Raw genomic sequence first — 72,089 nt, 5'->3', positions numbered from 1 at the left:
TCAAGGCTTTGCAGTGTTCACAGACAGGAAAGGACCTAGGTGACTAATCACTGTGGAAAGGAATGCATTCCCAGCATGAACAGAGCAGATCTCCCAGGCAATTACACACACAGATCCATGAGACAGCTGGCAGGGGTAAGTCTACAGGCAAAAAAGGTGAAAACTAGACAGGGTCGTGACAAAAGTTGGCAAATAAAAATGCATGTGGTGAAAATTGTAGTTTTAATTGGAAGGTGTGATTAATAAAATATAATACTTTATACCAGAATTTTTTGATTTTTGGACAGTGTAAAAAGACATGTGTGAAAGAAGTTTGCTCTACAAAGCATTTGGGACAGCGCCCATCATCATCTGAGACCATATGTTTCCTACAGTTCGGAGCTATGTAGGCTCTGTGAAGAGTCTTATAGTGAATTTCTTGTAATTGGGCTGATGCTAAAATCTTTAAAGTTTTATTGGTGTTAGAAATTATTATTGAGGAATCAGAAATGTTTTCCATATCTTTTTCCCGCCTACTTTGGATCCTAGGCCATAGTTTATGAGGTTCATTAGAGAGTAGATCCGTGTATAAATGTCTAATACGGTATGTGATTGTATTGACCTGTTGGAGGAGAGAATCTAGATAATTTGGGATTAATGTCTTAGTTTGCGATTCCGGAGACAAGGATATTTTTTGAGTTAATGTAATGTTTTACTTTGAGGTACATGAAAAAATGTGTTTTTGGCAATGAATAAGTTGTACATAATTGTTGAAATGTCAGAATCACACCCCCTGGATCGAACACATCACAGATAGCTTTGACTCCTTTTAATTTCCAAATATGGAACCATGTGTTTTGGATGGAAGGTAAAAAAGCAGGATTACCCCAGATAGGGGTATATCTAGACTTAGTAAAGTCTAGCGAGAGTTTTTTGTTTATAGATTTCCACTCATGGTATGTATCTCTAAATAGGATATGATTATATAGATGTGAGGGAATAGCGGCTTTCTGGAGGTGTAATAACGCTGCTGGAGCAAAAGGGTGAAAAATTATCTCTTCTAAATTTTTACTGGTATAAATGCTACGAGATAAGAACCAATCCGAAATATAGCGGAAGAGAGTTGCTTGTGAGAAGGCCTAAATGTCTGGAAGCGCTAAGCCTCCCTTACTCTTGGGTTGAATTAATCTAATTCTAGGGATTTTGGGTTTCTTGCCTTGCCATATAAATTTCACAAAAGCAATAATGCAAATCTTAATGTCTTTCTGGGTTAATGCTATTGGTAATACTTGCATGAGATATGTCAGTTTCGGGAATAAAATACTTTTGATTAATGCAATTGTACCCAAAAGTGACAAAGGTAAGGGAAGCCAGTTGTCCATTTGGGACTTTATTGATTTAATCAGAGGTGTGAAATTTTCCGAATATAGCTTATGTAATATAGAAGGTATCTGTATACCCAAGTATTTCAAAGATGTGCATTTACTTTGTAATTGGTATAAAGACACTATTTGTTTAGTCGCATCTATCGATTTATTTTTGGAGAGAAGTAAAACCTCTGATTTTTGAACATTGACTTTATAACCTGAAAAAGAGCCAAAGTGTAGATATCTATAATTGCAGGAACAGATATAACTGGGTTTGAGATAAATAGCATCATATTGCCAGCGAATAATGTCATTTTTAATTCTAGAGTACCTACTTTAATCCCTGAATACATAGTGTTATTACGTAACTTAATTGCTAGTGGTTCCAGGGCAAATGCAAAAAGCAAGGGTGAAAGGGGACATCCCTGTCTAGTCCCTCTTTGTACTGCGAGTGGGGCCGATAAATAACCATTAGATAAAATTTGTGAAGTGGGGTTGGTATATAACATCCTGATTATGTCTATATATGTCGAAGGGAATCCAAATTTATGGAGGGTCTCATGAAGGTGATCCCAAATCACCAAATCAAAGGTCTTTTGGGCGTCCAGTGACAAAATTAGCCCGTGATCACCTCCATTCACCTCTTCTTCATGGCTCAAAATCGCCAGAATTTTCCGGATATTGGTTACAGAATTCCTGCACCATATAAATCCTGTCTGAACTGGGTGTATCAATGATGGTATTATTATTTTAAATCTTTCTGATAGTAGTTTGGTAAATAATTTGTAATTGGTGTTGAGCAGATATATAGGTCTGTAGGAGGCTGGTGAATCTAAGTCTCTACCTGGTTTAGGTATAACCTTTATAAGTGCCGTGTTAAAATGTAGAGGAATAGATTTTGTTATCAAAATTGAATTGAAAAATTCTAACAGAAAAAGGAGAATCTTAGGTTTCAGGATTTAAAAAAAATTCTCCTGTGAGGCCATCAGGCCCTGGTGCTTTTAGAAGTTTTAATGTTTTAATTGCAGCATCTAGTTCTTCTAGTGGAAAAGGTTTTAATAATGAGTCTATTTGTATATCTGATATTTGGGGAATACAGAGATCTCTCCAAAACTGTATTTGTTTAGATTTATCTGGTAACTCTTGGGAGTACAGTTTATCGTAGAACTTCCTCAAAATTTCAGTTCCAGAATATTGCATGGTACCACTGTCATATTTTTAATGATTTAATATCACAAGAGTTCCGAGTCCCTCTTAGTAAGTTAGAGAGGAGACATCCAGATTTATTGCCATGCTTGTGAAACATAAATTTACTATATCGAATTGATTTGTCACCCACTTGCTATAGAATATTATCATAATATATTTTTTTATTTTTGTAGTTTTGAATATTTGCGACTAAAGGAGACCCCTTCATTAAGTGATAGCCTTCTGATACTTCTTTTTGAGCATTTATCAATGATTTTGTAAGATCTTTTTTGTAAGGTGATGAATAAGGTGTGATTACTCCACGTAGTGTTGCCTTTGCCGCTTGCCACAGTACAATAGGTTCCGTCTGTTGTTGTGTAATATTAAAAATATAAGTGTCCCATTCAGCTTGTAGCATGTCTTTACATTTTTGTGAGTGTGCTAATGCTGTAGGGAACCTCCATTGTTTATGGGAGCCAACATTTGACGTCATAAGTAGTTTAACCCAAATGGGTGCATGATCTGATACGACAATAGAATCAATTCCCACATCTTGAACATCTAAAAGAAGATAGTCAGATAATAGCCAGTAATCTATCCTAGAAAATGTTGTGTGAGGGTGAGGGAAGAGTGTAAATTCTTTTGTGGTAGGTGTCACAATCCGATGCAAATGTTCCTCTGTGGAGGACGGTAAGCCGGGGGGTTCGGGTGACCTGGGAAGTGACTGGACTAGGTCTCCTAGTTGCGGCCGAACACAGGTTTAGCTAGACCTGCCCAGAGGCGTGGAGTCTAACTCACTTGGTGGTTTTCTCCAGTGACCCCTCCAATTGGGATTTGGTTTTCCGCTGCACCAAGTGAGCAGGTCGCGGCCCTCTGGACAGGTACCTGGGAATGTCAGAAGACCGGAAACTATATTTAACGAAGCAAATGCTAGAGCACAGGAGGTAAACTGGATGCTTAGATATTGAAACACTGTTTAGGGATCCTAATCACAGGCTAGCATAGGAATACTGGAAAGTGTACTGAGAATCACTAAGAAATCCAAGTGCTGATTGCACAGAAAAACAGAGGCATATATTGGGAATTGCTAGATATGTTTACACAGAGCAACAGTGGGAGTAACACAGGCACTTGGAATAACGAAGTTGAACAGCATCTTCCTGAAGTTCTGGGGGCGGATTTATACCCAGGGGTAGCAGATTATTGGAGCACAGCGTCAGCTGACTGAGATCATGCTACCATTGGTCAGGAGGACTGTCACATGAGAGGAACTGTCATGGCGGCGCCCATGATGGGAGCTCCGATCCCCAAAACACACAGCCGACCATGGAAGTCCGCAAAAGCACCTAAGGTAGAATACTCAGCATCTCACCCCTCACTGCACCAGGCGTCTGACCACAAGGAAGTCAGGGGAAGCCGGCACGGAGGTAAGAGATAGCCGATCCTAGGCTGAACCCTGACAGTACCCTCTCCTTTTAGGGTGGGCACCGAACACCCATAAAAGCTCAGCTGGAACTCCTCAGAAAGACACAAAAAATACTTGAAAACACAGGAAAGTCAAAAATCTTTGAAGACATAAGATGTTTTTGAAGATTAGAAGAACAAGATACACAACTACCAGATGGTCTCTCAAACTTCAATTGGGACTAAATAATTGGAAAAAATGGTCAACTTGTCATAGAAAGGTTGGTCACCAGGAAGTCATCGACTCTTCTTCTTTTTCCGAGACTTTTTCGAACCACTAGAAGTAGAAGACTTAAGTTGCAAAGTGTCTTTCACGGGAACTACCGAAATTATTTTTTCATCGTACTCAGGATCGTAGTCAGAATCTGTATTATAATTCATCATGCTTATGCCTCCTTGAGTCTTATCCTTCGGGACGGGTTGTTCTTGTACCAGATCTATTTGAGAAGGACTCAAAGAAATGTATCTGAGCTTAATAGTAGAGGGTGGTACCCCAGAACTTGAGGCTTTGTTGAGATGAATATTCCCGAGAGAACTGTCAGGATAAGTTGGACCAAATTCTTTAATGACGGCGGCAGAAAAGGCTACTAAATCTGACAGCATCGGATCCTTTGAATCATAAATAGGCTCAACCCAGTCCCAGGCTTTACCTTGGAAACATGAAATTATAAATTTTACTACATTAGTAGGCTTGATTTCAGACCATGGCGAGGATTTCATAATAGCGATGAAATGATCCACCAAGGCATAATACTGCGTTATATCTCCATCAAAAAGAATGGGCATAGAAACATCAGATGGATCCTGAGGGATACCTATAGATATAGTGGTAGCGTCATTTTGTGAACCTCTTAACTGATGGGGCACTAAAACATTTGACTTTGACACAACACCAGAAGACTCTTCCTTGAGTAAAGAACCGGAGATCCTTTCTTGGTGCAAGAAATTTGAGATCTTTCCCTGGGATACGGATTTTGAAACTCCTTCTTGGGATGTTAGACTTGGGACTCCCTCCTGAGGAGTAACACTGGTAGCCTCCTGCTGAGGTATGACACTAGAACCCCCATCTTGGGGAGTAACACTTGTAAACCCTTGTTCTTGGGGTACAAGACTTGAGACCCCCTCCTGGGGTAAGACACTTGCACTCTCCTTTGGAAATGTAATACTCGAAATCCCCCCATGGGGAATGGCACTAGGAATCCTATCTTGGAGTATAATACTTGAAACCCCCTTTTGGGGTAAAACACTTGGAAGTCCATTTTAGGGAATAACACTGGAAACCCCATCCTGAGGTGAGACACCTGAAGTCCCGTCTTGGGGAAAGACACTAGGAACCCTCTCTCGGGGTAAGAGGCTTGAAACCCTCTCCTGGGGTAAAGAACTTGAAACAAGGATTTTCTCTTGGGACATAACACTTGAAATCCCCTCCCGGGGTATAACACTGGGAACCCCATCCTGGGGTAAGACACTTGAAATCCCCTCCTGGGGTAGGATACTTGAAATCCCTTTCTGAGGAATAACACTTGAAATGAAGACCCTCTCTTGGGGCGTAAGACTTGAAACGAAGGCCTCCCCTTGAGGCGTGAAACTCGAAACGAAAGCCCCCTCCTGGGGTGTGAAACTCAAAGCGAAGGCCCCCTCCTGGGGCATGAAACTCGAAGCGGAGGCCCCCTCCTGGGGTGTGAAACTTGAAACAAAAGTCTTCTCCAAGGGTACAACACTTGTAACCTCTTCCTGGGGTAAAAGACTTGAAATTAACGCCCCCTCCTGGGGCACAAAACTTGTAACATCCTCCTGGGGTGAGAGACTTAAGGCCCCTTCCTTGAGTACAGAACTTGACACTCCCTGTTGGAGTATGGGACCTAAAACCCCCTTCTGGGGAAGCAGACTCGGCTTTTCCTTTCGGGGTATGGAACATGAAACCCCCTTTTGGGATGCGAGAACAGAGATTTCCTCCTGGGGTGAGTGACTCAAAACCTCCTCTTGAGGTTTGAAACTTGAGACCCTTTCTTGGGGCGTAACACTTGAAATGATGGCCCTCTCCTGGGGCACGAAACTTGTAATCCCCTCCTGGGGTGAGAGACTTGAAACCCCCTCTTGGGGTACGAGACTTGAGACCCCCTGCTGGAGTGCAAGACTTGAGACCCCCTGCTGGAGTGCAAGACTTGAGACCCCCTCCTGGGGTGCGAGACTTGAGACCCCCTCTTGGGGTGCGAGACTTGTAACACTCACTTGGGGTAAGGAAGTTGGGACCCCTCCTGGGGCTGCTGACTGGAGTCTCATATTGGGAAAAACAGAATCTGGGCTGGGACTGGAACAGGCAGAATCCGGGCTGGGACTGGAACAGGCAGAATCCGGGCTGGGACTGGAACAGGCAAAATCCGGGCTGGGACTGGAACAGGCAAAATCCAGGCTGGGACCGGAACAGGCAGAATCTGGGCTGGGACCAGTAGAAATGGAATGAGTAGTGTCCCTGACTTTAGAAGGTTGAAATATCCTCCCAATATTTCTTAGACAAGGGTTGAAGCATCTTGTAACTGGGCCCCAATCAAAAACTTGAACTTTCTTTTGCTTAGTGGACATCATCTCCTTATCTGTAACTGAAGAAATGGAAATCACTGATGAATGATGGGGAGAACTGAAAGCGCAGATGTTGGGAGTCACAGACTTGCCTCCACTTCTCAGTGGGCGCAGAGTACAGTCCTTAAGAAAGTGATCATCATAACCGCAATATAAACACAGATGCAGTTCCCGGCGTCGCTGACGTTCAACCTCAGTAAGTTTAGGGCGCAGGAAACTTTGATGCTTTACTGTAGTTTGCTTGGAAGGGCTGTTAGTCAAGTCAGGAGTCACTAGAAAGCTTGGGAATAACTCAAAAAATGTTGGGACAGAGATTTTGTAGTTGTTCTAGAAGCCAGTAGAAACTCTTGAAAGGTTCAGGGTCAGGAATATCAGAAAATTGGGGAACCAGAGGACACTTGAGAGGTTCACTAGTATACACGGAAACATTTTCATCAGTAGAGGTAATTGGAACTTCAGAACGAAGCTGTACAGAATTCATTGGCGGAACTTGTGGTGTGTCTGGGGACAAAGCAGCTAGAACCGAATGAAAAACCATCATTTGACTAGAGAGTTCTTGCAGCTGCTATCTGACGGATTGCAGAGCTGTCTCCTGTGCAGTCACATGAAAAAGTAAATCCTTAAAACCTGCTTCACCCTGGAACCCGGCGGCTTGCATATTTTTGGGCTGTTCAAACTGTCACGATCCGATGTAAATGTTCCTCTGTGGAGGACGGTAAGCCGGGGGGTTCGGGTGACCTGGGAAGTGACTGGACTAGGTCTCCTAGTTGCGGCCGAACACAGGTTTGGCTAGACCTGCCCAGAGGCGCGGAGTCTAACTTACTTGGTGGTTTTCTCCAGTGACCTCTCCAATTGGGATTTGGTTTTCCGCTGCACCAAGTGAGCAGGTCGCAGCCCTCTGGACAGGTACCTGGGAATGGCAGAAGACCGGAAACTATATTTAACGAAGCAAATGCTAGAGCACAGGAGGTAAACTGGATGCTTAGATATTGAAACGCTGTTTAGGGATCCTAATCACAGGCTAGCATAGGAATACTGGAAAGTGTACTGAGAATCACTAAGAAATCCAAGTGCTGATTGCACAGAAAAACAGAGGCATATATTGGGAATTGCTAGATATGTTTAGAGCTGATTTGCAGAGACAAGACACAGAGCAAAGAACACCAACATGCACTGGAAAGCTATAAATGTAGGTGTTGACTGCACAAACAAGACACAGAAGTGGACACAGGCACATGTAGTAATCCCAGTCGCAGGCTAGCTTGGAAACACAGGAAAATGTACAGGAACTGCAACAGATTCTGGAGCTGATAAACACAGTAAAACACAGAGGGAAGGCAGGCATAAACTGGGGAAGCTAGTAATGCTGGTACTGGACAAAGGCAATTACTAGGAGAGTGCTGGAGGTCCAGCTGTGAGCTAATTAGTACTAGCAGGTAATCTGACACCTCAGTGACACAGGGTAATAGCCACAGGAAAGCTGCAATAGAATTAGCAGCACATATACAAAGACACACAGGGAAGGGACATGAAACACTGAAGTACTGTGAGAAAGCTAAAGTCTCAGAGTTAAGGCCCCCATACATCAGAGATGGATTGCAGCAATTGTGCAATTTGCAATCGATTGTGTATAAAAATCTGCAATGTATGGGCTTCACAGATCGCAGATTGCAACCAAAAAGTGATTGGAATTGTTTAATCAGATTGTCCAACATGTTGGATTTCACAGATCGATTGGGGCTGTAGATTGCTAGTGTATGGACATGATCAGCAGATTTGCAGACCGTTTCTAGCAAAATGATGGGCCTTTCAAGATTGCCAGATCTGTGTTTGCTGCAATCGATCTGCAAATTACTGAAAAAGATCTGTAGTGTATGGGCGCAGATTGCTCGATTGGGAAATCCTAAAATCGGGCAATAAATCTTCAAATTGTTCAATTGTGGTTTTCAGATTGCTGATGTATGGGGGCCTTAAGGGTTAGCATGGAAGCTAATACAGGAAACTGGAAAACTGTGAGCAGGCTGAAGCAACACGCTGAAGGATTTAGCACAGAGCAACAGTGGGAGTAACACAGGCACTTGGAATAACGAAGTTGAACAGCATCTTCCTGAAGTTCTGGGGGCGGATTTATACCCAGGGGTAGCAGATTATTGGAGCACAGCGTCAGCTGACTGAGATCATGCTACCATTGGTTAGGAGGACTGTCACATGAGAGGAACTGTCATGGCGGCGCCCATGATGGGAACTCCGATCCCCAAAACACACAGCCGACCATGGAAGTCCACAAAAGCACCTAAGGTAGAATACTCAGCATCTCACCCCTCACTGCACCAGGCGTCTGACCACAAGGAAGTCAGGGGAAGCCGGCACGGAGGTAAGAGATAGCCGATCCTAGGCTGAACCCTGACAGTAGGATTATGAAGTCGCCATACATCTGTGAGTTTTAATTGTTGGCTAATATATATTATCCCAAATTTTGGGATTGGCAGATCCTGTTTGTTTGTTTGTAGATCGACGATCCAGAAAATTGGAAGCCAATATATTAAAGTCACCTCCCAGGAGGATTTGTGCTTCTACATGAGGGTATAGTTTATTGATTTACCTTAAAAAGAAAGAGTTAGTATAGCAATTGGGTGCATATACATTGGCTATTATAAAACGTTTCGTATCAATAGTTACATCAATAATAACGTACCTTCCATATAAATCTTTCGTGGTGTTATGGACGGAATGGGTATGAAATACCACCGGCCGCATGGCTGGCGGTTCGATTCCCGTCAGCGGCAGCCCGACAGGAGCAGAGTGCGACGCAGCAGAAGCCCAACAGCGCTGGAAATCCCGATCGTGGATAGGTAAGTATCCACTAACCTAACCTAACCCCCCTAACCCTAACCCTCCTTAGGGGTGCCTAACCCTAACTTCCCCCCCAAGTGCCTAACCCTAATCCCCCCTCTAAGTGCCTAACCCTAACCACCCCCTTCCCCGCTACCTAAACCTAAGTCCCCCGGGGGGGTGCCTAACCCTAAGTCCCCCCTGGGGGTGCCTAACCCTAACCCTCCCTCCCCCTAGCCTAACCCTAACCCTCCCGGGGGGTGCCTAACCCTAAGTCCCCCCCGGGAGCCCTAAACCTAACCCTCCCCCCCGCGGCTGTCCGCTCGCAGCGCCCAGCATCACTACGATCGTGATGCCGGGCGCCGGTCTCCCGGCGTCGGGGAAATGCGGGCGTCTACATCTAGACGCCCGGCATTTCACCCTTGCCGGGATAAGACAGTCGGGAAGCCGGCTGCCGCTATATAGGCAGTCGGCTTCCCGATTGCTTCCCTTATGAACATCCGTAACTAACGATTTCCGTGCGAGGATGGTAACACCTCTAGATTTGGATGTGTATGCGGAGTACGCCAACACTTTATGACGTAGCATATTTAATTTGATATGTTCCGCATCTTTTAGATGCGTTTCTTATAGCAGCGTTACATCTGCATGGGATTTGTTTAGATAAGTAAGAATCCTCTTACGTTTAATGGGGGTGTGTATTCCTTTGACATTCCATGAGTAGACTTTTAAGTCTTTCATATTAAGTACTTACGATGTGACAATCAATAAAGACATAAGTAAACGGCTCATCGAAACAAAGGATGGGGGTAGGATTAATAGAGGGACATTGGAGAATCCAGGAAAACAATAAAATAGTAACATAAAAGAAAGGCAAATTACATTCAATATCTTGATGTTTAAGACTTGTGAGAATAGAACTAATCTGCCTAAGAGAACAATAGAAAATTACACAGCAAATGTAATACAAAGAAGTAAATGTCCTAAAGATAGACATTACAAAACAAGAGGTAGTGGCCCCTCAGTGGTCATCATAATAACAACATGCATAAATGATATAAAAATACACCTATGCTGAATAAAGTGAAACTGATTAAACTAATTCTAATATTCCATAGCTAGCTTTGGATTCTGTAATAACAGGCATACAAAATAATCAATACTGATATGCTAGTGAGAGATAGGAAATTAATATGCTCTCATGCCTATTTAGAAGTCATGTTTATGGGATAAAGTTAAATCTAAGCCGTAAATCTTTATCTTAGGCTGACCAATCATTTAAACAGCCTTAGATGACTTGTGAGTAAGTCATACAACATGACATAGAAATAAAAGTGTTATGAGCCTGTCATTTAACTTGTATGCTCTGGCATGGAAATATCCTGATTTTACGGTCGTTCCATTTCCTCTTTGATTGGATATTCTTGTGCATCTGCCGGAGTCATAAGGTCTTTAAAGCCTTTACCTTCAAAGATGCGCATCCGGGCTGGATATATGAGGGCAAATTTTCTATTCGCTCTAGCAAGTTTAGTACAAACATTTCACGACGTGCTCTTGCTACCTCAGCGGAGTAGTCCTGAAACATTAGTAATGAGCGTTCTTTACATGGTATTTTACCCACTTGGCGTGCTGCGGACCACAAGATCACTTTTTGATGAAAATTGAGGCAATGGAAGATTACTGCTCTGGGTCTGGATTCTTGGTCATCTCTTTATGGGCCAAGTCGATGTGCTCGTTGGATTTTAAATGTCGAAAGTTCCTCTTCAACTTTTAGGAGTCTTGGGAGATCAGATTTTAAAAAAAGTAAGCAGGGATTGACCTTTGTAGGTTTCTGGAAGTCCGATCAGTTGCAAGTTATAATGACGTGATCTATTTTCGAGATCATCTCATTTAGTTTTCATCTGAGAATTAGATTTTTGTAGTTGGGAGACCAAATCTTTGAGCTCAGAAACATCTTGCATTGTTTCTGCAATGCGTTGTTCATTATTATTTACTTTTGTAGAGACCTGCTTAACATGATGTTTAAGATCCTGAATGGATGCCGTAAATTTTTCAGTCTGTGCTTGCATGAGAGGCTCCATGGTTTCACGGATAGCTCTGACTATGTCAGAATAGGTATTTGCTTGAGCATTCTCCATATTTATGGAGTGAGGAGAGTCAACTTGGTATGTTCAACCAGGAGATGATGACTTATTTTTTATCAGAATTAGATGTTGGGGAGGAAGCTTGTTTGTTTTTATATGAACAAAATTTTTGCAGTTGTCCCTTAGGCACAGAACTGGCTTGAGCAGATCTTTGCATTACACTGAAAGTGAGCACATAGGTTGGAGAAATATAGAATGTAGTTTATGATCATGACCACTAGATGGGGGCCCAGGATACGGAAAGTTAAATTTCGAGTTACTGTGGAATCTTTAGAGAGAATATAACTTGTTTGTTGCCTGGAGTGATAACCGTCTGGTACTCTGTGTATTCAGGGGGGGTTTGGGCGTCTCAACAAGGACCGGGTGGGGGTGGATATGCATATGCAGTATTTACCTTTGATACAGTGAGCTGAGCGTCATTATATATTTAATGAGGTTACGGAGACCCGACCAGCAGCCGCTCCGTGTGCCTGCAAGAATTCAGGTGTGCCCGGAGTCACCGGTACTTCTCACTGTAGGTTGGTATATGGGGGGCTGTCAATGTTCCGGTGGCTAAAAGATTTATTTCCCGGCTGGTGTGTATGTGTATGGCCACTTGAAAGAGGAGCCTCAGCAGGTGTATTTGGCGCAGAAAGGAGGCATGGGCTCAGCACAGTCTCCTCATACACTTCCGTCCCCACAGTCTTCACTGAAGGAGGCAAAAATTGCGGGCGGATCCCGATTCACCCCTCCTCACAGGTTTAATGTTCCCCTCTAGTCTCCCTGGCCAGTAGAGGGACCGGCAGGTATAGGCAGCGATTAGTGGTGTCTGAGGCTGTGCGGATGGAGGACACGAGGATCGCCAGGCAGGATGCGGCGTGGATGCAGCGGCCGGGGTGTACTAATTGAGGCCTCGGCTTCACAGAGTTGTAGGTCCCAACTGGCCGAATGGCCACAGAGAGTGCCGGAGGGCAGCAGATGAGGACCAGCCGACTGGGGACATACTAGACAACGTAATATAGATTTGGGGGTAGAGATGTCCCCCGAAAATCACTTTAATAATAGCCCGGCTGCAGGAGCTGATGTGAAGCACGTCCGCTCTCCACAACAGCCAAGCCCCACACCCCCCTATGGGAGACTTTGTAATACATTTATACCTACAGGCAGTGCTGTAATTCCCGGTGCTGCCATACCCGCCCCCTCCGCATGATGTCATGCACTCGGAGCCTGGCACGGGGCGCAGGAAAGCCCTGTTATGGTGCTGCACTCAATGAACAGATAAACCATATTAAACATTTTTGCAAGAAAAATGTAGAGACAATCATACATATGAAATATGCTCAGTAATCATGAGAGCTAGTTAGAGCATGACAAAAAAATCCTCCATTTATAGGTGAAATAACTGCGGTACATCAAAGAAAATCAAATGTATAAAAATAGCGGTATCCCATATTATATCTAACATAAAATAATAGAGAAACAAACAAGTGTGTGGTCAATAATCATATAGACCCTCCCCCCCTGTACCATAAGTAGCCTCTTTGGCAGAAGGAAGAACATAGCTAGAAGTCACAAAACATGCCTGTTACCGCATACAGGTAGAAAACCATGGGCTGCTTGACTTCATGTGTCTCCAGGGAAAAGTTGCTGGCCTTCCTTCAATTACAGTGTTATGATGTGTTATCAAATGTAGCTAATTGCAGTGTATTTGAGAAACAGGGAAGCAACATGATACTGTTGGTCTGGGAGCAGAGATGGGTGATGTACAGTGTCTGTACACTTCTCTATTAGTAATGGATTGCAGTAGAAATATGGGCAAATAAAAATAAAACAATAATTTGGGGGTCATGAAGGAGTTGGATTTGTAGGTAATCCCAGTAAGGTTATGACAAATTATTAAGAGGTATTTATTGCTTAGTGTTACTCATCATTGAATTTATGGTGTGCTGTTAAAATTTTACGGATAACAGAAGTTATCTGGAAATAAGTGTTATAAAACAGTCACCTCTTTCCTTGTTATCTACAGGAATTCTTTTTGATCTTTAACTTTTCTGTCTGCTAGAGGGAAACTGGCTGACTGGGAAATCTTGATAACAGAAAAAAACATTTATGATTATTCTGAGATTATGAGTATTTCCATGAATATTCAGAGCTGGACACATCTCGCACTAATGTGCCTAGTGTATTATTATTATTATCCTTTATTTATATGGCGCCACAAGGGTTCCGCAAATTGCACCATGCCTCATGATTTGGGGGCCACAACCAAGGACCATTTGAGAGGTCATCTTGCTGCGTCGTTTGGTATGGTATAGTTGGAGTGGATAAGCAGATTGCATGGGGAGATCAGGAGGGATGCCGGAGATCAAGGTGCAGGCACAATCCATAGGTATGGTGGAAGTGTGGTGGTAGATAAAAGCAGTCCTTAATAGCAGAAATTGGTGATCTGTTAAATTCTCCTTCTGTTCTCCTCCTGTTTAACTCCTGAATAACTCCAGCTTTAACTTAAATGTTCTATTAACACTTTAAACTATGCACTAGTTTATAAGTCATCATCGTGTACACTATTTGTATGTGGCTGGTGTTAAATATATGTCTCACTACAGGCATATAGAATATACGGGATGTAGTCGTCATGCCAGCTGTCAAAATCCCGGCACCAGAATCCCGTCAGCACACGGAAACCCGGCTCCAGAATCCTGATAGCTGACATACCCACTGTAAGTATTAGGGTTAGGATTAGGGGCTAGGGTTAGGCTGCAGGGGGGGAGGGTTAGGCTGTTGTGGGAGAGGGTTAGAGTTAGGCTGAGGGAGGGGAGGATTAGGTTTAGACTGCAGGAAATGTGGGTTAAAGTTAGGATACTTAAGAATTTCTGCCAGTATTCTGACTTTCGGGATGCTGCTGTCAGTATTCTGACCACTGGCATCCCAACCGGGATCTCATACCCCACCCCAGTATACACATAATTACTGGTCTGCACATGGGTGTATCTATAATGAGTGCAGGGTGTATAGTACACATGGAGAGGGCCATAACAAATGCGCCTTGTGCCCCCTTACATCCCGACGTCATGATGTCACATGGAGGGGGCAGGGCCGTCAGCACCTGTAAGTGCATCGCTGACCTATGGATGCTCCAGATCAGCTGCAGACACTGCATTATGCCTGTATGGAGCATCTAAAGGACAATCCGGCAGCAGCGACATTCTAGGAACCCTGCTAGTCAGAAGCAACGGCTGTGGGGTGGCGACGGTGCCAACCACAGAACCCTGCACTCTGTGCCATGGCACCAGTAGCACACTCCTAGTTGCAACCTTGCACACAGACCCCCGAGTCCAGGGTGGACCACATTGCATACCTTGCATCCATACATTATGCTTACCTCACTAGAGTCAGGCGCCGACGTTGCAGATATCACTGGGAAAATGGCGCAGCCATTACTGAACGTTGCCTACGTGAGAACACTCTTCCCATCCCATCATGTCTCTCCGGTCATAATGTTTGATTTGTGTCAAATGTATTTTACTCTGCAATCGCACATTTGCGTGCAGTAACAGTGTGGAATTGTACAGAGCTATCGCATAAGATATGCTTTGCAATTTGGCATAGTACTCACTCTCCATCAGCCAATCAGAGTAGGGCATGAATCCCACAGAGTTTCTGCTAATGTTTTATGTGTCAGTAGTATGCTCTGTAAATTGTAAATTAATTTCCAATATTTACTTTTGTAGCTTGGGAATCCTTGTATTTTAGTGGCTGTTTTAGGTAGTAATATTGTTCTAGTACCAAATATTATACAGCACTGTAAAACATGCTGACCTTTATAAACAAATGTAAACCAGCAGTGAGCAAGGGCACTTCTGAAGTCTGCATTCCTCTACTTGAAAAACACAATTTTATTGCAACATGCACAGGAGACACCTCCCAATTTCAGCCAGGCAGCAGCAAATTTCCCTATCGATTGTAAGCTTGCGAGCAGGGCCTTCCTCCCTCTATGGGCCGTATTCAATTAGCCGCGATATATTCGCCGCCGCTGGCGGAATCTAGTTTCCGCCTACATCACGTGTTTTGGACGCGGAAACTTATCGGGCGCGCCCCCACTATCTGCCCTATTCAATTCCAATGGACGCGAAAACGGCAAGCCGTGAGGTCGGAACAGGCAGAAAGTGCTGTCAAAAATGGAGAGATCAGCCTGACACCCCTCAAAAGATGCACTAACATTGGGGATCAATATAGATGTCCCCGAATAGCCCTACTGGAGCTATTTGGGGTACTTAAGTGCTGTCCATTTCCTCTAATTAGCATATTTGCACAAGTGGTGAAGAATAGAATTAAGCAGGTTTTTTTAGAAGAAAATAAGTAGTCCTGTCAAATTTGGGGTACATGAAAATGGGTGCAAGCATGGTTTAAAATTGTAAAAGTTATATTTTAAAAAACGCACTTTCGGCAAGCCCCTGTAATCAAAAACACACCTCACCCTTACTTGCAAACCCCCCAAAAGTCTAGTTCGCTAGTTTACAAGTTTGTACCCCCACTTTACACTTTTTCACCCCCATTTTCAAAGTATTTTTTTGGAGTGTTCCTCTTTATTCTTTAGGTTTTTTTTTTACGCAGTTATGCTTTGGGGGGCTGTCCCAAGGGTGCTGAGTGGTTTCCCAACATTTGCACCCCAAAACCGCAATTCTGCACTTCTTTTCACCACCTATTCAGAGGTGAATCTTTTCGCCTATTACATTGCACTACGGTTTCGCGTATGTGAAACCTATTTGGAATTGAATACGGTGAAAAGTTTCCGCCTGGCGAAATGACGTCATCCGCAATACTTTTTAGCCGAGAGCGGCTTTTCACGGCTACTTAAATACAGCCCTAAGTCTGTCTGTTATTAACAAGTTTTGATCTATTAATGTTTCCAATTGTGTAGCGCAGCGGAATATATTGCACTATATAAGAAACTGTTAATAAATTTGAAAACAGTGGTTCAAGGGAAAGCAGCGGTGCGCAGTGGTGAGATACAGTGTCGTATATTAAGTACTGTACTTCTTTCTTTTTTTTATAAATAAATAAATTAATTAAATGGTACTGCATGAAACAAATGCATTATATTACAATAATAAAGCATTTTTTTATGTTTTTGTTCTGTCAATGCCATTTGAGGATGGGTTACCAGAACAGGGAGAACTACCTTGATGCTCAATAAATAGGTTCCCCCAGGGTGGTAAGTGTAAGTGGTAACCCCGGGCCTGATTCATAGATGGACACTAATGTTGCCATAGCTGCTAAATTGTACGCAGGGCTGTGCGTAAATATGCAAATGTAGTAGCCTTTGGGATTTGTATTGAGACACCTACCTGCAACTTTGCAAATCCAAATGACTGCGTACTAAGACGCAGGATCGGTCACTGATCAGTCGATAATCGGCCTTCTGAGTAACCCTATGGTTGAGCAGAATGGCCGCAGGAACTGAGATGCCAGAGACTTGTTTACTGCGTATGGGATTGTAGTCGCTGGCTGAAACACGGCCCAAAAACAGTCGTGACACGCCTGCGTTTATGTCGTCACCCCCTCGTATCACACAAATAGTCCCTGCCTGTGAATCACTTTGCGAATAAATCCTCACTGCGGACAACAGACATTTAAACTTGATGCATGCGCAGTGTGACTCAGATGTATGCGCATTCTGACTCAGATGCACGAGCAGTGTGACTCAGATGCATGCGGAGTGTGACTCAGATGCATGCGGAGTGTGACTCAGATGCATGCGGAGTATGACTAAGATGCATGTGGAGTATGACTCAGATTCATGCGCAGTGTGACAGATGCATGCGCAGTGTGACTCAGATGCATGCGGAGTGTGACTCAGATGCATGCGGAGTGTGACTTAGATGCATGCGCAGTGTGACTCAGATGCATGCGCAGTGTGACTCAGATGCATGCGGAGTGTGACTCAGATGCATGCGGAGTATGACTCAGATTCATGCGCAGTGTGACTTAGATGCATGCGCAGTGTGACTTAGATGCATGCGCAGTGTGACTCAGATGCATGCGGAGTGTGACTCAGATTCATGCGCAGTGTGACTTAGATGCATGCGCAGTGTGACTTAGATGCATGCGCAGTGTGACTCAGATGCATGCAGAGTATGACTCAGATTCATGCGCAGTGTGACTCAGAGGCATGCGGAGTGTGACTCAGAGGCATGCACAGTGTGACTCAGAGGCATGCGCAGTGTGATTCAGGTGCATGCGCAGTGTGACTCAGATGCATGCACAGTGTGACTCAGATGCATTCGGAGTGTGACTCAGATTAATTATTATTATTATTACCAGTTATTTATATAGCGCACACATATTCCACAGCGCTTTACAGAGAATAGTTGGCCATTCACATCAGTCCCTGCCCCAGTGGAGCTTACAATCTATATTCCCTATCACATGCACACACACATACACACTAGGGTTAATTTTTGTTGGGAGCCAATTAACCTACCAGTATATTTTTGGAATGTGGGAGGAAACCGGAGTACCCGGAGGAAACCCACGCAAGCACAGGGAGAATATACAAACTCCACACAGTTAGGGATTAATGTGCAGTGTGACTCAGAGGGATGCGCAGTGTGACTGAGGTGCATGAGCAGTGTGACTCAGATACATGTGCAGTGTGACTCAGATGTATGTGCAGTGTGACTCAGATGTATGTGCAGTGTGACTCAGATGTATGTGCAGTGTGACTCCGAGGGATGCACAGTGTGACTGAGGTGCATGAGCAGTGTGACTCAGATACATGAGCAGTGTGACTCAGATACATGTGCAGTGTGACTCAGATGTATGCGCAGTGTGACTCAGAGGCATGCGCAGATTTATGCGCAGTGTGACTCAGATTCATAATTTGATAAATCAGTCTCTGTGGTCAAAATGCTCATGGGCCAGTGCTTTTTGTTTGGCCCCTGTATTATAATCCGATTCAATTAATGTAAACCTTGGCACAAGAGGAAATCATTATTCACATGTTAAAGAGTCAGAGGTAAATTTACTAAAGTGAGAGTTTTTAGAAGTGGAGATGTTGCCCATAGCAACCAATCAGATTCTAGCTATTATCTTCTAAAAGCTGCTAGATAAATGTTAAGTAGAATCTGATTGGTTGCTATGGGCAACATCTCCACTTCTAAAAACTCTCACTTTAGTAAATTTACCCCTCAGAATTGTCAGGTAGTGATATGGTTAATCTCCCTGTAAGGTAACACACCTGGTTTGTGTTTGCCAGTCATCTAGTGAAAGACGTGTCAGAGCACAGCTCCTACCTATAAGAACAGCTGCGTCTTCCCAGGCCACTGTGTATGTTTACTCCATTACAAAATCACCTTTCTGTTTATTTATCCTGTTATAACAGTTGTTTAGTACATAACACTGAACTCAATTTGGATGTCTTCACTTCCAGGTAGTATGTGGTGGCTGAAAACTTAATGAATGGAAAAGGATTCAGAAAGTATAGATATAGAATTTTATTTATTCATTTATTTATTAATATTGACCCTTATTTCCCAGAGTCAGTGGAGGAATTTGAATGGAACATAGGTACATAGCAGAATAGTGGACAGGTGACTCTTTTTTGTTTTGCTAAATTTTAAAAAAAAATTGATCTGTAAGGTAGCAGATTCCACACAAGTGTTTACAATGCAGATATGAATTATCCTTACTCAGTTACAAAAAAATTCCATAAAATACCCTTTTTTTTTTAATCTGCAACATTCTTCAAAACTTGGCCCATCAAATACACTTTCTTGTATGCAGTATCCTAGCTTGCATGTATGTATGTCTGTGTATATATATATAATAAATTTATTCTGAACCTCCATTTGTTAATGTGTTAAGCTGGCCATCCACTATATAATTTTCTGTCAGATACCTGTCCTATCTGGCTGGTTGGAATGAAAACCTGGTAATGTACACTGAAAAAAGGACAAAAAAAATAGTTCAAGTTGGTTACATTTAACCAATTTGTCTGAACAACCATTTTTGGCTATTTTTCAGTGTTTATGAGCAAATGGACGATACATTACCAGGTTTTCATTCCAACCAGCCAGATTGGACAGACATCTGACAGAAAATTGTATAGTGGATGCCCAGCTTTAGACCACTGGTACAGGAATTGTCCATCTGAAAAGTCACTAACAAAACATAGGAATGCATTTACAATATGTTTCTTTAGAGTCCATGTTTTATAGTAGTAAGTTTTTTTTTTTACATATATTTATGGAAGTAATGCATTGATTATATGAGATTCCAATATGATGTTGCTGTTTACAAATAAGTGCAGTTACAATAAGAAAACTTTATGGTATTTGAACATCTGAACCCCTCAAGGTGTTTTTGTAGCACATCTAAAGAAGGTAGGAGTTCGTACTCTGTTTGCTATTGGTCACCTTTCCTCAATCATTAACCTTAAAGGCAGACCTAGAATTTGGGGAAAAGCTGCCAATTCCATTAGTGACCTGTATTCCTTCACTGAGGAAATGTCTGCATAGCTTGCAAACCTAAACCTGAGCATCTTCTTTTTGAATCTGATTTAAGAATCAAGTCAGGTTTTTTTGTTTTTTTAATCTTTTCAGAGTATTATGCCAAGATACACAGTACATGTGCGTGGAGAGTGGCTGGCAGTGCCTTGTAAAGATCCTACTAAAACCGTTAGATGCCTGGGCAAGGAGGCACTGAGGCGGTACATAAAGAATAAACCTGACAATGGAGGGTTTGAGTCTCTGGAAGATGTTAAGTTTTACCTTCGAAGATGTAAAGGTCTGGGTTTAATGGACCTTGATGACAAATTGGAAGATGCATTGGAGAATAATGAGTTTGTCGAAGTTGGTGAGTACAGGAATATTTCTCATTAACATTGGAAAGTTTGCAATGATTTTTTATATTGCCTTTGAACTGTTAATATGTGACTGGTATGTGACCACCCTCAAAGATAGAATTAAATTGAATAATGTATGGTAATACAGTTATGGCAATCATTCTGAAATATGTTTTTAAATTAAATGTTATCATAGATCTAGTATGCAGTTTGGCGCATTATTGAATTATGCCTAATATATTTTAATATAAATATTTTTGAACAATAAACATAAAATATATTGGTTGACTAACTCAGCCATGTAACCCTAGCCACGTATATCCTTACATAATCTGTAGCTTGGATGTGAATTAATTGCACTACAGCCATGCAGCTTGTCTAACCCATACTTGTCCAGATTTCTGAATTTGCAAAAATTATATTGGAATTGTAACAAAAATATGAATAAATAGTTTTTATATATATATATATACATACACATAGTCCAGAAAGCTGCACTCACTGTTATAAAAACTCCAATAGTGGGGTGCTCCATTACAGACATAAAAAAGTCCAGAAGTATATAAAGTCCAAATAAATGGGATAGGCACTCACCAGTTAGTAGAAAAAAGGTTCTAATCACTCACATGATGTAAGGCAATAGTCGACGTTTCGGTCCAGATAGACCTTTATCAAGACGAGAAATTCACCACCATGACTCAGCCACAAGTAACCCCAAAAGGGGTTACTTGTGGCTGAGTCATGGTGGTGAATTTCTCGTCTTGAAAAAGGTCTATCTGGACCGAAACGTCGAGTATTGCCTTACATCATGTGAGTGATTAGAACCTTTTTTCTACTAACTGGTGAGTGCCTATCCCATTTATTTGGAAATATATATATATATATATATATATATATATATATATATATATATATATATATATATATATATATATATATATATATTTTAGTTTGGAAGGGTAAAATATACCTCTATTGGAAATGATGCATATATACAGTGTATATATAAATAATGCTGAAAGTGTAGTACTCTCCACCTACACTTTCACAGACATATATATATATATATATATATATATATATATATATATATTATGACTCTTATACAGCTGGGCTAATCATTGTTAATACTGTCATATCTCCAATACAATACACTGGCACTCCTGCACTCTCTGTGATGGGGCATATAGCCCTGACTTGCTCCGGTGCCCTCCAAGGAGGACAGCACCACCAATTTACAGTAGCCACAAGAAACAGGCCTCACTGGAGGGATTGACCCATTAAAATTCTGTTTATGAGACTCAGAGTGCCGCCTGTTTCTTGTGGCTAAAATATATTTCATTCTCAGATACATGAATATAGAAATATGGATTTTTGTTATTTGTTTAATTTTTTGCTTCTTTAGTTGTTGAAGGAGATGTGATGTCACCAGATTTTATACCATCTCAGCCAGAAGGTGTTCATTTGTATCCTTTGAGCAAACTATAAATGATATATAGATATTAAGCAATGTCCCTATGAAATAGATATTTCTTACAACCCATTTCCAACCCATCTGTATTACATTAAGGTAATGACAAAGGTTATACACAGTGGACGAATTTCAAATATTTGTATTACATGGATCAGTAAGATCGATCTTAGAGCATGATAAAACTTGTAGTTCCCTAGCAGTTGGAGCAAAACAAGTTGCCTACTGTGGATTATGGAGGAACCATTATTACGGAGTTTATATATACGAGGGTACAGGAAAATTTGTTTTTACATGTTAATGCAATACAACTGCTTAGAGAAATAAGAAGCATTTTAACTGTTAACAACAATAATAATAATAATTTTATTTATATAGCGCTTTTCTCCTAAAGGACTCAAAGTGCTTTACATTTACAGTACAAAATACAAAATAAGCTTAAACAAGGGACATTAGTGAAATGCTTGGGTGAATAGGTGAGTCTTGAGTCTATTTTTGAAGGATTCTAGAGTGGAGGCCTCTCGAACTGTGCGGGGAAGTGAGTTCCAAAAGGTTGGAGCCACAAAACTGAAAGCTCGACCCCCAGACGAATTCCGTGAGATTCTAGGTACTGTTAATAGTCCTTCGTCAATGGATCGCAGTAATCGAGTGGGACAGTAAGGAATCAGAAGCTGTTTCAGGTACCCTGGGCCATGGTCATGAAGGGCTTTGTAAGTTATTAATCCAATCTTGAAAGCAATTCGCCATCTGACAGGCAGCCAGTGAAGGGAGTAGAGAATGGGTGTTATGTGGCTGGAACGGGGCTGGTTGGTTAATAGCCTGGCAGCTGCATTTTGTATCATCTGCAAGCAGTATCATTTTTTTGCTGGGAGACCGAGGTAGAGGGCGTTGCAGTAGTCTAGGCGTGATTATATAAATGCATGCATGACTTTAGGCAGATCGTCTGAGGGAATTAAGTGCTTGATTCTGGCTATGTTCCTCAGATGAAAGAATGAGGATTTGATTGTGGCTGATACCTGATGTTTAAGTGTCAAGCCACTATCCACTATCCAATCATCAAAGAGAGACAACTGTATCAAATATGTAAATAAAAAAAGAAAAGAAATAAAATGGAAAGAATATAGAAAAAAAAGGAAAAGTACAAGCTATATTAAGCTATTGTTAATCATGTCACCCTAATATGTGGCAATGTGATGGGGTGCGAGAGCACAAAGTCATACACAGAAGTATGAAGAACTCAGAAGGCCCCAATTCAGACAATCACAATTTTTTTAAACACTGACTTAAGGCCCCCATACACCAGGCGACATATTGTCCTGCGATGGGATCGAAAATGCCGATTCGGCGGCTATCTATGTTCTCTGATCCGTCAGAGGATCGGTGAAATTATACATGTTAAATTTCACAGATTTTCAAATCACGATCATATTTTGATCAAAATCTGCAAATCTGTGAAAAACATGTTGGATTTCACTGATCCTCCAACCAAGCATCTGGGAATCGCAGCATTGCAGCAATCCATCGTTGGTCTATTACCTAATCATCTAATCAATTGTGGGAGAGAGAAAATAAATTACCTGCTGCAACAGGAACCATTCTGTAATTAAATAATATATCTTTTATGTGTGATGGTGGGATTGTTACAGTAAACATATCTATTATATTTATCATCTATAAATCACAATAATGAATAATTAACTGATATTAAACAAACCAACCCATCTGTATAATAAAGTATAATTTGGTTAAAATGTCTTATTATCTGAGAATACGTCTCTGTATTATTAACTCCATTAAAGCAAACAGTAGTATTTTAACTTCAAATGCAGAGATCATTATTACAATTGCATTATATATTGTATAAATAGGTTTAAACTGAAAAATGTGTTACTGTGTTGGCATTGTGTACGTTATTACCGTTTAATTTGCCATGACAGTACAATTTAATTTTAATTATATGGAATAAGTGTATTTTATTTTCATTATAGTTTTATTACTATATTTATTATTTTCAAGTATATTATACAATTCTTTTGCCAAAATCTTGGATTGTATCGAATTTGTACTTCCGTAACAAATACACAGATATAGTAAATATAAGGAACCAGAACAGGTGACTTTTTTTTTTTTTTTCCGTTAATAACATACAAAGAGCGGTATTCGATTAGTTTCAAAAAGTTTAGCCTGCTGGACTATTCGCCAACATCGTGAGTTTTGTACGTGGAAACGTATCGTGCGCGTCCCCGCTATTAGCCATATTCAATTACAAACCACGCGAAAACAGCAAGCAGCAAATTCAGAGCAGGCGGAAAGTGCTGTCAGAATTTGGGAAATCAGCCTGAAACCCCCCCAAAAAAAGATGCACTAACATTGGGGAACAATGTAGATGTGTTCGAATAGCCCTAATAAAACTGTTTGGAGTACTTAAGTTGCTTCACTAGCTTCTTATTAGTGTCTTTGCACAAGTGGTGAAGAATGGCACTAAGCGGTATTTTTGTGTGAAAATAAGTAGTCCTGTCAAATTTGGGGTACTGGAAAATGGGTGCTAGCAAATTTTTATGTCTCTAAAGTGAACTTTTAAAAAAACATGAAAGCCACCCTCATATATGTACCTGCAATCCCAAAAACACCTGACCCATCCTTACAGCACCCCAAGAAGTCTATTTCGCTATTTTTATGCTTGTCCCCCCACTTTGTACTTTTTCGCCCCCAAAACGAAAGTACTTTTTTGGGGTGTTATATTTTTTTCCAGGGACTTTTTGACACAGTTATCCTTTGGGGGGCTGTCCCATGGGTTCTGGGTTGTTTCCCCACATTTGCACCTCAAAATAAACATTTTGCACTTCTTTTCTCCTGCTATTAGGCAAATCTTTTTTGCCTATTACATTGCATTGACTTTCCGCGTAGGCGATAATCGTCTGGAATTGAATTTGGAGATGAGTTCTGACCACGCGAAAAGCCCCGATACTTTTCGGCAGAAAACGGCTTTTCGCTTCTAATTGAATACGGCCCTAGGCTGGAGATACTACATAGAATGTAAAGGAAAATTATAAACACCCTAAAGTTTATCACTTTAATGATCGTAGCTAGACTGATAGCTAATGATTGAGATGGAAGTCTGAATTCTGCATGCCTGTTTTGACCTTTAACAGTTAAACCTGTCACACAAATCTCTATGTCCATGTAGAAACATAATAACAAATAAATACATGGTCTTGTGTATTGATAAACTTTTTCACTATTGTCTCTGTGAAGTTATATGAATTTGCAGAGCCAGCGGAAACTCATTCGGCACCCTAAGCAGCACTCCTCCCACATATGGCACAGACATTGCAAATCTTTGAATCGGGATAGGGGGCTTGCGCACGACGATGAGGGTATAGTCGTGTCATGACATTGTGCTGAGAAGTGATTGGCTGACAATTATTTCCAACTATCCTTTCACTGCCGAGTATACCTAGGTGCGAATGGCTCTCTTACAACAATGAATGGGACATATCTCCCAAATCAAAGGAAGTGACCGTTTATCCATGTACATATTTGTCTAACCAGGGAAGCTTTGTTGTGTGAGTTTTAATCAGTAGTCCAAAGTAACTTATTGACTATATCTATTTGACTATCTATTTAATGTTGTGGCAATAACAAAATCTTTCTGTGCAGTATATTAACATGGATGGAGAGAGTTTGACAACAGTAGATTTGCTAAGCCTAGGAAAAGGACTCTATAAAATAAAGGTAAATACAATTTCACATTTCTACTTAATATCTATATAATGTACAAGGTCTGCCCCATCTCACCAATGCGTGGGCAATTTAAGCCTGGGCGTGTGCCCCAATGGCTCCCATTGCGAGGGAGACAAGACAGACCTGGAAGAAGAGGACTGGCCGCTGGCAGAGTGCGAGTGGGGGTCAGAACAGAATGAGGTGACCTAGCATTTGCCAGGTCCAATAAGCTAGCAATAAAATCATGTTTTCATAGTAGAAGATTATTTTAGCACTTTGAGTTAAATACAAGCCATGCCCTTGATTGTTAACAAGATAACTGTAATGTCTAGTCCTATACATGGTATGACAACCTCAATCTGCCATACTAATTTAATTAAAGAGTAAAAGATCACAAAATATTAATAATTATGTATTGTTTTATTACCAGCATTGTCATTAAGCACATGCATATATTTTATTTACAGCTCACTGCAGAGGCTGAACGCAGAGTGAAGCAGTCCAGGCTTCTCATAGAGAATATTGTGCAAGAGAAGAAAGGTACCCAAGCTTTTCATATGACCTAGGGGGCAGGGTTACTGAGGTGTGCATTCTCTCATGTGTGACGTCCAATCTATTGCAGTGGTGTACGGGATCACTACAGGATTTGGGAAGTTTGCTCGCACTGTTATCCCTGTCAGCCAGCTCAAGTAAGTACGGTAATAAACTTTTGTGTGTTTTATAGTCCTGTTCCTTTCAAACCACACAACTATCAGAGGCAGGGATTGCGTTTCCTTTCTTTCATTGGAAAAATTATTAATACAGCACTGGAAAACACAATGAAGCAGAGCCGTAACTTGGCTTAAATGCGCCCTGTGCCGGCCTGCCCGTTTAGTGCCCAACATCATACAGATGTGGCCAGTAGCACTGGTATTGCAGCACTGAATGGAGCATCCTCTCAGACTATTGCCCTCAGACTATACAACATCATTCAGCATACGGTGGTTAAATAGTATTTACTAACCAGACTGTCTTATGCAGAGCCGTAACTAGACTTTTTGGTGCCCTGTGCCAGAAAGAGCATTGACGCCCTTCCCCCCCCTATTTTTCAAATAGGGACATAAAACACGCACCTGAAAAAGGGCCATGGCTTCATGGGGAAGGGCCAGGGAAGCGATAGGAGAGGCCAGGAGATGCTGGGGATAAAAGAAGAGGAAGCTACAAGTGAGAATGATAATAAACAGAAAATTGACAGGTCCAAACAGCGCCCCCTGCGGTGCCCTGTGCCATGGCACAGGTCGCACCACCCTAGTTACGGCTTCGGTGTTATGTTCTTTCATAATAAAAACAATACATGCTGGCTGGTCCTACCACAGAAAATGGAGACCGGTGTACATATGTACTTTGTTTTTCCTTCCATTTAGGGATCTTCAAGTCAATCTTGTACGGTCTCATTCAGCAGGTAATTTCATATTTTCTCCCATGATATTTTGTATGCCTGTGTGTTTACACCCTAATATAACTATTTTTAATACATCAATGCAATGTGGTTTCCATGCATTAACAGGAGTGGGAAAGCCTCTAAGTCCTAATCGTACCCGCATGCTTTTGGCTTTAAGGATCAATGTCTTGGCAAAAGGATATAGTGGTATCTCTCTAGAAACACTACAACAAGTGATTGAAGCATTTAATGGTAAGTCTGTAAGGCCAGCATTATACATGTAATACAATATCCAATTTGCGTGAAATAGTAGCTTTAAATTGTTTGTGTTATTATGATGCCTATTCCTAAAGCTGTGGTCTGAGAAGTATTTGCTCGTGATACAGCCTGATTAGCAGCTGGTGGTAAATTTCCTCTCCTCTCCTCTCCTCATAAATGTTCTGGTTTTAGCTTATATTTTACACTGTATCTAGAAAACTGGTTATTTGTATTCGTGTGGCAACATTTCAGTGAATTGTTCATAGTGAGCCATTTATGAGCTTATACTGAATAGTTTTTTTTAATTCATGACACTTGATGGCTATTTTAAAGATGAAGACATTAATACATTGATTTAACTACAGTATTGTTGGCTAGCTGTGGAACACATACAGGGGTATTCAATATGGGAGCGAAAAGTCCATGCTGGACTTTTCGCTCCACATCAGAGATTTTCCTGGGATAAAGTATCGGGCGTGCGCCCGCTTTATCCCTGTATTCAATTTGAAAGCTGCGAAAACGGGACCCGGCGAAGTAGGATCGGCGAAAAAAAACGAAGTTTACCTGGAATAAATTGTAGGATCCCCCTAAAACTGTAAAAACATGGGGGATCACTATGGGTACCCCCGTTATAGCCTGCAAATGAAAGTCGGGGATTTAATTAGCGGCTGCAGGTGTTTTTTTTCCCGAAATTGAAGAAGTGATGCAGAAGAGCACTTAGGTTTTTTTTTCGTTTTTTTTAAGTGGTCCCATCAAATTTTGGGGTACATGAAAATGGGTACTAGCATATTTTTAAGTCCCTAAAGTCTTTATTTAAAAATTCTGCAAATATGCATCTGCCGCTACTAGCCTATTCTAGAAAACACCTGCCGCATACTTGCAGAATAGCCCTGAACCTATTTCCCTATTTTTAAACACTTTTTTTTCCCATTTTTTTTTTTTTTCACCCCAAATTTTCAATAATTTTTTTGGGGTGTCCCTATTTTATTTATTTTTTGACAGTTTATTTTAAAATGACATTCCCAGGGATGCAGGCTATTTTTTTTTAAGCCTGCACCCCTAAGCCCCAATTCTGCACTTTTTTTTCACCACCTATTCAGTGGTGAAAAGTTATCCCCGTCTTTTCGAACCTGCGAAAAGTCTTTGAAATTGAAAACAAAAACCAGCTAAAATGACGTCATCTGTGCGAAATTATCGCAAAAACTGACTTTTCGCCCCAAATTGAATTGCTCTGTTAGTGGGAAATGTAATGGACTGCAGTTTGGTGATATTGTGGGTCTCAGGTGATCTTTTATTTTTTTTTTCGAGTTGCAAACTACTGTATTTATTGAACTGAAACTGGGTGAAAAGCTGCCATTGTCTAAAGCAATATGCCATGCCATTTTGTAGGAGCTTTTATTGCTGTTATTGTTATTTCAATAAAAAAATACAAATTGGTGAATATATTAACCTATGGTTATGCAAACTTCAGGTTAACACACTGAAAAAAAATAATAATAACCCAAATAAGAAGTGATAACAGGTGAGCTATAGTGGATATAGCAGCTACAGTCCCCTGCCTGTCACTGTTTTAAAAAAAAAAAAAATCTAGGAACACCCCATCCTTCACTGTGCTAATTAGGATTGACCTCTAGGGGGACTCTAATTAGATACATGTAAGAGACACACTTTTTATTTTTTAAACCTAGTACCAACCAAACTGTATTACCAGGATGGGATGAATGCTACTTGCAGTGGTACCAGCATCCATAGATGTCTGTGCCAGTGACTGCATGTTGAACCAAACTGCTGGCAGTTTAAAGTTTTCAAGTCTGTCACACATCAATGGCAATTTGAAAAAGCTGCTGTGATTTTTGTTTCAAACTTGCTGAAAGTATCACTCCATTACATTTCCCCCCTAATCATTACTTTTATTTTTTATTTTGTAAGGCTACAAAGACTATATTTGGTTATTCACAAACATGAACCTTGTGGATAATTGCAGTGTTGTTAATGCATTCACAGTTGTATTATGCACACTAATTACTGAAATGACTTGTTTTCTGTGTTCCTTTTTCTAGCATGTTGCTTGCCTTACATTCCAGAGAAAGGGACTGTCGGGGCTAGTGGAGACCTTGCACCTCTTTCTCATCTTGCTTTGGGCTTAATAGGAGAAGGCAAGATGTGGTCACCCAAAAGTGGCTGGGCTGATGCTAAATATGTAAGACAGATATGCTGCACTCTGACCTACCACTGCCTTGTAGTAAAATATGAATTAGATTTTTAACAAAATAAGTATAGATATGATACATGAGTAGTAATAACATAAAGTGGATTGCCGTAGAATTTAAAGATAATAAGAAAAATGGATTTTTGTCTAATCCAACCAGTAATTTGTCATTGGTTGATTAAATATGATTTCTGGCATCATTTACTGTAGCATCACAATGCTATGCAGTATAACATTTTATCTAGATAGTCTCTGGTTACTTCAGACTGAAGGCCCCTATTATCTCTCAGGTTACCAGAAGAGTGAGGTGATCATTGCCAGTTGTTAGACTTTTGTGGCTCTGTTATCGTAAATTAGCATTTTTAATGCAGTAGTAAATTCAAATCTAGGTATAGTATATGCGATCTCTCCTCCCCTATTTGCTGGAAGATCAGGGTAAAGGTCAGAGAAGATGGTGTTTGCCATTGTACATTTGGAAAGAGGTTTGTAAAGGTTTGATGGCTTTTGTACACAACTCGGGAAATGTGATTATGATTTCAATCCCTTTTCATATCTATAAATTACCTTTTTCTGTATTGTTATGCAGGTTCTTGAAGCTCATGGACTAAGACCCGTGTCTTTAAAACCAAAAGAGGTAATTTTGCTAGGAACTAATACAATAACAAGTCTTGAAGACAAATCCAATTATTATATCAGAAGAAATCTCTTTTAGAATGTTTGTTTTTGTTGTAGAAATACTGAAATGGTTATAATGTGCCAGTATAGTATCTGAAAGACCAAGTATACACTGCTTCAGTTGTGGGTATAGAGAGGGACTCTTACAGCATTGCATTCTAGAGTGTTATATCTAAACAGTAACTAGAGGTCTGGGCACCCCTGGCAAAGTGAATGTCCTAAAAATTAAACCCATTGTTTAGCTTTTTACAGAAAATCACCTGAAAAATGATGTATCTTTATTGGCCAAATTATGCTAATAAAATGCCTCCAAGTGCTTGAATGTTCATTAGGAGTATTGTGCCAGATGTTCTGCATTGAGTCCTGATATTTTTATCTAAAAATATTTCCCCATACTTTTTACATACTTGGGCTGCAAATTAAAATCTGCACAAACTCCCATTGAAACCCATGTTAATTTATCATATTCTCTAATTGAATAGCAAAGAGTCACGGCCGTGAGTTTTTCAGCCACGTTAAGCAATTTTCGGCTAATTGAGTCATCCCCATAAAAGTGACTGCCAAAGTGGGATGGAAATTTGAAGTGAATGGCTGAGGGCCTGCAAGCCACCTATGCCCTCAGAAGACAGGTGTCTGTATCCTATCCTAACCCTGTCGGGATTCTGTCAGCCGGGATCCCGAACCCCGGCATCCCGGACCCATCCCCTCCTGAATCATTCCTATTTTATGAAGCTTTATTTAGATCCCATATTTCAAAAAGCAATGTGCATACATGCGCCTTTATGGTCAGATGAAAGCCTAAGTGGGTTGCTGTTCTAACGACAGTATCAGACTTATAACAACTTAACAACTGCATAGTCCTGCTTAACAATATTCACTCACATATTTATAGATGTGCCACTTCTCATGTGCACACAGGGGTAACCCTGGCATAATCTAAATACCTTTTCTGACGTGTGGGTTTGCCAGGTTATTGAAGCCTTATTATATCTGCTGCACTGACATGGTATCCTTTACTATTGGTATAAAGTGGAAATTCTGGTGATGCATTGAGTAAAGTATTTTGATAAATGGAATTGTTCTATTAAATGTTTAGTTCATACCACAATATACATAAATTACTACAATATTGTAACAAAATTGTTTGTAATCGTTCTATTCAGCCAATTCTGTCTTAACCAGGGCCTACTAGGTTGTTTAAATGGTGCCGCAACTTAAATTGGTCTGTCCATGTTGCATGTTACTAAATGGTCAAATGCAGTTCAATGCCAGTACTAGGGGCAGCACAGTGTAGATACAGACATGCATACATAGGCACCATATTCTCTGAGCCCGAATTCTATTGAACTGGCACCAAGGCTTTAGGACACATTCCACAACAATGAATCACCAAGACCTTTTCTCTATCATCACTGGAACCTGGAGTATAGAGTCTCCTCTAGGGCTTTTGACACTTGAAATCATTTAAAATTTTAATTTCCATACTCCCTGACCACTCAGTCCTTATTCAGCCAAGTAGAGATTGGAAGAATTTTTTTTTTTTTTAAAAACACCCCTGGGGGTATTTAAGCTATCGCCTCCCTTCTCCTGGTACCTTATTCTTGCCTCTCAGCTGAGGGGCAGCACAGATGGTGTAATGGTTAGCATTACTGCCTCACAGCACTGAGGTCATGGGTTTGATTCCCATCACGGCCCTACCTGTGTGGAGTTTGTATATTCTCCCTGTGCTTGCGTGGGTTTCCTCCGGGTACTCCGGTGTCCTACCACACTCCAAAAATATACTGGTAGGTTAATTGGCTCCCCAAACAAATTAACCCTAGTGTATAAGTATGTGTGTGTACATGTTGCATGTTGTAGGGAATATAGATTGTAAGCTCCACTGGGGCAGGGATTGATGTGAATGGCAAAATATTCTCTGTAAAGCACTGCGGAATATGTGTGCACTATATAAAAAAACTGGTAATAATAATATTATTATTATTAATAATAATATAATATTATTATGACTTCAGGATACATTCCACAACAATGAATCACCAAAACCTTTTCTCTATCATCACTGGAACCACCTGGAGTATAGATCTCCTCTAGGGCTTTTGACACTTGAAATCATTTAAAATTTTAATTTCCATACTCCCTGACCACTCAGTCCTTATTCAGCCAAGTAGAGATTGGAAGAATTTAAAAAAAAAAAAAAAAAGCTTAAATACCCCAGGGGTGTTTTTTTTATCGCCTCCCTTCTCCTGGTACCTTGTTCTTGCCTCTCAGCTGAGCATTGCCGGTCAGCTGTTAATGATTAATTGTAATAATATGTGGTCAAGGTAGTATATATGGGACCCTCAATTACTGTAAATTTACTGAACCAATGGAATCGCAATCCTGTCTCTTTGCTTCATATCATCAAAGGGTCACCATAGAATCTCTCACCTGAACATAATCCAAGGTTACAAAATCAAGGGATGTCCCTTTCAGAACTAGAATGGAAAGCTCTTGCGGTAGAATACAACTGAACACGATGCGGCACTCATCGATTTACAAAGGTGGTGCAAGGCGCATGATATCCCAGCGAAATACACCAACATTTTGGAGTTGAGAGCTGACTGGAAAGCTGTTTTACACTTTCAAACTTTCTTACTACACAAACATCTCAAGATTTTCAGATAACAGAATGTAAGCTCTCGTGAGCAGGGCCCTCTCACCTTTGATTTCTCCATATAATTATGTAATTTGCAGCTGGTATACATGTAAGTGTGGATTTGTCTGTTACTGTCTAATTTGGTCACATTTGTATTTCTGTAATTTGCTGTACAGTATGTCTCAATGGAACCAGAGCCGGCCCTAGGCAGAGGAAAACTAGGCAAATGCCTAGGGCATTTGGTACACCTAGGGCTGGTGACAGCGGAGGTTTGGACGCTGTGGGGACCTGCTGGATGTGGGCAGCTGGATCTCTCTCTCTTTTTCTCTTTTTCTCTTTTTCTCTTTCTCTCTTTCTCTTTCCTCTTTCTCTTTCCTCTTTCTCCTCTCTTTCTCCCCCTTACTGGCGGCTACCGCAATTGGAGCTCTCAGCTCTGATCGGCCAGCTAAAAACAGGGTGGGGAGCAGAGACAATCAGTGGGGGCAGTGGGTAACAACAAAAATGGCCACTGGACGAGGGCTGTTGCACATGCCCAGCCGCAGCAGCTCCTCCTCCCATGGGGTTGTGTGGAGTCAAGCAGGCAGAGCACCCTCACTGACTCCTCTCCCTGCAGTCTGCCAGTGCCAGCCACTCCCACAAAGCGCAGTTCTGGGTGGACCTGCTGGCCCAGACATGGTGCACAGCCAGCCAGATGATGGGTGCTGTTTTGGGAAAGGGGTGCTGTGCTGGGATAGGGGTGCTGGATGAGGGATGCTGTGTGATGGGTGCTGTACTGGGATAGGGGTGCTGGATAAGGAGTTTTGGGTGGGGGGTTATGGGTGTTGTGCTGGATGAGGGATGCTGGATGAGGGGTGCTGAGCAGGGAGAGGGATGCTGTGTGAGTGGTGCTGTGCACAGCCAGCCCAGGTGATGGGTGCTGTGCTGGGAGGGGCTGCTGTGCTGGATGAGAGCTGATGGGTGCTGTGCAGCGAGGGGAGAGGAGTGCTGGATGAGGACTGCTGTGTGAGGGGTGATGGGTGCTGTGCTGGGAGAGGGGTGCTGGGTGAGGGGGTGATGGGCACTTTGCAGAGAGGGGTGCTGTGGGGGGAGAATAGTAGTGTTAATCTACAGTAAATTAATTTATATTCAAATTGGTTGGCTTTGAAAGGAAATACTAAGGAATTCATTGGAGAGCAAATTTTCATATTAAAATGCAACATTAAACTTGGTGGTGAGATTATCTGCTAAGGGGCACCAGACAAAATCTTGCTTAGGGCACCAAATTGGTTAGGGCCGGTTCTGGAACACTTAGTGTCCTAGAAATAAAAGATAACAATAAGCGAACAATGGTTACCGTTGTAATTCAGCAAGGAGGCACCAGAAGTAAAACAAGGATGTAACCGCAATCAGAACAGTATAATGTCCATTTTGGTGCTTCATATTCATGCACCCTCGCATGGTCGGACTGCCCATCTGGCCCTTCTAGCAAATACCAGAAGGGCCGATGGCCAGATGGGCCTGTCCGGTGTCAAACCACGGCCAAGCTGCTCCGCCGGGGAGGCCGAAAGACGGGGACGTGCCGCAAGACCAGCCCCTGTGACTCGTGGCACGACCCCGTGAGGCGAGCCCACATTCCTTTTGATGCGAGGCCACACCCCTTTTGCTGGCACGCAGGTGGACTGCCAGGGCTGCTTAGCAGTCCCAGTCTGTCCCTGTACCCCTCATATAGTTGCAGGCAAGAAAATACCATAGTGAATTATTTCTGCAAAATCCATTCAGGAGCATTGTTCTCTCCGTGAGACAGTTTAGTAATTTAATCTGCCTCAGATCTATATGGCAATCAATTGGAACTCCAAAGTATTTCATTGTGCTACCATCACAGAGGTATCGGAGCAGTGGCAAAATTGCATGTCAGGACCATGGAGTTTCTAATTCACGTGTGTTTTTCCTCCCATAACTCATTCCTGAGTTTCTTTAGCATGTGAATCTGTGGAGATCACTACAACACCTCCATTTTGGCATCATTGTCTGTGATTTGCAGTGGCTAGTAGAATGCTTCTGGAACAACCTTGCCACTGTCATGCCCATCAGAATCTCTGCATCTAGGTTCAGTTTTCGATTCAAATGATGGTATGGAGATTGAACGGTTTTTAGGGTCATCAATAAAGTGACTGATTTATTTTTCCATGCTTACAGAAGTATATCTTCCATTGTTTATTACAAAATCTGAAAAGCATTCAGTTTGTGGAGTAAATCTAAACTTGATGAGGATTAATTTGCCAGAGTCATTTTGGCATGGACAAGTGACTGGCTCTTTCTTTTCTAAAAGTTCAAGTATCTGCAGTCAGTGTACTTCTACTCTTCTAGATACCAAATTGGTATCAAAATATCTTATTTTCTGATTCTTTAAACACTTGCCTGGCATGGTCGCATCATTTGCCACCACACCAGGCAGTGTATTAACTGACATAGGTACAAACTATGGGACCTGTCAGAAACGCACATTGGGCAGCTGCCTGAAGATAATCTAACGGCAGCTGCCACTAGCAGAGGGACCCCATCGGTTCCTCTGCATCCCTACACGCTCCCCCAGTATCTGCCATGCTGCCAATCACTGCTGATCAGTCAGTTTGGCTGAACCCCCCCCACCTTGTAGCTGCAGGGGAAATGTAAATCAACACCCCTCAGCTTCCCAGTGTGTCCCTGGCAACTGCTGGGTAAACCAAAGTAGCAATGGTCGTGATGTTCCAAACATCATTAGTTTTTTACTATATCGGTAATCGATATATCGGACTATGTTACTGTTAAGTATTTAAAAAAAAAATATATATATATATGATTTTCTTTTTTTAATAAAGTCGTGTTGGATAAGTATTAAATAGATGTTCTTGACCTAATTCAATCATTCAAAAAAAACCTGACAATTTTGAAGTGTTTTTTGGGTAAAAAAAATTGGCAGTTAAGTGTTTAAAGCTGTGAAAAGGACATGTCCTCGTACTAAGGGCCTGATTCAGAGCCGCTCGCTCACGCTGTGCATTCGCAAGTGGCCCAATGTTCTGCGCATGCGCACGCTTTGTTCTGTGCGTGCGCGAACTACACTCTGCGTTCGCAACCCTCTCGCTCGCCCAGCAAAGGCAGCCCAGGGTAATGAGTGACAGGAGAGACCGTTTGTGGGTAACAGGGGCAGGACACTAATAATGGGGGGTTGGAGATGCAAACGCAGGCGTGCCTGGGTGTTTCAACGCCGTTTTAGAGGCATGCATAATTAACAGGCAGCGTCATAGTACACACCACTTGCCATTTTATTACACTTATTTCCTCGCACTGCTTGCGATAGGGTAAAGCTACCCTACCGCAAGCATCGCTAGATGCGTATGCAAATTTTTCAAAGTGACACCACGGGAAGCGATCGCTCGCCATGGCATAAGCACGCCCACCATGTCTTAGCGAGCGGCCACTTTGTGTATGCGTACGCCCAATCGCACAGGCAGAGCCGCCCTCCAGCAACACGTCATCTCCAGGAAGTGTATTAAAACATTGCTACATCGAGCACCATCGGATGCGAACGCAGTGCTTGAGGTACCAGCCAATCAGCTCCCAACTGTCATCTCACAGGCTGTGTTTGAAAAATGACAGTTGGGAGCTGATTGGCTGGCACCTTTTCACTTTCTTATCACTTTTCACTCTGTCTCCTAACACTGCTTAGTAAATAGACCCCTTAAAACTGTATGACAATAGGAGTAAAGAGCACTGAGTAAAGGAAACCCCTACTTTTTCTTTGATTGGAATTAAGAAATAGATATTAGATGATAATACAACAATTTCCCAATTACTGCTATAGGTCACCTATTTGAATATTATGTTGTCATTCCACAGACGATTAGAGAGTGACCATTATCAGTGCAGGAGTTTTTCCTTTGCTTTCCTAAGGGAAGCCAATACTGCCTCATTTTTTCAATCCATGCATTCAGGATTGAATAAATCTCAATCCCGAGTTGAGCAATGAAAATATTATTAAAATAAAACTTTCATGCCCCCCATGTTTTATTCCTGTGGTGTGTATATGTGGGAGGGGGGCTGAATGTTGTTTTTTCCTGTTGGCCTGTGCTTCTGGCACACAGAAAAAAATAAAACTTTTAGGGCCCCTGCCCCCAGCCCCCCACAGAAATAAAATCATTTCTATGCCCCCCCAGCCAGGCCAGTCCCCACACAGTATTCCCAGGAATAAAATAACATAAATCAGACATCAATGCCCAGTCCAAGAAAAATAGAACTACCCACTACTTGAATAAAATAACTAATTTCATGCCCCCTCCCCAGGTAACCCAGCAGCACCACAGTAAGAAAAAAAAAATTCATGGACTCCAGAGTCCACTCCAGGCAGCACTAGTCGCACAGCACACTCAGACTCCAAGTTCAGGCAGGCCGCTGGCAGCAGGACCATCTTACTGACTTAGACTTGTAGCAGCCTGCTGAGCCACGGCAGGGCACCGACTCACACCAGTGACACCACTACACGGCAGGCAGCGCAACTTCCTGTGGTAGTGTACCCGTCTCCAGTGTCACTCGCTGCCTCAGTGAGCAGTAAGTGCACTGCTCAGTGACAAGCAGCAGGAAGCTCACCGCCAGTCTTCTCCTCCTGTTGAGGGGGCAGGCTGGCATTGGACTGTGCAGTGTGATCTCTGACATCACTCCCACTCAGCCTTACAGCCTGTTGAATGCACTGCATGCCCGCTGAGCAGCTCACTCTGACTCGGCTAAATTCTTCATGCAGCTGCTGCACAATTCAGTACCGCTGCCTGGAATTCAAATGCATAAATCCAGGAATTGGAAGTCCAATCCTGGGATTCAGATCCTGGCATTTGTGGCCTCAAATCCCGGGATCACGGTGATCATTGGATTAGCCTCACTACTACCATCTCTGTCCACAACCAACAACTAAAAAGGAAGAACGATTACATACTCTAGATCAGGGGTGGGGAACCTCAGGCCCAGGGGCCGTATAAGGCTCTCAGAATCATTTGGTCTGGCCCTCTGAGCTTTTTCTGCTAGCCTCATCTGAATCAATGCAGCTGTGCCGCCTGGAGCGTCACACCGCTGCCCTTTGGGCATTGCTGTAATCACTGGTGATTGTGGCCCCACCCACTGTGATGTCACACTGGGGCGTGTCCTGAACAGGGTTCGCGAATAATGTTATATATATATCAAAATGGCCCTCAACAGAAAAAAGGTTCCCCACCCCTGCTCTAGATCTTGTTAGTTCCCGTCTGTTTACCTTTCCAGGAGATATGAATTCATGAAGAAAGAACAACTATTTATCCTTACACAAGGTTCCCTTTAAGGATATGCTCCATATAAACCTACTCTGGCAAAATGGATTAGATGTGTCCTTACAGACTTATAAGGGGAATGGATATGAAGTGCCTGAAATATTAAAAACACATTCTACAAGAGCAGTGGCAAATTAATGGGCACGCAATGTTCAGGCTACAGCGATCTCTGTAACACAGCTGGACGGTTCTCACTTCATTTCTTTACCAGACATAATCCTTTGGATGTCACATCCTCTAATTATACACAGTTTAGAAGAAAGTTATCCAATAAAAATTCAGTTATGCACTATCAGTGTTATTGTTATTAAATCAATTCTATTGATTATACTGTGGTACATCCCATTATAAGGACTGCCAAAGCGTATATGAAAATGAAATAAGAGCTTTATACTTCGTTCATTTGTACCCAATATTCCGACCCTTGTTCTATGTTTCTGTGTTTCGTAGGACAGTTTGTGAAGTTTCTCAAAGACACCAGAAGGAAGGAGAAGCTACCTTCTATACCCTCCAAGTGTATTTCTTTACTTGTCTCTACAGAGATGAATAAGGAGGGTAATCCATTATAAGGGCTACAAAATCAAATTAATGGTAAGCATAATTTTCTTATACTGTAGGCTTGTCCCTCATGTACATTCCCACCCTGCAGGGAAAACTTTATTATTTTTTTTTTTAGTTCCCACAAGACAGGGTTTTTTTGTTAGGCTCCACCAGCAGCCTGGTGGATATAATTCATACTGACTTAGTCAAGCAATGCTACCGTGGTGGCATATATCAACTTTCAGGTGGGAACAAAAAGTTCCATTGCAATGAAGGAAGACCGGATCTTGTTCTGAGCAGAACAGCCCATAGAGTGGCACTGACATCTTCCAACAAATTGTGGATAGATGGACCACATGTTGATATGATGGTATCACATTGGACTCCAAAGTGGAATGCTTCTGCTCAGTGATGGGGGATTTGAAGCAGTGACTGTGAAATTTAATCTAATGCACCTTTTTCCTAAAAAAAAAAATTTAAAATGGGGAAAAGGACCGGGTGCTGTTAGTAGCATCACAATGGCCAAGGCAGTTGTGGTATAATAATTGCAACTAGCATCAACGGTGTGGCAGTTGAAGCCATTGTCCTTAAGAAAAAGAAGAAAAAGCCATGCTCAGAACAAGAAACCTGTTTCGGTGAAGAATTATGATAAGATCTAAAATACATATCTATTTTTTTTTTATAGGATGGTTTGGATAATATATTAAACTTGAGTTCCATAAAGGTTCAGATTTCTGCTCTCTGTTTTCTTCAAGAAGAGGACAGCACTTGTGAGGTAGCTCATTCCAAAAGTGCAGACATTTTTTTTCAGGGTTTGGCACATTTGCAACCGACTTTCAGTCCCCCACTAGTCTCTTGGTACTTGAATTAAGTGTTGAGGGCATAACAACAGTCTCCTTTTGAACCGCTTGACTGGAAAAAAAAATTATCATGTCAATGGCCTGGAGGAGGTCTAAACTGGGAGTTCTATCCTATATCTAAACTTTCATTTTAATAGGACAGTACATGATATAAAATCATCTTTTGAACATAAGGTGGTTTGTTTCCAAATTCCATAAAAATGAAGACATTGTAATTCTGACATTAGAGCATAATCAGTTTACAAAGGAAGAAGTATCTCTTGACTCCTTCAATGTCCTTAGGGCTTTGGATATTGTGTTGCAAGGGCGCTAGAATTGGATGAGCTTCTGGTCCGCTGTGATAGCTACAATTGGATTGGGATAGTTTACATTGGATTGGGAAATCCTGTTCCATAAAATGTACAGCCTCATTCTACCAGATTGGTGAGCAACTCATGGGAGTGTGCAGCATGGAGCTCAGCCCAGTATTGTCAGGCAGCCATGTGAACATCGGTACATACCTTTACAACAATTTTCAAGTGTTTGCAAAAATAAAAGGATGCTAGTTTTGGGAGTAAGGCGCTGCCCTATCCAACTCTGATCTTACCCAGTCAAAGGGACAGTTTTGGGACCTCCTCAGTGTAACCCAGAGGATTACGGAGAAAAAAGGGTTTTCATTACTTACTTTAAATCCATTTCTGTGAAACCATTTGGGAGACGCTGCACACCTACACATTCAAGCTCTAAGTTGTTAAGTTTTCTTAAATTAAGGATTTTTAAGGATAAAGTTGTTTGTTTTTCTTTTAGTTTCTTTCAGTTCTATCAAAATACATTTTGAAATTAATTTAAAATAAGTTCTAATAGAGGCTCTATACTCCAGGTTCCTGTGTTCCCCAATAAGAGAGGTCTCTAGCGTAAATGTAAAAATTGTGTTTGACAAAACTGCAACCACAAATAAAAGCAGCATTTCATTACAAAGTATATGTAAAGTCAATATATTTTTATTACATACACCTAAAATGCTCATCATTGATTGATTGAATTTCAAATGTAAAATTGAATGTGCATTGATTATGAAAAGGTTGAGAAGCATGGTGATAAACTACAAATTAGCTATTTCAAGTGATCGTATATAGACTATACAATAAAATGTGATCAGGTCTCTTAGAAATTGTATTTTACTGCTTTGACACTTTAGCTAATAAGATTTTTTTTTTTTTTTCTAAAGAAAATCTGCAACTTTTTAATACTCTTTTTCTCAGAATATTTGGTCAGTGTGTTCCCAGCATTTCCACTTCTTAGCTCTAATTGTCAGTATGGTTGTAAGTACTCTGTGATTAATTGTAAACGGGGAATACCATGATTTAGAATAGTTGCTAATCCAAAAGTTATTATGCATTTTACCACCTAATAGTTCAGGAGTAGCCTAAAGCCATTGGCTAAAGTAAATAAAAAGTGCTTAATTGACAGTATGCTGTTGCCATTTCGCTATTCAGAATGTCAACACATGCAAAATGTCGAAATTGACAGAATGTCAACATAGGAATATCTATATTGTCACAATGGGCCTGATTCATTACGGATCGCAACTGCACTAGTAATTACGCACGCAGTCTCACTGCGATAGTATGCTAATCCACTACATAAGTACACCCACCTTACCTTACACACATCTGTAATAATTAGCAAGCCTGCGAAACAATCGGTAACATCGAGTACCATCGCGGCCTCGCGCACACTTGCACAAGCTCTGACCTTCCTCAGAAATTGCTAACCTCAGCGCATGCTGTGAGTACTGCATATGGTATCACAGTGGATAATTTATGCATGGCCATGCAACGGCATTCAAAGGCCATGGGTTTCCGACGACCACCCCACCCCCGTAACCTCCCACAAATGGCACTTCCTGTCAATCACTCTGCGATGGGTCTGCGCAGTCACTGCAGTCCTATTGCAGTGGCTGGTTCGTGCACTGCGATGCATGCGCAGTATGCAACAATCATCCGATTTGTGTGCGGAGTCGCAGTTGCGATCGATAATGAATCGGGCACAATGTCAACAATTCAATTAGAAACAAAGAAAATCTAGGCGCAATAGAATGTCAAGTTGTCCACTATGTATACAGATGAATCTAAAGCAGCCACCCACAAAATAGCTCTAACCAACTATTAATGTAAACAGTACAGAATAAGTTAACTCCACTTCAATCACTTAAGGGTGCACTTAGTAAAATCATAAATCATACATTTATTAAAAAGAAACAACGAAGCATAACTTTAGACATAAAACGGATACAAAAATTATTGCAATCCACATATAATGAAGCATAAATGTTTCAAAAAACTACCCAGTCACTGGTAATAAAAATGATACTTCCACTGGTTTGATTGTGTCCACTTTTAAATTGAAACAGGTTAAGAGCTGCAGTTAATTAGTGTCCTTAGCCGCATTAGGCCATGCATTAGACTTGATGAAATGTCTCTATCTTTTTGTGAAGATTTATAGCAATTTTACATATGGCCTATAGCGGCAATAAGCTTTAAACGTGTTCTTATGAACAACTGTAGCAATGGTACGCAAAGCCTGTAGCAGCAACAGGGTTAGAATTTGAAACAATGGCCCTCATTCAGAGCCACTCGCTATTTGCGGTCGTTCGTTCTAAAACAAGGGCTGGCTATTCAAATGAACCGTTCGCTGTTTGCGGTCTGTTCACGCCTCTAGGTCTGAACGAGCGAACAAAACTTGCGTTCGTTTTTTGGAAAAATACGCCCCCTGGCCGCTCGCATCCTACGTCATGTCCGCTATTTATTAGATTAATCGAGTACATCGACCAGGGTATGAACTGCTCGCTATTCTTGGGGTTGGTTTTTGCTACCACAATTTTGCGAGCAGTTCTGGCTATAAGATAACCCAGTGACGTGGTCAATGACGCTGCTGTTTTAAATATGCACACCCATAAAACGCCCGTTTTGACCTTTAAGCACGCCTGCGATCGGATCTCCACTCCCCGTTTTCAAGCACCTTCCCCTGTTACCACCCACATACGCCTCCTCATGTCACTCAAAATAGCAGGCATTCGCTATTTTGCGAGCACATGAATTTCGGCCGCACTGAGTGGTTCGCGCATGCGTATAACGATCCGTACGCATGCGCAGTTGGGCAAACATCGCTCGGAGCGAACGAGCAGCCACTTGCGTCCGGCTCTGAATCAGGGCCTATGTCTCCAAGTGATCCAAAAGCAGCCATGGCAAAAAAGCTTGTTTGTGAGTAGCTTATAACATCAGGATCAAGGTGTGGCAAGATAGGCTAATACAGCACGCATGTCTTTATATGGAGATCATAGTCCCGATATAATTATCCAGCTCACAATTCTCACACGAAATCTGGGGGGTAAGACTGGTCCGGTAACAGCCGTCCGCTGTGTAGCGTCTCCTAACCAGGCGAAAATCGGCAATCCGGCTCCTGGTCCTGCTGCAGATATGAATCACAAAGGATAGTGCCACATAACTTGTAGTGAGGTCCGCTGTGCTGTGATATTCAAAGCAGGAACACAATCCCTCCCAGATGGAAACAGTGTTGTAGTCAAACAGTAGATGGGTAATAATAAAAAGTCACTGACTAGTTTCTCCATCATGTGACGGTTTTTTCAAAGGGTTAGTATACCAGAGTCTCAAACAGAAGTGTCGTAAATACCCCTTCTTGCTCCAAGATCCAATCGAAATCTTCATTTTATTTGAATGTGAATTAATGTTATGCTTTGTTGTTTTTTTCTTTTTAATAAATGTATAATTTATGATTTTACTAAGCGCACCCTTAAGTGATTGAAATTGAGTTCACTTATTCTGAACAATTCAATTAGAGTTACTGATGTATTGCAAACAATATATTATTATTCTATCAGTGTCAACATGCTGGAATCGACATTACAACATGTCAACATTTTCATGTTGACCTAATGAATGTCACATAATGTATCACACCCTGACTCTTTTAGTGTGCGGTGAAGGCCAGATGTCACACACTTCTGTATTTAACCAAGTTTGTAGACTAATAATTCTTTGCACTCATAATTATCACGCATCATGTTTGGTAAAGCATACCTGTTGTTCCCTGTTTACCTGCAGGGTCTAGCTCTCATCAATGGGACCCAGATGATCACATCTCTGGGATGCGAAGCTGTGGAGAGAGCTGCTGCGATTGCCAAACAAGCTGACATTATTGCTGCCCTCACACTGGAAGTCCTAAAGGGCACTACAAAAGCCTTTGATTCTGGTTGGTCATTATCTGGTCTGCTAGTCGTCGTGGGTACAGTAAAGACCAATATTAATGATATTTTGTTTTCAGATATCCACAAACTACGTCCTCATCCCGGACAGATAGAAGTGGCCTTTCGTTTTAGATCACTCCTGGATTCTGATCATCACCCTTCAGAGATAGCAGGTAACAGAAATTGCCTCTTTAATATGTAATACTAGCTGGGATACCCAGCGTTGCCTGAGTTGAAGATTGGACCCTGAAGTACACCTGCAAGCTTTATTTGTTTACATTGTCTTCACCTATAACCCCATTTCATTGATTCTGACAAGGACCCCACTGTTGACTAACATACTTGCAATCAGTGGCGTAACTACCGTGGGTGTAAGGGGTGCAGCTGTTATAGTGTCCGAGCTGCCTCTGTAGCCCACTGCTCCCCCTGCACCCAGTCACGCACACAAGGTGGGCCGGTACAGTCAAGGCCGCCAAGCGGGGCCTGGGTGTCAACGTGTTGATTTGGTACTGGCCCGCCAGCTGACTACAGCTGGCGCACTGGCAGGCAGACATGGAGAGACAGTGCCACCGGTCACGGGGCAATCAGAGCTCGCGGACCAGCAGCTAATCAGCAGTAGCAGCTCCTGACTGGCTGACGGTCCAGGAGCTCCAATTGGCTCGCGACAACAATCAGATTCATATTGCACCACCATTGTCTGTCCATGTCTGCCGCTGCCTGCTTGTGCACCAGCTATAATTAGCTTGCCGCCCGACACCAAATCAACACCTGCTTGCTGCTGATGACACACAGGGGGAGGCGAGTGACTGCTGGAGGGACACGGGGAGGTGAGTTGCTTGGGGGGGATCATAATGTGTAAGGGGCATTACTGTGTGGCATAATGTGTAAGAGGTACTACTATTGAGTGGAATAATATGTTATATGGGGCACTACTATGTGGCATAATGTGTAAAGGGCATTACTGTGTGGTATAGTGTGTAAGGGGCATTACTGTGTAGCATAATTTATAAGGGGCACTACTGCATGGTTTCATGTGTATAAGGGGTACTACTGTGTGGCATAACCTAAATGGGCTCTGCATGGCATAACATGAATGGGCTCTGAGTGCGGGCAAATGGATGTGTTTTTTTTTTTACCTCTTAAGATCTTGCTATGTGGAACGCAAAAAGTTCTAGTTATGCTGTTGCGTGCAAAAACAGAGGACTGACTAATCTATATGGTCATTTTAAAAAGGACTAACTCTGAATATAAGTTTTTTTTTGGCAGACTGCCAATTTCCACTAGAGCCAGCCCCGGATCCGGTGTAATGTAAGAGTGTCTCTATTTTTAGGGATTGTGTCTGTGGCCCTGACTAAGTTAAAACCTAAGCAAAAACCTAATTCTGGTCAAACTACATCACCATGCCAAATTTGGTGGAGCTAGATCCAAAACTCTGGCTGTGTATAAAGGACAAACAGACAGACAACCGTTATTTTTATTTATATAGATTTAACATTATGGGCTAGGCATTTCGATCTTGAGTGATGCTCATACCATATGAAACTCTCCACACATATCTTATGGTGGAAATGCTGAATTCAATAGTTTTTACATTCACCATAAACCAACATATCCTCTAAATCTTCTCTAAAACTTAAATAATATATGAGAAATTAAATGAAAATAATTAGTGTGCCCTGTCCCATGTTCTGGGCAATTCTTATCATCTAATTTGTACCTTGTTTTGATACAATAAATAGTTCAATTAAATTCTCTATTTATATTATACATATAGTTTTGCATCTTTTATTATTATTATTATTATTATTATTATTATTATTATTATTATTATTTTCTCAGTATATGAACCCACAATTGACCAAATAGTCCTTACACATACAGACAAACAAATGTTTCCTTCCATTTTTTACGTGATTTATGTCATGGCACCACTTATGTCTATATGGGAAGAATGTCTTAGTAATTATGTTTTGACAGCGTCAAGTGTTCACATTGATAATGATAGGTCCGCTAGGCCATAGTATTCCCTTTTGTGTCTTTCAGAGAACAATTGTACTTCCTCAGTTACAGGTAACTAGTCTTTATAAGGGTGTTCTAATATAAGTTTTAGGGTCTACACACATATTTCATAGACTTGATGAAAATGGAATGTTAGTGAAAAATGTGCAACATGTATCCTTGTAATTGATTAATAAATAAACATAATCCCTGATGTAATACAATCATGTTCAGATATCTATATGTATACCAATAGCCAATTAATAAATAACTTTAAACATGTGTTTACTAATAATTTGTAGAAAAAGGGGGGCTAGACTGCACACCTTAAATTTAAACATAATAAGAGGTGCTACCATGCTGAGACTTGTAGTACTATGCAGAAATAAAGAGAAAATGCAGGTGCACTCTCCAAGCACTAAGAATACTGATAATAAAAAAATTGAATACACTCTAGCAATTAACACTGTTTTTAAATAAGGTTCTTAGTACATGTTTGACTAAAAATATATGCCCACCTACCACGTAAAGGTGAACCTCATCAAGTGGGTCCCTAATCATCCCTAATACTGACACATTATGTGAATTTATCCAGGACTTACCTATAATAGTGCCCATTCCAATATGTAGACTGCAATGTAAGGACCTTTACTGATTAAAATCACCTAAGGGCAGGTGGGAGGGATGCTAGCCCAGGAAGAAGGTGTCTCGCCTTTAAGTTTACATTATATATACACATACAGAGGAAAAGGGGGGCTGGACTACACAGCCTAATTTGTAGTTCCAAGCAGAAAAAAAGAATAAACACTAACAATTAAGATGTTTTTTTAAATAAGGTTCTTAGTACATGTTTGTAAAAAAAAAAAAAATGTATGCCCACCTACTGGTTAATTGATAATCCAAACATGCGCTAGTTTGATGAAAAGAACAGAGTAAAAACCCAACAATACTAATTTGGTTAAAAGAACAAAGTCAAAACCGAACCACTCATTTCCAATATATATTGTGAGGAAACCACCCTTAGCTAGGATGTGGTTACCCTTCGTGGGATTCAATTCACTTGGGCAAACCAGAATATATAAACAATAAGGGGTATATTTACTGAAGTGAGAGTTTTTAGAAGTAGAGATGTTGCCCATAGCAACCAATCACATTCTACATAACATTTAACTATCACCTTCGAGAAAATAATAGCCAGAATCTGGTTGCTATGGTCAACATCTCCACTTCTAAAATCTCTCACTTTAGTAAATTTATCCCCAAATCCTTATTCCAACAGCACAACACCATGGTACAGGGCAAATAGCATGTACCCTCCAGCAGCCTCTTGCAGTCAGCATCCCAAGATAACAATCTCTGTATCATCCCGCAGTGTTACCACTACTGTTAGCGAGACAGTCCTGAGTCCCACAGCCTGGGATAACTGGCTCATACAGATTCTGACCTGGTAGGGTTTCCTCTGGCGGCACTGTGATGCCTGGCCCAGATGTTTTTAATGCTGATGTCCTGTACACCCAGATCCTCCAAGGCAGAATGTTATCCATTGCAAAACTGCTCTCCTTATATAGTGTATGGCAGATCCCATCTGGTGCAAAAAAGTCTTACTCAGTGAGTAAGGTCAAGATGTCCCAATCTCCCCTCTCAGAAGGGAACTATCAGCAGAGGCTTAATCATTTAACTGTTACATCCCGTCTCTGTTTCCTTGATTATATAATGGAATGTCTTGACTGAATTAGCTATTTGGCTGGATCCACTTTTTATATTTCCAATACATATAATATAGCCGGCAATAGCAAGGGCAAAATATACCTATATGACTTGAAATAGCAATACACTTAATACGCTGATGTCCCAGTGTATATACTCGGACTTGGCCAAGGATTAAAAAGTGCATTATGCTGTGCGAAACGTGAGATGAATTAAAAGGTGATGTCTCAGTGTATATACTCGGACTTGGCCAAGGATTAAAAAGTCCATTATGCTGTGCGAAACGTGAGATTAATTAAAAGGTCCTCAGTCCAGTGGGACCCCATTTTGTGACATATATAGGAGTGTGTGTATATTTATTTAGTGGCAATATCAGGGTAAGGGTGCTGTCTCCTCAGGTAAACGGTTGCACTTTTCAAGTCACCAAGTAGTAGTACATCAGTCCAGGGCCTTGGTACAATTAACCGCAGCTAGTTTTAATAGCATCACAAAAACATAGCTCCCAACCACCTGCTTTTCGGACACTGTCCCACCACTACTACTGCTACTCCCACTACACTGCTAGCCACTGAATAGAAGTTGCAGTGGCTGAAAAGTTTAAGGGGTCTATTTACTAAGCTCCTAACTGTCATTTTCCAAACACAGCCTGTGAGATGAAAGTTAGGAGCTGAATGGCTGGCACCTTATCAACGTTCACTTTATCTCCTAACACAGCTTAGTAAATAGACCCCTAAATGTGCTAAATGGAGTTGTGTGAGGGAACTGACATCAGATTGGACAGCTGCTACTTTTAAGCTGCCCAAACACATAGCTATATTTTACCCGATCTGGCCGATGCCGACACATTGGAATGACAGATCGTGTAAAATATGGCTAAATCGTGAGTCCCCACTCATGATCACGATGCGTTGCGCGTCCCCGCAGGTCGCACATCGCATCGTCAGATCTACAGTGCAGTAGGGCAGTTCTGACAATCTAGGACGCGATGCACTGTGAAAGTCTGGATGCAGGAGATATTGTATGAAGATTGGACACCAAATCCTGTGCAGATCGTGTGCAGAGCTGCCGGGGAGAGTTTCAAGGAAAATCGTACACAAATCGTACACATCGACTGATCGTGAGCACATCGCTATGTCTGTGGGCACCATTACTTACACAACTCCATTCAACACATTTCATTGTTTCTCAAATCTATAAAGTGTGGAGTTCACTAGATACTTCGTAGACTAACCATTGTATCTGTTCATGGCAATACATGTTCATCAATCTAGACTTTTTGTTGCTACTTAGCTCTGGGCAGTTGATAGTCACATAATAAAAGGTAGTCTGGAGGGAATAATAAAGGTATTGTCTATACCTACAAATATACAAACACTCATCTTAAAAGGCCCAGCAAGCTCCAACAGGTGCGTGGACATAGGGCCTGATTCTGATAAGCACATAAACCTGATGGCTTATGTACCTATCCAGTGTTTGCACAGGACCCATTCTGTGCATGTGCAGAAAGGATCCTATGTGATCGATCCGAGTCCCCCCTTAGCCACAGCATGATTGATATGCTTTGCCGCTTGAGGGGCGGCGACCGGGAGCATTGTAGGCGCTGGAAGCAGACTTCAAGGACCTGGCATCAGAATTAGGCCCATACTTACCTGGGGGAGGGGTGGGTGTAGTGGAAAACATGGGACGGTAGGCACCCTGACCACCTCATTGTAACTATAAATCTGTAGACCACTGATTGCTTTCAGTGAGTTTGTCACTGGTCTATTTTTTTTCCATATGTGAATTTTTGTTTTTCTATTGGTTTGTATACAAATGTACTTTTATTTGATATTTTATTGCTGCTCCTTTTGTAAAATTTGCAAAGTCTATTGTATTTGTAGATCACATCAGGTGATGATGCTGAATACTTCATATATTTAAGCCACTTTTGAACAAATATAATATTGCTATATTACACATTTTGATGACTGTGTAATTGTTCCATAGAATAAACATAATATTATTAATAATCTGTCTGACCGGACACTATAATTCTATTGAAAAGTACCTGATCATAGGTACCTGCTAATAGCCTCTGCTTTTGAGAACACTTTTCTCTCATGTATGTATGCAAAAGTCGCTTTGTCCGTACAATTATGAGGACTAATATAATATTGATATGTCTTAAATGGGAATTCAACATGTAATGCCAATGCTGGAGCTCCGAGTGCATTACAGTATTTATTGGGTGATATATTCCACTGCCGAACAGTAAAGGTAGATGGCCAGTGTTGTGGATAACAACAGTTGCTATGGTAGTAGACCAATATTAGAAGTGTAACAAATTTTTGACTTTGAATACATTGCTTACCTTTCTTTTTATTATATATACTTTTAGAAAGTCACAGATTTTGTGATCGAGTTCAAGATGCTTACACCCTTCGTTGCTGTCCACAGGTACAAATGCAAAACCTCATGACTAACCATGTGTGACTACTGCATTACTGATATTTACTGCACACAAATGTGATCCCTGCCTGTACAGTGAGGCTATTATATGTATTTAGGTCACTGTTGGTATGTCTGTAGTGTTCACATATTCCTGCTGGAAACTGTCATATTGCCAATACTGCTTGTTACTTGTGACTAATATTTTTCTGACATTTTTTGGATTGCATAGTTCCCCTCTGAAATACTAGTCCCAAATAATCTGGTCACTGTAGAGAGAGAGTTTGAAATATGTGTATCCACTCCAGTGGCGGTTCTAGGGGTGGGCTAAAAAGGCAGTCGGGGCAAGTCTACAAGGGGACATTACTACTGGGGGCATGTCTATAAGGGGGTATTATTACTGGGGACATGTTTATAAGGGCGCATTCCTACTGGGGGCACTACTATAGGGGGCACTAATGGGGGCATTCCAACTTTGGGCACTACTATAGGGGGTATTCCTACTGTGGGCACTACTATAGGGGGCATTATTACTGGGGCACTACTAATGTGGGCACTACTACTGTGGGCATTGTATTAGGGGCACTACTACTCAGTACTGTGGGCCTTGTGTATAAGGGGCACTAATTTGGGCATTGTGTAAAAGGGACACCACTGTGTGTCATAACATGAATAAGGGACTAATGTGTGTCGTAATTTGAATTGGGGATACTGTATTATAAAGGGAATTACTGCATGTGGCATAATGTGTTATACAGGGCATTACTGCATGTGGCATAATGTGTTATACAGGGCATTACTGCATGTGGCATAATGTGTTATACAGGGCATTACTGTGTGTGGCATAATGTGTTATACAGGGCATTACTGCATGTGGCATAATGTATTTATAAAGGGCATTACAGTGTAAGGCGCATTGCTGCACATGGCAATTATTCGCTACGAGGGTAGAGCTTCGGGGAACCTTAATAAGTGCTCGGCACGCCCCACAGTGTGATGAATTGGGGGTGTTCCGCAATCGCATGTGCTTTCAGCGCGTGTAGAGGAATGTCATCTACAAAAAGTTTTGTATTATTTTTTTTTTGGGGGGGGGTGCAACTGTGAACTTTCGCCCTGAGCCCCACAATGTCTAGAACCAGCCCTGTGTGTATCGTTAATATGTTTGCATCAAATATTGACTGAAGAATGTCTCTTTCCAGGTACATGGTGTGACAAACGATACCATTGATTTTGTGAAGAACATCATTGAGACTGAAATTAATAGTGCAACAGACAACCCTGTATCTTTTTATTGTCTGAATCTTGCATTTGTTCTTCCACGACCCAATGTTTGCTTCCTCTCTGGAATAATGGTCAACTTGGCCACATACAAATAATTGGTCAAATTAAATTCTAGATTGATACAAATGTGAATGGCTAATTAGATGGGTTAGGTATGCGATCCCGGCGTTGAGAATGTTGGCGGTCAGAATCCTGGCAGTGTAATCCCGACGATGGAAATCCTGATGCATGCAGGGAAGTATTCTAACCTTTACCCTACCCCCTAACCCACCTTTCCCGCAGACTAACCCTAACCCTGTTCTCCTACAGACTAACCCTAACTGTCCCCCCACCCCAGCAGCCTGAACCTAACCCTTCCCTCTCACAGCCTATCACTACCCCTCCCCCTACTGCATAACCCTTAATCTCACCATCTGGGTTGCAGCAGTCGAGACTCTGGAGATGGATTTTGACTGCTGTGGAGATTCTGCTGCCAGGATTGTGACTGCTGGCATTGTGTGTGCCGGGATGCCGACTGCATCCCAATTAGACATGTTGAATAAAGTGGCTAAAGAGAAGCACAAAGTTTCCTGTTGCCCAATGCTACACACAAGCTATACTTCCCATCCTGCTCCAGACTATATGAATTTATTGATTTAAATCAATAGGAAAGTGAAGGTTTATGGATGTTCTATGGACTGCACACAAAGCCAAAAAATAGGTATGGCAATGGGCCACAATATAGACAAGATCCAGGGAGCTGGCCCAGGGGCTACCTACCAATTGGCACTTACCACCCAACTTGTGATACTGTGGTGCAGTGTGTGCTCTTCAAAAAGAGCTGTAAGTACCCACGCCTGGCGCTGCGACAAGGCCGACCAGAAGTAACTGTAGGCAGTCAGTGGGGCCGATTCAATTCTGTTAGGGCGTCTAAAGGATTTCTTCTCACACCCTCCTGATGGTGCAAGGAAAAATCCATGTAAATTGCCGGCCGCGAGGCTCTTTGTTGGTATAGCGCGACTCTAACAGCCTAGCGGATGGCACTTTAGACGGACAATGTCAGTTCTCGCTATTAAACACCCTGCTTTAGTTGCGAGAACTGGCATTCCCTGACTTACTTCAGACTAGTCGGACTAAACTGCGAGGTGAACTGAATAGCTCCAAGACCAACTCTCCGGCGCTATTCAACTTGCAGGAGGCACAATGCTTATCCTACTTAATGTGCAGACCACTGAGCGCCTCGGCTAGAGATAATTCGCCCCCTCAATTCTTAATCCTGCCGTGTCGGCACTGCATGATTATTGTTTCCAGTAATGATTCTGTGTGCTCAGGATTGTAATATACTTAGTAGTCATGATAAATAGTTGGGTTTAAATTTTTTAAATGAAGATTTAATTAGTTTGTGTCATTTTGTGCAATGGTTTCTTAGGGTGGCTGTACTGGAAATTAGTGAGGCTGTGTTGTTTTAGTAAATCTTTCCCTAAATTCTCCTTTAGTTTATTACTCTCTTGTGCGGGGCAGTATACAGTCCCAGAAAAAAAAAAAAGCAGTTTTCTTAACCAGTCCATAAAGATGGTTTTTGCAGAAAGAGGAGAGACCATATCAGGTGGGAATTTCCATGGTGAATACCCTGCAAAGGTAACATTTTCCCCATTTCCATCAGCTATTCTATGATAATCCTATAGATACTGTATTCCACAGGAGATGGAAGCTCTTTGACCCCTTGTGTATTACAGGCCTTGGATTATCTTGCCATTGGGGTCCATGAACTTGCCGCAATTAGTGAGAGGAGAATTGAAAGACTCTGCAACCCCTCTCTCAGTGAGCTGCCAGCATTTCTAGTTACAGAAGGAGGCCTAAACTCAGGCTTTATGATTGCACATTGCACAGCTGCTGCCCTAGGTATTATTTATTACAAGTTATGTATATAGTGCACACATTTCGCAACGCTTTACAGGGAATATTTGGTCACTTACATCAGTGATACAAAGAGAAATAATTGAAGGAACCAACGTACTAGTTAATCACTTGGACAATCCTGGATAATTGATGGTTGATGGTGCATCCATAGACTTTGTGTGATACACATAGAAAAAAATGCCTTTGCACTAGGCAAAGACAAGGGAAAAGACAAATAAATGTCTATACCGGGGCACTCTTTAACAACAATACAAAAGGAGAATAAGGAAAAAATGATAAAGCTTAAAACTTAACCTTTAATAATGAACCTAAAAAAGGGAAAGGTAAAAAAAGGGGGGAAAATGAAAAAAATCTCTCTCTGGGTTGAAAGCAATTATGAATAAACAATTAACTTGGTCACTAGAATAAGGAGTTATCTAGCATATAACACATGTCCATTTACAAACACAAGTATATAGCAAGGTTGGATATAGATAGATTCTGTACCCAGGAGAGAGAAATAACTTTTAACAAGTAGAAATATAAGTTACGCACACATATAACAATTATTAGTATGAATCATCAGGTTAATACCTCACATAAACAAAGTTATGTAAACAGAAATGTATTAAGCAAATTCTGGTGACAAAAGAAACTTATTTATGATACTTGTAATGACTCTGTCGCACAACAAATTTCAATATATATCATAAGGCAAAGATATTACTGATGCAATCCTCTATAGTTTTGTATTCACTAATTTAAATAAAATTGAGAATGGTATCACACAATAAGGCATCAGGTGACCAAGCCCTCCGGCGAAACGCGCGTCCTTCCTGCTACATTCGTAGCCTGCATGCTGTCCTCCACACACATGTGCTGCATACTGCTTTCCAGACCTCAGGTATTTCACTGTCTCTCCACCGTGCTTCTGCTCTGAGGCAATCAGCGGGTGACTCCCCCTGCAATACCGGCTGGTAACAGGGTTGTGTTACAGCTGACCTCTCAGTTGTCAGCAGTGTCTTCTCTCTTTTTTTTCTCCTGTGACCGCAGCGTTACCTCTCCGTTCTTTCCCTGTTTGATATAGATGGGGATAGTCGGTGGGAGTCGCGCTCCTGGGTCACAGGACTTGCTTTCTTCCTCTCCCTTCTTCGTTTTCACATATTTGCCACTATACCCTCAATTATATTTAATTTCATTACATAAGCTCTCATGAGCAGGGACCTCTTCCCTCATGTGCTTCTCTTTACATTTTCTTCTACTCTCTACTCCCCATTAGGGCACCTAACACGGGACCGCCAACTCCCGGCAGCTTATTGTGAGTGCTTTAATCACTATTTCAGCAATGTATATAAGTTGTGTCCCTGTCCTGCACTGTAATGTACTGTAAGTTACTTGTTTCTTGTTCACTTATTAGTTCTATGTACTATGTAAGGCGCTGCGGAACACTTGTGGCGCCATATAAATAAAGGATAATAATAATAATAATAATACATTTTTTATAGATATGTGTGTGCCCTCTCTCCTTGTGCTATATCATTGACCTAGCACTTATTTTGTTGTGAGATATATCTCTGCTCCGTGTGGCATTATTTGGTACTAACCTACTATATTTACCTATATCTCAGGGGCAGATTGGATTCACTTTAGCATACACATCTGTCATCTTTTCTATCCCTCCATCAAGCTCTCTCATTTGGGTCCCCTATCTGTTACTCCCTCTGCAATGCTATCTGTATCAGAGGAGAGATACACCTAGAAATCCCAGAAAGCAGAAGCGTTGCCTTTCTTTTCACCTGGGAGCAATGTAATACACACTCTCTCATCCCCTGTTGGATTAGACAGGCGACAGCAGAAGTGTGGTTTGCGCAATTATATCCCAGGTCTTACTTTCTTCTGTCTGGTCAAGGCCATCATTATTTACCTATAGGATCATTCACTTATTTATTCATTTAGTATTCTTTATTTTTGTGAAGCAGCGATTGGATTTAGAGTTCACCATTTTTACAATATCGCATTATACTTTGTGGATGTTTCCTATACTCAATGCATTGCACATTGCCTTATTGTGTGATACCATTCTCAATTGTATTTAAATTAGTGAATACAAAACTATAGAGGATTGCATCAGTAATATCTTTGCCTTATGATATATATTGAAATTTGTTGTGCGACAGAGTCATTATAAGTATAAGAAATAAGTTTCTTTTGTCACTAGAATTTGCTTAATACATTTCTGTGTACATAACTTTGTTTATGTGAGGTATTAACTTGATGATTCATACTAATAATTGTTATATGTGTGCGTAACTTATATTTCTACTTGTTAAAAGTTATTTCTCTCTCCTGGGTACAGAATCTATCTATATCCAACCTTGCTATACTTGTGTTTGTACATGAACATGTGTTATATGCTAGATAACTCCTTATTCTAGTGACCAAGTTAATTGTTTATTCATAAATTCTTTCAAATTCAGATTTTTTTTTTTTCATTTTTCCCCCCCCTTTTTTACCTTTCCCTTTTAAAGGTTCATTATTAAAGGTTAAGTTTTAAGCTTTATCATTTTTTCCTCATTCTCCTTTCGTATTGTTGTTAGAGAATGCCCCGGTATAGACATTTATTTGTCTTTTCCCTTGTCTTTGCCTAGTGCGAAGGCATTTTTTTCTATGTGTATCACTTACATCAGTCCCTGCCTTTGTGCAGCTTACAATCTATATTCCCTGTCACATGTACACACACTAGGGTTATTTTTTGGTCAGTTAATCTAGAGTACCAGTATATTTTTGGATTGTGGGACGTAACCGGAGTACCTATAGGAAACCCATGTAAGCACAGGGCGAATGTACAAACTTCACTTCGTTATGGCCATGGTGGGGATCAGTGGCATCATGAGTGAGGTGCAGGGTGTGTGGGCTGCACCCAGGTGTCACCCTTGAAGAGGGTGACACCAAAATGCCGACTCCTCAGTGACAGGAGCAGAGGGCTGCAGTGTGATATTCTCCTGCAGCACCCGGCTCCTGTCATAGAAGAGGAGCTGACAGTGCAGACTCTCATCTCCGGTGATGCTGGGCTGCCCCTGGAGTGATGTTATCGGGATCCCCGTGAGGCAATACCCCTTTATTTAGGCCATGCCCTCTTTTTGTCTGGGCGCGCCTCTGGTGCACCAGAGATATACAGAGTGCACACCAGGTGTCACTAGACCTAGTGGCACCTATAGTGTGAATGGAACCTAAGATATAGGTGAACTGTAATATAGGGCACGTTTGGTATCACTTGTGAAATATGGGAAAAGGAGGGTTTAGAGTTTTTGAAAAAGATCTATTATGTTGTTTAAATAATGTTTATGTTTGCAGTAAATGTACTAAAAATTCTCAATCACCTTATACTATTAAAACCTACAAACTGCAAGCCATTTTGATCCTGGAGATTGTGACTTTATGTAAAAAAACCGAACAATTGCATATTTTTAATTACTGTTACTTTTGCAGTGACATACAGTATCTATTTGGTATATTTGCTACCACTAACATTTAACACCTTTTTTAGACATTTCATCCTACACCTTCATTTTTTTTTTTTTTTCTTGATTACGGATAAAGCAGTGCATGTTAAGAATGCAATTCCTTATTTGGCCACTGTTAAGACAAATGGGAAACAGTCGGGAAGCCATTGGACAGAATCCCGACCGCCGGCTTCCAGACTGTATAATCCCGGCAAGGGTTAAATGACAGGCGTCGATATCCTGACGCATGTCACTTTCCCTACACCGGGAGCCCAACACCCGGCTTACCGATCGAAGGTAAGCCTGGGGACGGGCGCAGACAGCCACGGGGGGAGAGGGTTAGGTTTAGGGTTCCCGGGGGGGACTTAGGGTTAGGAGGTGGGGAAGGGGGGGGTTAGGTTTAGGCACTTAGAGGGGGGATTAGGGTTAGGCACCCCTAAGGGAGGGTTAGGGGGTAGAATAGGTTAGTGAGTACTTACCTTTCATCGATCGGGATTTTCACTGCTGCCGGGATGCCGCTGCGGCCGGTGGTAAATCATACTGAATTAAGACAAATATACCCACTTGATTATAATGATGAAGTGAGGAGATATGAATTCCACCATTTCTGATCACAATAGTAACCCCCATAGATTTATAATGTGGTTGCTGCATTGTGAGATTTACCAAGCTCCGAAATGTGGAGCATTACAGAACATTGCTCCCGATAACTAATGCCATCTTAGATTACATTAGCCATTGTAGCCTATAGGCTACATACCGCAAAAGTTACCGGGAGAGGGACACACACGATCTCTCCCTGGCAATGGCCGCTTGCACATGCGTGATCTGATAACCATGCATTAGCGATCACTTTATTAGTATGCGTCACTGAGGCGGGCTCCTACCTAAGCCCCCTGTCCGTGTATGTGCTCTATGTTACGGACTACCACCTCAATTTCTTATTGCCCCATTAAGTGTTGATTAGAAATTATAAATATTGGGACCAAGTCCCGATAATAAATAGGTAAGTGCAGTAAAGCGATCATATGTAAACATGTTAGCCAGAGACGTTTTGAAAAGTCATATATTAGTTTTCTCAAATCATATGGTAACACACGAATTGTAATGAAGTGAAGACCTTCAAAAATAGGAATTCTGATGACACTTTAAGTAAAAAAAACAAAAGATTGTTTATGTATCCATACATGTACACTCTGCATATCAATTTACATCAGGTTATAAGTACTTAAATTGGAATACCAACATATGCCCTATTCAATTAGCCGCGAAAAGTCGGAATCTGCGAAAAAGTATCGCTGATTGCGACTTTTCGTCAGGCGGAAACTTATCTCCATATTCAATTACAAACACTTTCCGCGTACTCGAAAACTCAATGCAATGTAATAGGCGAAAAAGATTAGCCTATGGATAGGTGGAGAAAAAAAAGTGAAAAATCACTATTTTGGGGTGCAAAGGTGGGGAAACCTCTCAGCACCCTTGGGACAGCACCCCAAAGGATAACTGCGTAAAAAAAGAACTAAAAAAAAAATAGAGGAACACCCCAAAAAATTACTTTTTGATTGCAGGTGTATGCTGAAGGTGCGTTTTTTTTTATTTAAACTTCAGCGACTTTAAACCATGCTTGCACCCATTTTCACGTACCCCAAATTTGACAGGACTACTTCTTTTCACCAAAAAAACTGCTTAATGCTATTCTTCACCACTTGTGCAAAGACTCAAATTAGAAGAAATTGACACACCTTAAGTACCCCAAATAGCTTTATTAGGGCTAATCGGGGCCATGTACATTGATCCCCAATGTTAGTGCATCTATTAGGGGGTAAGGCTGATTTTCCCAATTCCGATAGCACTTTTCGGCTGGTTTGCATTTGCCGAGTTGCGTTTCCATGACTGGAGGGCGAATCGCTGGGAAGTGCGTGATAAGTTTCAGCGGCTAAAATACACGATGTGGGTGAAAAGTCCGGCAGGCGAAAAAGTATCGCGGGTGCGAAACTAATTGAATGCGGGCCATAAATAGAGAAAATATATTCATAGCATTATTCCTACTGGTGTTAAAATACATGATTTTCATTTTTAGTGTTTGCACCGTGGCTCTGCTTTTTGTAGCTGTGTGCTTCATTTAGTTGTGTTTACCAGATGTATGGGAACCAATAGAGTGTCTTCAATAAATTAAACATCGCCCTCCTTTGCCTGCAAGCGCTTGTTGCCATCCCATGCAATCACGATTGACATGCGGTGTCACTGGCATTTAATAAAATACCACAGTGTGACCAGCAGTTTACATGCAAATTTGCTCAAAGGAAGGAAAGAATGTCTCCTCCGACAATAGAACGGGTAATCCCACCTACAAACACACCCACATTTCATCCAACTCCGATACTTATAGAATCTCTTGAGTGTTAACACAAGCTATTCTGTATGGCTCTTTTTATCATATTACTGTGTTTGGGATTTTTGTTTTTTCTTTTATTTCTGCAAATGCATACATTAAAGCACATCTAACTTTGACCGTTTCTGACTAATTTTGTTGCTCTCTTTATTGTAATGTTTTTCTCTTTTTTTGCACCAGTTTCTGAAAACAAGACTTTGTGCCATCCATCCTCTGTGGATTCCCTCTCAACCAGTGCTGCTACTGAAGATCATGTGTCTATGGGAGGCTGGGCAGCAAGGAAAGCTCTAAGAGTCATTGAACATGTAGAACATGGTAGGATTTGAATTCTTCTGAAACATGTTGCTTATATGGGGTGTGCAATAAGTTTCCGGATGCCCAAAATTTATTATATTTACAAACAAAGTGAACATTACATTTTTCAAAGAGTCTATGCAAAATTGCCTGCACTCAAACCATTTGGTGAAGCAGCTGGACCAATTCAAAGCAGGTTTGTCTTCTACATGCTGGATGAAGGTCTCCACTGCGGCTTCCGGTGACTCAAAACGAATCCCACGCATCTTGAGTTTGAATTGTGAGAACCCCGCTGGAAGTGGCTTCCAGCACTTGCGGCAGGCATAGGTTGGTGTACCAGTCCCCAGTGACTGTGCTCTGCTGCACAAGTGGTACAGCAGCTACATGACCAGTCTTGGCCACAAAAACAACCACCATTTGCTTGGCCACGCTGCGATCACACTGCAACCTCTGTGATGGTGCACCTCCAACTGGGGTCCACTGGGCAGACTGTTTGGTCTCAGAGGCGAAACTTTAGATCCAGGATTAGTCACCAGTGATGATCTACCATACAGAATTTGAGCGGCCACCATCAAACCTGGTCAGCATGTTGTGGCACCAAGTGTGCGGAAACATTGCTCAGGCCAAGCTTTTCATGGAGTATCGAGTGGAAGGAGCCCAATGTGATGCCTATCTCCTTCTCTAACTGGGCCACAGTCACCCTAGCGTCCACCTCAACTATGGCCTTTACGGTAGCAACGTTATCCTCGGTGATGGCAGACACAGGCCAAAGCGCTCCTAGTCTTACAGGGAATATCTCTCATGCTGAAATTCTGGACACCACTCAAACACAGTGGTTCAGGATGGGACTTCCTCCCCAAAAGTAGCTTGCAGCCAGTCAAAACTCTCCTGTTGTCACAGACCATTTTTGTAGTCGTAGAAGATCATGGCTCTCCAGTGGCTTCTGTTGCACCATAATGAGTTACTTGAAGAAAGTGAACAAGCTGACACTTTTGGTGTACAGTGCTGCTTATATACGGTTCTGTGCCCTGAAATTTCTCAAGAACTTTGGTTGTGAACTGTAATCTCTGACTAGTCAGATTGTGTCTACTCTACCTATACACTACACATCTGGAACTTATTGCACACCCCTATGCAAATGCATACTTGCCGAATCAAGTTTGGTTGTGAACACAAAACAAAAGATCCCTCCCACCATCTGAGTTATAATCACCCCCTCTTTAACTTCCCCCTTACCTTCCAATCTGAAGACTCCTGCTTACAAGACAGCCCTGAAACTGATCGCACTTCCCTTACAGTACAATAGAATGGGAATACAATTAATCATTGATGTTTTTATAGTTTGATTGTGGGAAATGACGCATGAGGACATTATTTTGTGGAACCCTATTTCTTCATATGGGACGGATGATTATGCATTTTCTAGGTGTCTGTCACACAATATTGTTTGTGTGTGCTTAGGGCTGATTCAGGCCCTAAGCACGCACAGTGATTCAGGCCCTAAGCACGCACAGGTATGCAAACCCCATGGTTACTGATCGGTACATGCGCAGGATCTGTACTACACATATGCTAATCAGTATCTGCGAGATTGCTTGCTGTGCCCTCAAGCCGTTCGGGGTAGTGGTCTGGTCTGTGCTGCCCCCATTTCGTAGGCGTGCCGAGGCCAGGGTCTGGGTCTCCCGATGCAGGTTTTCTGGCCCCGGCAGAGGAGTTCTGTCGGCCAGTCTGAGTAAGCTGAGATCGCCGATGACTGTTACTTCAGACACAGCACTCTGATCTGCAATGCCGGTAGAAGGCGTCATTGGTCCTTAGACTCCTCCTGCAGCTAGGATATTAGCTGTACGCACTGGCTGTGCAGTATTGTACAAAGTTTCGGCGACAGTGCCATACCATACAGCTAGGCCCTTAGTCACACGTACACCTTTACCGTGTGGAGACAATCCACTTTTGCTCTGGTTATCACCTTTCTTCCATTCAGGATAATATATTTCTCATCTTGGAACATACTTGCGCCTTCCCTCCTGCATTCCGTGGGAGCATCCCGCTTTAAGGTAGGAGCTCCCGCTATCCCGCAATATAAAGTGAATCCCCCGTTTTAAACACTGCCCCGTCATAAATCCGGACTGCGCATGCATGGTACGAGACGCTTGTCTGGACGTCACACTTGTTATAGGCCGGCCACTGTGGGGTTGTGAGTAGCGGTGGCCGGCCGCCTAACCCTACCCGATCCCAGTGTGGCTGTATGTGAGAACATACACAGGTGGTCGGCAGTGTCGTGCTGCGACAGCACTGCCTTTACTGCCACAGTGCCCTTACCTCCTCTCCACAATACAGCGGGACCCCTTCCTCTTCTGCAGCAACTACGAGAACTGAGCAGCAGCAGCAGAGTCATGTGAACTTGGTAAGTAACTGTGGAGACTGCACACTGGCCCGGGAAGGTGATAGTGATATATGAGGGGAGGGGACACACTATGTGGTATTATTATTATATAGGGGAGAGGGGACTGTACAGTGAGATATGAGGGGGAATAACACAGCTCCCAGCACACACACTATGTGGTATTATATAGAGGAGAGGGGACTGTACAATGATATATGACACATCCTGCACCGCTGCAACAGCATTGAGACACCAGCCCACACACAGCAACTGGACAGCCGTTACTCTTACCCACAACCCCCAGCACCTGCATTTTGCAGTATCCAACCCTGATCTCACGTTATTTTCGGGGTGGCACCCCTTAGTAGAAATGAATATGTTAGTGTATAGATCACTTTCAGTAGATGTACATGGAAGTGACGTAGAGTGAGGGCGGAAGTGTGGTTTCATGCCGATAAAGGCCACCAAAAATAGAAATTTGTTCGCTCGCCACAAGTTTATATTTCCCCTCCATGTGCTCATGGATAGTAACTAATGATGTTGGACAGTGAGTGATGACGTCAGGGTACATCTACTGAAGGGGATCTATCCTCTACCAAATAGATATGCTCATAGGTAAAGCTAGACACTCCCTTTGGGCAGAGCATGGCACACCCCTCGATGGCACATACTGCAACCGACTATAATTTCCCTGAAACTAATTTTCAAAAGTAAGCAAGTATATCTTGGAATTTGACAGTGAGTACTTTAGCCGCCATGCACCTTCCAATTTAGGAACATGCAGCACATCCTTTACTGGTACTGCCAAATTTCTGCTGTTTGTATTAGAGAGCATTGAGTTGTCCAATTCCTTCAGTAGTGATACTACATCTTCAAGATGAATGACTTCTTTGTGTTATACTGGTCAAGTTCTGTGGAGAAGTTTCTGTCACTCGTCATGTGACTCAGGGCTGGATTAAGGGCAGGGCGACGGGCGGTCGTCCTGGGGCCCCCACACACTGTCCCTGGCCACATGCCCGGTGAAAAGGTTGATCGCAATCTACTGGAAGCTCACGGAGCTCCCGCCTGTAGATCGCGATCAACTTATGGTAAGTGGGAACGTTGGCCTCTGAATACTGATCGCTTCAGAGGCCAGCATTCCCAGTGATGCAGTGCGCGGTGACGTCACCTGCGCACTGCAGAGGAGCCTGCGCGCCAGATCCAGCAAACAGCGGCAGTAGCAGTAACGGTGGGACTCGAGAGCTATGACAGCGTGGAGCGAAGACCGGTACGTTTTTTTTAACAGGGGTGTGGGTGGGTATGGAGAGCTACTGGGGGTACTACTTTATGGGGCACATCTACAGGGGGCATTTAAGAAGAGGCACAACTACTGGGGGCATTGTAGGGGCATTGGAGGAAAGGCACAAATACTGGGGGCATTGGAGAAGGGGCACAAATACTGGGGGCATTTAAGAAGAAGCACAACTACTGGGGGCATTGCAGGGGGCACAAATACTGGGGGCATCGCAGGGGGCACAAATACTGGGGGCATCGCAGGGGGCACAAATACTGGGGGCATCGCAGGGGGCACAAATACTGGGGGCATTGGAGGGGGCACAAATACTGGAGGCATTGGAGGAAAGGCACAAATACTGGGGGCATTGGAGAAGGGGCACAACTACTGGGGGCATTGCGGGGGGCACAAATACTGAGGTCATTGGAGGAAAGGCACAACTAATGGGGGCATTAAAGAAGAGACAACTATTGGGGGCATTGGGGAAAGGCACAAAACTGGGGGCATTGCAAAAGGGGCACAACTACAGGGGGCATTGCAGAAGGGGCACAACAACTGGGGGCATTGGACATCAGGCAGATAGACCGGTTTGTGTATATTTATTTTTTATATATATAACTTATTGATAGGGGCCCCCACACGTTTGTTGCCCAGGGACCCCACAGAACTTAATCTGGCCCTGATGTGACTTATTGCTCCTGCATCCACACACCAGCAATGTATGACCTTAAGTTGCTTTATAAGTTCCACTCCACTGATTTGTGCATGCATCAGTCAGTGGTGTTTTAACGTTGTTTGGACCCTTGTGGGATTTTATCTGTTGCTTGGTGTTCCATATTGAGCATTTTTTTCTCTGTGTTGCTATTTTATACATCTAAACCATGGTCTCATTTCCTTAATGTATGACTTTATACCTGCAGTTTTATGTGCTGTTCCGGTGGTGCCACCTTTACATGTACTCCTTCAGGAGGAAGGTTTCTTTACACATCTATAAGTCTGGTTTTTACAAAGTCTAGTTTTAATTCCACTTGAGATGTTATTTCCAGGGCATTAATCAGTGCACGGTATGTGTTGGGTAGCCTATACTGCTACCACATGGTTACACTTTATCTCCACCCATTGACCAAACTTGTACTTCTATCTGTAGCATTTCATTTATATGCTCCAGCATGTTCCTTCCTTTGCTAAGTGATATCTGTAAATTATTTGTCATAGATTCTAATGTTAATTAAAAAGAATCCCAGGCGCTGAGAAGGAGATACTTTTTAATTACCAGTACTCAGCAGCTGTGTAGGGTAGCCAGCCCCCAAAAAAATCTAAATACAGAAATCTAAATACAGAAATACACAGCGCTCAATTATGGTAATAAAAACACAATTATTTATTGATTGTAAATATTACTTATTTATTTGAACAGACCACGAGTAGATCATTAGCAATATAAAATATTACAATGCCATTTGTAGCTACAACATGTACTAAAAAACTAATCCTAAAAATAAAAACTCACCACAACTGCATATACTGTACATTCAAAAAGGGATTAAATATACATAATGTTATAAATTCTATAATAAAAGCGTTTACAAATGTCCATATATGCCCAATAAAAAGCACTTGAATTGAATCCAAAAAAGGGAAAAACTTGTATGTGCCTATACATGTGTATATTCTGTGCCCAATTATCCCTTATACTGTAATTCTGATATGGTAACTGCTGCTTTTATAGTTGGAAAAGGCACACTGAATTGTGTTGAGGGCTTCCCAGTGGGACCACGGACGAATCTCCAGCACAGCTGCAGATTTTTTTCAAAGGAAATGGGTGAAAAAATCGTCAGGACGGAAGAAATGCATTAGGGGAATTTATAATTATCTCACCAGTTTCACCACCTATCAGGGGCATCGGAGCTATTTATGTTGGGGGTAGGGCAATATAATTTAATTTTTGCGGCGGCTCTCCCCCATTACCCCCTCCGTCACAGCAGGAAGGAAGGGGCTATGCTTATAGCAATAGGCTGCACAGCCCCTGCACTCCGAGAGGAGGAGATGTAAAGTGCAGTCTTTTAACTTAAAGACTGCACATTACATCTCCTCCTACTTGCAGTGGCTGGGGCTGTGCAGCCTATTGCTAAAATGCACAGCCCTGACCGTTCGAAGCCACCACTATCCATCCGCGGCTGCCGCTCTCTGAAATGTTTGAATGTATATGCAAATGTGGTGAGTTTTTTATTTTTTAGAATCAGTTTTTTTATTTCCAACAATTTTGATTTTTTTTTTGGTAGAAATATCAGAAAAAGGAATTCAGTACAATAGGCTCTCAAAGAAGATTGCAAAATCGGTACAGTTCCATAGGTATAAATAACACGAAAAACTACCTTCAGTAGTACAATACATATTAATAGAAAAAGAAAACATAAAAAATGCATTCAAAAGTTAATATACTACTGAATAATACATTGAAATTTAAACAATGAGAAATCGGTTTCGTTCTGGAGTTTTCTATATAAAAAATAATTCTTATCAATATAAGACTTTAACAATTTAAACAGAGAATCCACCTAATTCCCCTTCCCACCCTAGGATCATTTTTTTTTAGTACGTGTTGTAGCTACAACTGGTATTGTAATATGTTATTTTTATATTGATTTACACATGATCTGTTCAAATAATTAAGTAATACTTACAATCATTATGTAATTGTGTTTTTATTACCCTACTTGAGCACTGTGTATTTCTGTATTTTTGTTATTCTAATGTTAATGAATATATAAAACTACTTATTGAACTGTCTTTAACAACACTTTATCCAAAAATCTATAATTCTTGATAGAATAGGGCAGCTAGGTGTATTGCCTCTACGTCCTTTTGTGAACTGCCCCATTGGGATAAGAGTATTTTCTATCTATAATATAACCAGATGAAATGTCCATGACATGCTGATTGTTAATCAGATTTTCTCTTTTGCAGTGTTGGCTATTGAGCTGCTTGCAGCCTGCCAGGGAATAGAATTTCTACGCCCTCTTAGAACCACAACTCCATTGGAGAAAGTCTATGACCTTGTTCGCTCTGTTGTTAGGTAAAAGCAAATAATATCTCAGAGTTTGTGTTTTGAAAGCCTAACTATTGTGTGGTTAATGATCAATTAATGTTCCACATTTGCCTTTTTCTAGGCCTTGGATGAAGGACCGCTTCATGGCCCCAGACATTGAGGCAGTTCACCGATTACTTGTTGACCAAAAGGCAAGAGGCTTTTTTTTCTTTTAACTATTCACTACAATATGTGTATGGAAATTGTTAAACCAATGAGAAATCTGCAGGTACGTTTGGATTGTCCACAGGCATAATCGGCGGTTGTCCATTGATGCTTGCAATGCTGCACTGATACTTGGCATGGTTCTGAAGAAATGAGATGATTCCAAATGTGGCAGCACTTCATTTATAGGGATGCAAATATGGGAACACTTACAACATTTCTAGGGATGATTTTTATTTTATACCAGTGCTGGGCTTTTAAATACCATGAGGCACTTGTAATCATAATGCATGTATTCCATTTATTGGTCACTCCTTTGTTTATGGTATTGATTAAGAACATGTAAGGCCTAATGACATATACAGTTCATGTCAGATGGTTTTTACTATGGCACATGATTAATCTACATTTACAAGCACATCCCATGTCAGTGTGATATTACAGTTTTCTCCACTGACAAATGAAACCATTGAGAAAAATACACATAGTTGATATATTTATATACATATTAGCACTCCTTAATAATAACGCCACAATTCTCTTGTAACTGGATTATTGGTCATATGTGAAGTAATGTTTCCACTTTCATTTTAACACATATAAGCAATAGACCTAATGGTTTTCAGCTAACGTGTGAATACCACTAGTGACTAAATTATGTAGTGTTAATTGATTTTGTCCTGTGAATTTCTTGTAGTTGTATTGTGGCTCTTTGGCACCTGAAGGGAAAACCAGTTAGGAGAAGTAGAGTAAATTATTAATGTGTTGTACACACTTTAGATGGAAGCAAAGCTAGCATGTAAACAATGGCAAAGGTCTCTAATCCAAATAGCTAAGTACATATTTATTTAACCAAACCGTGACCCAACCACTACACTAGCTTAGCATTTCCTTATCTTTCCTCATTGACCCATGGTATAAGAGACATTGGGAAGCTGGGAAAACATCAGCTGTCTTAGTAAGGAGAGCTGCATGTTGTCACAGTACAATGGTCTTTTATAGGTGCATGTAATCCCAATGAGTATTTGTGGGGTCTATTTACTAAGAAGAGGAGACAGAGTGAAAAGTGATTAGGTGCCAGCCAATCAGCTGCCAACTGTCATCTCACAGGCTGTGTTTAAAAAATGACAGTTGGGAGCTGATTGGCTGGTACCTTATCACTTTCCACTCTGTCTCCTAACACTGCTTAGTAAATAGACCCCTGTATATTAAAGAAATGTGAAGAGATTATCCAAATAAGGGATTTATGCATCAAGCAGTGAAAAGCGTGGACCACTGGAGTAATTGCCCATAGCAACCAATCCGCTCCTACCTGTTATTTTGCAGACTGTACTTGATAAATGCTACTTCAAAGTTGATTGGTTGCTATGGGCAACTTCTTCACTGGTTCACTTCTCCACACTTTTCATAGCCAGTCAGATGCTTTCTTTTATTTTCTATAGAGTGCTAGAATCCGATAATGCTGTACCCAGAGCAATCACTTCTTTCTGTGTAACAGTCATTGACCTCAATGCCTCACTAGAGTGTATCGGTTGTTGAGGTTTTAACTATGCTGAAACAGCTTACTGCATTAAACACTATGAAAAACAACCAGTGTAATTATTTTCTAGTAGAATTTTAGTAGTATTTAGGATTTCAGGTTTTAGTTTATTCTTTCTGGGGATTTTGATTCTTAGATCATATCTTCTTTTTATTTTAATGACAAACTATTAATTAAAATTGAGAAAAACAGTCCTTTTTCTTTTTGCATGTTTAAATATGGGAGAGAGACTCCCTTACTAATATTACCCCACCCTAAGTTATAAAGCCGCCACTGTTACAAAGCTATAAATCAGGTTGAACACGGGATACAGACCTGCTAATACACTAACAGTAGAAATCACAAAACAAATAGTAGCACTAAACATAAATGACATATGTAGAATAGTAATGATATACATATATGGCATTAAGTTTCAATAAAAAAGTATTTAATATAATAAAATGTCACTATACTCTTGCATTAAATGTATAAGTAATTAAACTCACAGTACTGGTGTGACAAAATAAAAGAACAAATAATCTCACCCACAACCCTTAGAGTCCCAAATCTGCCTGTTTATACACAGCACCACTTTGGTGGGCACTGGGAGAGCCAAAGTGCGCATATATTTAGGACTGTCCATCAGATGTTGATCCTAGTCACCGATAGAGGGATGTCCCTTTTTAGATATTCAGGACCTTTCAAATGATGGGTCCTCAGATAGCACAGTGTCCATATGTGGTATAGTCCAAGGTAAAGATGGTATCTGCTTACTCCCAGTTAACTTTTGTCCTTTTTGATCCCAAGGGCTGGTTCAGGCTGTCCAATAGTAATCCGAAACAAGTAGGTCCAGTGAGGATTGGGTGAGGGTGATTTTTTTAAAAGCTGCACCCTGATGCAGCGAAATGCGTTAATTATCCATGTATCGTCACCCTCACCCAATCCTCACTGGACCTACTTGTTTCGGATTACTATTGAACAGCCTGAGCCAGCCCTTGGGATCAAAAACGACAAAGTTAAACTGGGAGTAAGGTGAGATTATTTGTTCTTTTATTTTGTCACACCAGTACTGTGAGTTTAATTACTTATACATTTAATGCAAGAGTATAGTGACATTTTATTACATTAAGTAAATACTTTTTATTGAATCTTAATGCCATATATGTATATCATTACTATTCTACATATGTCATTTATGTTTAGCGCTACTATTTGTTTTGTGATTTCTACATTTGTCAGGGAGTGACTATCCTTTATTACAGTAGCTGCTTGGTTGAACTATTTATTCCAGTGCCTGTTTTATACCATATTGGTATCCATTTCTTTCTGTTCAACCTAACAGTGTCTGCATTCTCTTAACTGTTTTATACCCCTTTTATTATTATTATTATTATTATTATTATTCTCATTTATTTATATGGTGCCTCAAGTGTTCCGCAGCGCCTTACAAAGTGCATAAAGAAATAGGTGACCAGTGACTTACAGAACAATACAATACAATACAGTAAAGTCTCATGTCTAATCCGGGATTTGGAACACTGTGCCAAACCAGGTCAGACCTGGGACAGACCACTTTTACACCATGGTCCCAACCTGGGTTATTCCCAGGTCAGCGTCGCTTACATTACACATGGATGCTGTTGTCATCTTCAAGCGCCAGAAGGATACATCATCTCATCATCCGTTCCCCATGCTGTAAACGGGACGCAGGTCGGATGACTTGGGTAATCTGTTTACACTGCAGGGTTCCATGGGTTGTTCCAGTGTTAAACCCTGCAAGCTACACGGGTTAGATTGCCGGGTCACTCAACCCTGGCCCCTTTTACACTGAGCCTCGACCCAGGTTGACACGTCGATGGAAAAGGGGTGTAACTCACATATGGATCCTGTTCTTTTGACAGTCACTATGTGAAATAGTGGCTGTGTTATAGCAACTTTACCAGTTTTATAAATGTGCCAACTTACCTAAAACCAATATCTACAGGGTATGTATTAAACGCATGAAAATGGACCTTGAAAATAGAATTATAAAATTAATAATTACATTTTGTATGTGTCTAATGCTTACAACCACTTTTATCTTGTAGATTTGGCAAGTGGCAGAACCATATATTGAGAAATATAGAATAGAGCATATTCCTGAATCCAGACCAGTGTCTCCTACAGCCTTCTCAGTGGATTCCATGACGTTGAGTAACTCATGTACACACGTTCACCATGATCAACATGAGACTTTGGGCTAACTATTGTTTCTGGAATATGTTGTGTTAGTGCAATGTTTGTAACCTTGTAACAATTACATTCTAAGCTCAATATACTATACAATAGCTATATATGTTTGGTGTAATCATTTACTTTGTTGAAAGCATTTCATATAATGTTAAGTAGTGATTGAAAAGAGTGCTGTTTAGTTGTTGTTTTTAGATAACACAGATAATAAAAGTTGTTGTTTTTTTTTTACAGTGTGAAGGATGTTATGCTGATGGGTAAAAAAAACCCCAAAACATACAAAAGCCCCCCCCAAAAAAACCCAGACAATAAAGCTATTAGTATTGTTTATTTCTATATCACCAATAATCTTATACAGCGCTGTACAGAGAATACATAATGAGTCCCTGCCCCAGTGTAGCTTACAGTCTAAGCTCCCATCCAACGTAGGCATGTCTGACCGTTTATATGCAGTTTCCTGTGTGTGTATAAATCTATTATTGTGTGCCCCTCTGCAGCATGAGTCCTTTCTGTGTGTTAACGATACTGCCTTTGAACCTCTATATACCCCTGCCTATACCTTCTAATATCCTACCTATAAACCTCTAAGGATGACGCTAATTTGCGTACGCAGTAATACAGTAAATAAAGACTCCAGGCCCAGAACCTGTGGTTCCAAAGCACACAGTATTATTCAAGTAAAAGTACAGCAGTTACACGCTATGATCCTCATATAATCTTAGCGCAAAGAGATTATACAGACCCAAGTACAATTATACATACGCAGCGCTCTCTGGTCCAGATGTAGGGATCAGCAAAAAAACCCTCGTCAATCAGCATTCAGCACGAAGACTAGGAACCCAGGGTCAGAGCACACATATTTATACCCCCCAGAAATAAACAACACAATAGAGAAGTTTGTTGCTAATACCATTGGTCCTAAAGGAGAGGGCATATGTTACAAGGCATTTAACGGGTTGGTTCAAATAGACACAGCCCAGCCTCTAACAACTGGTGGTCTGTGGTTTCCCGCCTCATGCAAATCCTAACAGTTGTTCATATAATGTACATTTTGTTGCTTGAAGCCTCTGCGGTCCATAAGTTGAGAATGCATGTTGCGATCTCTCCATCGATATTACCGGAATATTGTTGAGAGAGTACGCATCAGTACAATACCAAACATGGCTTACTTATAACGTATAAAACCTTAGTTATGAAATAACCTTTATTTCCTAGCAATGATAATAAATGTGCATACTTGAATCTTATACCTTAAAGCTTATGGAACCTTTTATGTGAATATGTAATATGTGAGTATGTGGGGTTTGATGTAAAGACGCTAGTTAACTTGGGGCAGATGCGTGTGCATGGAGTTAATATTCAGCGTTTTCATACAGGGTCTTATGCATTCGCTAATATGCGACTAGTTAACAGCGCAATTGTGTGTATTAATGTGTGTATGAGAAATGGTGAAAGATGCAATCGCATGATGCTAATAGTAATATCGCCACATGTACTAAAGTGTGAGTTTATCTAAAATGGCGCTTAGGCGGCCATTCGCAAGATGACATCGCTGCGATCCAATTTTAAACTGATCTTGTCTCAGCCAATTATCCAGCTTCGACAGTGTGAGAAGAGCTGCAGTGCTTGTGGCTGTCAGACTTGCCTTACATGCTGCGTGCCTGCATGCTGTGCTTCGATGGTACTGATGTTTATGCTGTTGCACTTCGTCGTACGGATACGAGAAGGCAGCAGTGGGCGTAACTATGCTCCGGTATGCCTCATTTAATGGCTGATATTCATGAGACTCTAACATTCATTTATTTTTAAACTAAATTGTTTTTATTTGCTTTCTTGTTGAAAAGTAATGATAACAAAGTAATGTATTGGTACATGTGCCATTCGCTACATGTATTCAAGAACAACATCAAACAAGGTGACGGCCAAACCGCTGCAAGTAGTGTAACAGACATAAATAGAAAACATAACTGTTGAGTAATATGTGAAGAGTGTATGGGGACAGCAAAGCAAGAGCGTAAGGAAAGAAGGAAGAAGAAAAACAGGCAAGAAAAGACTGCACAAGATAGTAGATCAAGGAGAAATCCCAGGAGCAGACCTCTGGAGACCCAGTGGGGACTGGGACCATCTTGTAAAACTTTTGCATAGTATTCCTACTTTTATACAATTAACATTTATGGTTGATTGTGTCATCAACAAGTCCCCACTCCTTATGAATGTCAGGAGAG

General features: G+C 41.4%; 1 protein-coding gene across 5 annotated transcripts; it reads left to right on the top strand.

Moving 5' to 3' along the window:
- Positions 1-11,899: 11,899 nt before the first annotated feature.
- HAL (histidine ammonia-lyase) lies at positions 11,900-71,070 on the top strand. 5 transcript variants are annotated; one of them, XM_088454591.1, is made up of 22 exons: positions 11,900-12,072; positions 14,140-14,253; positions 20,137-20,389; positions 21,784-21,844; positions 23,935-23,962; positions 25,510-25,584; positions 26,040-26,112; positions 26,195-26,261; positions 26,976-27,013; positions 27,119-27,244; positions 29,311-29,450; positions 30,046-30,093; positions 43,582-43,729; positions 43,802-43,897; positions 49,807-49,865; positions 51,056-51,136; positions 52,689-52,754; positions 52,853-53,018; positions 59,091-59,225; positions 65,828-65,936; positions 66,031-66,100; positions 69,723-71,069. In XM_088454591.1, exons 3-22 carry the CDS (start codon positions 20,143-20,145, stop codon positions 69,876-69,878), a joined length of 1,989 nt encoding a protein of 662 aa, XP_088310717.1. In that variant the 5' UTR covers positions 11,900-12,072; positions 14,140-14,253; positions 20,137-20,142; the 3' UTR covers positions 69,879-71,069. The 5 variants fall into 5 exon arrangements, with proteins under 5 accessions (XP_088310717.1, XP_088310720.1, XP_088310718.1 ...); XM_088454592.1 differs by lacking the exon at positions 11,900-12,072 and adding an exon at positions 13,106-13,131; XM_088454594.1 differs by lacking the exon at positions 14,140-14,253 and having other exon boundaries at positions 69,723-71,070.
- Positions 71,071-72,089: the final 1,019 nt, after the last annotated feature.

The sequence above is a fragment of the Taudactylus pleione genome, unplaced genomic scaffold, assembly GCF_031769625.1.
Source record: "Taudactylus pleione unplaced genomic scaffold, aTauple2 ptg000040l, whole genome shotgun sequence".
Taxonomy (NCBI): domain Eukaryota; kingdom Metazoa; phylum Chordata; class Amphibia; order Anura; family Myobatrachidae; genus Taudactylus; species Taudactylus pleione.
Note: the sequence above shows the minus strand (reverse complement) of the source record. Positions and strands in the feature narration are given on the sequence as shown.

Bases quoted from the DNA above. Each gene is read 5' to 3' on its own strand.
- HAL (XM_088454594.1), top strand. From the start codon at position 20,143: ATGCCAAGATACACAGTACATGTGCGTGGAGAGTGGCTGGCAGTGCCT. The intron at 26,113-26,194 runs GTACCCAAGCTT...AATCTATTGCAG, and splicing joins TATTGTGCAAGAGAAGAAAG to TGGTGTACGGGATCACTACA. The intron at 59,226-65,827 runs GTAGGATTTGAA...TCTCTTTTGCAG, and splicing joins CATTGAACATGTAGAACATG to TGTTGGCTATTGAGCTGCTT.